General features: G+C 48.7%; 2 long non-coding RNA genes across 3 annotated transcripts; both read right to left on the bottom strand.

Moving 5' to 3' along the window:
- Positions 1-34197: 34197 nt before the first annotated feature.
- Positions 34198-38853, bottom strand: LOC112979934 (uncharacterized). The gene is made up of 2 exons (XR_003258293.2): positions 38691-38853; positions 34198-34320 (listed from the first exon to the last, which is right to left on the bottom strand). It is a non-coding gene; the product is annotated as an uncharacterized LOC112979934 (long non-coding RNA).
- Positions 38854-48581: 9728 nt separating this feature from the next.
- Positions 48582-65698, bottom strand: LOC112979869 (uncharacterized). Of its 2 annotated transcripts, XR_003258285.2 has the most exons (3): positions 65643-65698; positions 65321-65477; positions 48582-50815 (listed from the first exon to the last, which is right to left on the bottom strand). It is a non-coding gene; the product is annotated as an uncharacterized LOC112979869 (long non-coding RNA). The 2 variants fall into 2 exon arrangements; XR_003258286.2 differs by lacking the exons at positions 65321-65477; positions 65643-65698 and adding an exon at positions 51089-52624.
- Between the last annotated feature and the right edge of the window lie 5535 nt (positions 65699-71233).

The raw sequence follows: 71233 nt of genomic DNA, 5'->3' as shown, positions 1-71233 counted from the left end.
AGAAACCAGAGATATGGATAGATTGGGACAATTTATTTGTGTCCTGCCCTAATGGACATTTGCCCATAGGTAATGCGATAACATCTGCACAGATCTGCAGTTTTCGTGGGCCACCCCTGTTTACTGAGAAGTCAGCAAGTTTTACTCATCGACTCAGTGAACGCAGGGATTTATTAACCATCCCGACCCCACCTCACTTCATTACACATTCACCTCTTCGTACCAAGCTGCCCATTGAGGGTGTGGGATTATTATTGCTGTTTTCTCCTGGGCAGGTGTCCTCCTGGAAGGAGATGGCCCCAAGGCTGGGCTGGCAGCAGGGATCTCGGCGGGGGAGAGTTAGCTTTCCTTCGCTGGGCTAGGCCAAACTTTTTCCTTGCACATGCCTTGATCCAGGCTGATTTTTCTGGGTCAGTGTTAGGAAACCAGCAGCAACACCTTGTCGCAAAGTGCCATAAAAGTAAGGAAAACATGAGCCTTGGCACAAAGAGTCCGCTCTCTCTCCCTTCCCTTTGCCTCCTCCCCACCTGAAATATAATCTTTTACCTAAGGGCGTGCATTTCGGTGCTTAGCTTGTCTGGGGCAGGCGGTCCCCTTCCCTCGATGCGGGGAGCACGACCCTCGTGCCACGCGCACTGCGTGTGAGAGCGTGGAAAACAGGCACGCGAACCAGCTGCACTAATCACCCGTCTGGGCTGACCCCAGTTTACGGCCAGGCTCCATATGCTCAGTCATTCTCTTAATCTTCAACCTATTTGTATTAATCAGGTGCTGTAATCATCGACTGATCAAAGCCATGATCCTCTAGTCAGTAGCTCCATCTGAAGCTTCCTACCACCACCATCACATTGCAACTACCTGCTGCTCCCTCTGGGGCGATAAATGAGGTGAGAGAGACTATATGTTAGTCTAGTAGTAAACAAATACAATTGTTTGTGCCCTCCAACGGCCAAAACCTAAAGGTATCTTGCAGGAACAGCACTGAAATTTGCTCACTGGTAGCCAAAAAATATCATGTGTAAGAAGCAACACTTCATGTTCTGTCCTGTACAGAAGAAAGGCTGAGATCTTGGTTTCCAGAAAGTTTTTTTGTGAAGTTGCACCCTTAGGAAAATAGGCGGCCACACAGACACCCAGCCTAACCTTTCTTTTTAGCAGTTTCACCTGTCATGGAGAGGGTGGACTGGATTTACTTTTGGAGGTGTGACATATGACTATACAGGGACAGTGCAGGTCTTGGTCACAAAGTGACCATCACTCGAGTCGAAGAGGAACCCAGGAGCCTTGCTGCCCTGAATACCTCAGGCTTTAAATATTTTGTGGGTCTGCACTGAATAAATCTCACCTGTAAGAGATGAAGGGAACATCCATCAGCATGCACAGGGGGAGGGTGTCAGAGGTCTGATCCCATCACGGAGTGGAGCTTGGTACATGAAGGTGCATCATCAGCTATTCACTCACCTGGGTAGGAGGAAAGGTCCTTGTTTCCCGTAAAAGTGTCCATTATACCTTCTCATTATTCTGGCGAATGCTAGGCAAAGTATTTGCTTTCTGGTACCCAAGCCCTGAGGATAGATGTGCTTCTTTTCACAAGCTGATGTTTATACTTTTTTCACTGTGATGTTTGGAGCTGAATTCACCGTGTCTCTCCAGCACAATGCTGTATTATTAATTTATTAAGAAAAGGAATGGAGAGAAAATAACTCTCAAGGGAGAGGTAGAAACTTTAATTTAGTAGCCAAAGGCTTGGCTGCGCCAGCTGCAAATTCCTGGAGTTATGAACATGAGGTAATTCTGACGTAGGTGAGATGTGAAGGTGGAGCATGTCCTCAGAGAAGGGTTCAGAAGCTTACCGGCATCTGGGTCTGGACATCCCAGTCTTCAGCAACCACAACAAGTGCTGGGACGGTCGGCCTTCACACACCCCTCAGTCCCTCCATCTCCCCAAAGAGCCCCCATCGGACAGACATTTGGCTCTGTTTCGTGCTGGAGCTCAACCTTGCAGCCTAGAAAGCCCAGAAGTTACCCTGGAAGAGGGACAACAGTGTGAAAGCTGCAGTCCTGCAGGTCGCTGTTGCAAGGTTGTGCAGGAGTCCTCTCCTGCCTATCAAGGTCTCAGGGCTGGAGCAGGATGATCACTCATTCACTCTACATTTTCAGTGGGAAGCAGGAGATGCTGGAGATGCCGCTTGGACCAAGCTCAAGAGTGATTATTATTTGTGTTTTAGCAGCACACATAAGTAAGAGAGCAGCCTCGTGGTTAAAAACTTAGATCTGGATTTCGTTCTCAGCTCTGCAGCACATTCTTTTCATGACCCTTGTCAAGCTGCTTAATTGCTCTGTGCCTGGGCTGGTTGTCTATAAATGGGTGAATGCTTCCTTTCTACCACCCCTTCTCTTGCTTGTCTAATTCACACCAAATTTTGGTCCAGCAGCTCTCTGGCTGTGCATGTGCAGTACTGTGGTCCACAAGGAATCCCCCAATTTCCCTTAATAAAGATGAACAGAAGAATCACCTGCAGATGAAGAATTTCACTTGCTGAAGCAGCTTGGCTTGGTGAGTCCAGCAAAATGGGAGCACAGGAGATACAGCTGGAGAACTGTAAAGGGTTGTGGGACACATACTGTGTGAGGAGAAGAGCTATTCGAGGTCCGAGACAATACTAGCAGAAAAAGTAAATGGTATAGTTGGTATAGTTTCTATATGGTCCTCCTGGACACCGAATACAAGCTCTGGGGTGACTTCAGGGACTCATCCTGACATTGCTTACAATGCAGCATCACAGTCTTTGCTGCTGTCTAAAATATGACTACTGTAGACATCTACTGAAGGAAAAGAAGAGAGAAGCAAATGCCTCATGGGAATAAATAGTGGGAAAAGCTGGCACTCTCTGGAGAAGGGACAGCACTAGGGGCGAGGGAATATTTTGCTTTTGTCATCTGAGATTCCTCTCCAGGGAGCTATCAGGGAACATGCAATGTGCAAAGAACATTGAATAGTTTATACACCCATGGCCACACATATGGATATATACATATATATATATATATATATATATATATATATATTTACACACACACATTGCAGCATGTGATTATTCGAGAGAGGTGAGGAACGTACGGTGGGATTCTGGCCTAACGAGCCTCCTGTTGCTGATCCGCATATATACCGTTCCCAGTTCTGCATCATTGCTTGGCCTCATGTATCAGGCAGCTGATCTCCAAACCCGCTCCGGGGATTATCCAGCTGCAGTATACAGCAAGCTCCCAGCACAGCTTCGTTACAAGGAGCTCTAGGTAGAACCAGCAGAACATTCACCACAGCTTCCTTGGCTCGCTGTCAAGCTATATTTTCCATTTACCACAAAAACACTTTTTAAAAATTATTTTAACTTTAATAAAATAGTCTTTAAGAAGACTGTGTTTTAGACTCGCTTCAGCATTTGAAAATAGCTTTGCGGTACTGTTGGTTTTAACGCGAGTTTTGGGAATAACATTTTTCTTTCTTCAACTTCCAAGTTGCAGCAGGTTCAGGTGAACAAAGCACTGTGGTGAAAAAATATGATGTAAGAATGTTTCTTGAAGGCTTGTACATGATAAAATATATGCCATTTCTGCCCTGGGTTGTATAAAAAGGCCTGTGTGTCCCTGCTAGCAAGCAGACGATCTGACGCTAGAGGAGCTGAGCACATGCACCAGATGCGGGTGTTGAGGGATCTCGTGTGTGTTCCCCTCTCACGAAAATCACACCGCTTAAGCACCCAGCTCTGCACAAGGAAGCATGATAACAGGAGAATTTTACAGACTTCTCTTCTGCTCAAAATTGCCACTCGGCTTTAGGAGACCGAGGTTTGCAAGCAGGATTTTTGTGTCTTCTGTGTCACCAAAAAACCACCACTGTCCCTATAACCACCCACCTCTCCAAACCCCCTTGCCCATTTCACATCTCCACTTGGAAGCAGAGGCTACAGCCAGAGCCGCAGTTGGGCTGTCCTTTCCTCGGTGACGATGAGATCTTCATTTAATACTCCAACAAGCAAACCCAATTCCTGCTCATTCTGCTTTGAAAGCAGCTAAACAAGAAAGAGCTCAAATGATAATTGCTGGCTGGTAAATAGAGGAGGCAGCACTGTTGCGGCGGGCAAGGTATTTATAAATTGAGCCCCATCTCGTACAGAAATAGACCTTGGCTTCCTCAGATTTGCTCCTTCGTGGTTATTATCGGATCATTTCTTTCAGCAGGAGGATTTCTTGTAAAGCCTAGGTAGAACTTACCTGCTAGAGGGCCCAACTGCACCTCATGGGATTCTCGTGCCTTTAAATTCGGGCTGTGATAAGGACCAGCCTGTGGGCTGCCCGCTGGCTGGCGGAACGCAAGATCCGGGTCCCTCCGAGCAGACACAAAAAGACCGAGGTCGGGTGCTGCCGAGCGCGGAGGGGCCCTGGCTCGGGAACAAAGGCCACGGTCTGCAACTGGCTTTTTCTCCAAGCGGAATCAACCGAAAACCCCTTTCCTCCGGGCTGGATCCAGGAAACGCTGGCGACAACGGGAGCCAGTCCTCTGGCTTCGCGGCGCTTTGGATCAGGTCCTCAGTGTGGAAGAGAAGATGCAGCTGGCCCGGTCCGGGCTGCAGTTTTGTAAGCTGACAGAGGGAGAAGTGTCCAATTCTCAAGGAAATAAAAAACCAAGTAAAGCTTAAACAACGGCTTTGGGACCAGGCTCAGGTTTTTGTCTCCAAGAATACCTACTGGCTTGCACAGCAACCTGGCCGGTTTCCTTCACTGCATAACGCGCAACTTGGAAGATGACAGCAGCGATAACATGGGATTCCTCAGCAGATATCAAATGCCAGCTCGCCAGCGGCTCCATCCCTTGTGACAGCTCGCAGAGTGAGTGGGACAAATGCAAATCACATCTAGTTTTGTGGCTGCAACTCTTGGCATAGTCTGCCTGAGTTGGCATCGTGCACTAATCTATTGAGCAAAGTGCTTCAGAGAGCGGTAGATCAGGACTCAGCATGGGAGAATCATATTCGAAACAAGTTATGTGTTACATTATCCCCACTTATTCACGACCAGCTTAAGGAAAAGAGCTGCCTGAAATTAGATATGACAAAGCAGCATGAGTTCTCAAATGCTTTTATTTGTGTTGCTGCTGGAAGTGTCATTTCTTTTTGGCCCAGATGCTGAAGTATAAAGGCAGCTTGAGCTGACGTAAGCTCTGTCAGAGGACTGTGTGACTGGGAAAACCTTACCCGTCACGGGATCTGCAGTGGCGATGAAATGGTTGGATCCAGCTGCAGCTCTTCCCGGGTCCCCCGGAGTGGGAATTCCTGCCTGAGATTTGAGATGGTTAAGACTCAGAAGTGGGGGTCGCCCGGCCATTTCCACGGTGCTCAGCGCCATGGGGTGCCGGTTAGACGCTGGCTGGGAAGGAAGGATGCTCGTTTCCTTCAGCTCTTTTGTTTGTGCTTTAAGCATTTGTCAAAGGTGCGGTGTTCACCTCTTTGCATTTCGTGCATCCAAACAAACAAATCATTAACGGGGGAACCACCCGTGTGTCAAGCCCACAGTGCGAACAGTGAGACGCAGTCCTTGCCCCCGGCGGACATGCTTCCTAAGCAGCCAAGACATAGGATCAGAATGGAAACAGGTATGAAGAGCAACGAGCCTCCACTAAAGCACAGCACAGGTTAGGGACAGGCGCCCCGAGTACTAATCCGAGTCCCTTGGTGCTGGTCTGCTGGCCATGAATGCATGCTGCTGTGAAAAATTCATTTCCTTGCAAAATATGGGAAGGGAAACAGGAAAATAACCTACCCCAGGCGTAACACGTGCGAGTAGCTAAACTGGAGTTTAGTCTCGGGTCAGTCTAGGAGCCAGACTCCCCCGTAAGTGGGTTCCTGTAGCTGGTGCCCCGGGGCCTCGAGGAGACCGCGGGTGCAATACGCCAGCCGTGGCTGCGACATGCTCCTTTGCACCGCTCGCCACAGGCGCAGAGGGGGCCGTTACATCTCCCGACCCTAGAAAGTCAGCGGTAGCTAATTCATTCCCCTGCGAAGGCTTTTGCACGCACGGCATATGGACGGTGCTGTAAAAATCCATCCTCTGCTCTATAACCCATGTCACCGCCAGAGCTAATTGCCTATCAATATGCCAGGTTTTTATAAGGCAATTCATTTGTCTGCACTTGAAGGAGCACCCTGTGGAAAGAGAGAATAGCGGAGTTTCTTTATTGTTTTCTAGCTTATTTTAAGCCTTTCCTGAATCAGTGTTTGCTTGTTTTACTGGTATTTTTAAACTGTCCCTTGACCCCTGTGTCATCCTGGTATGATATCGAGTACCAGAGGAAGACTGCTAAAAGCTGAAGGCAGATGAGAAATGTGGCTATTCTGCATCCGAGGGACAAACACTGAAGCAAACTGAGGCAAAATAGAAAAGAAGCAACTGTGTTTCTTCAGAGGAAAAACCACATTTTATATGTGCTCAAGTGCAACAAGAAAGTGGTGCTGGATTCTGATTCTGATTAATAATTGGCTAGAGATAATCTTAAACTATTGGGGATTAGGGAAAGCGTCCTCCAACATTGAAATCTTGGAAGGAAAAATCTGTCTCTGAGCCAAAAAGCTCAAGCACCAGCTTCAAAAGAAAATAAGAAAGCAAAATCGATGTGGGCAGAGTCTCAGCTGATGACAGTGATGTTCAAATCTGTGACTTACACTGGCAGCACACGAAAGATCCCTAGATCACGCCAGGGATCAGCCGCTCCTCGAGCTGCCCGGTCCCCGCAGCCACGCGGGTGAGCGTCCTGCTGGGGTCCTGCGAGACTCGCCTGCGGCATGCGACCTGCCCCGAGCCATGCTGCCTCGCGAACCCAGACCTCAGTTCTCCAAGCAATTGTCAGTGTACGGTATCCCTCCGGAATCTGTTCCAAGGTTTAATTACACTCACTGTAAGAAATGGCCCATTTTCAGCTTTTATTTTTGGTATATATTTCAGGGTGGCGCGATGAGGAGGAAGAGCTAATTCTGACAAAGTGCTTTGAAGATCATTAGGGATGTATACACAGCTAGGGCCAATTTCTTCCCTCTTACATGAAAATAGCTCCCCAAGTAATATTTAAGAATTCTGCTCAGATCTCTGAGAACAGAACTGACTTAACTGATTCTGTCTGAAAACAAAAATCTCTGGAAATTCACATGGGTCTTCACACCAAGAACCTGCACCACTATCTCCCCACTGGAGAAAAGCAATGTTTGCACCTCTACACGAATGTATCAGCACATGATGGCAACCCTGCAAGAACACCTCAGTGTGCACACTCATAAATACCTCTGCAATGACAACAGCAGCAGTGACAGGTAGTTTTCCAATTTTAGTTTTTCAAGAGAATATAATCAGTAAACAGTAGCAAAACTGGCTTCCAAAATTGCCTGCACAACTCCCTAAGAATTTTGATCCGTCCACTTTGCCTATGAATCTCTTCAAAGATGCAGAGACACTTCAGTATGTTTAGTCCTTTTTCTATCTTATGAAATCTCAAATTGTTAAGAGGGAAACTCCTTTATTTGTTTTTATTTCTTAAGCATATCCAATTGTAAAGTTCCTAACAATAGGGTTTCATTATTTCATTAATGTACCTCTGATGATAGGTAATAATTGTGATTATGACTACCTGTATTCAAGTTTAAGAAGAGATCCCTTTTATATTACTTCACTTTGCTTCTGATATTAAAGACATATGCTTTTGAACATGCAATAAATGTCTTATTATAATAGAAGGACTAGATTTAGTAGTATAGGTTTTATTCATTTCTTAAAAATACTAGCCGATTATTGAAAACATACTTGCTGAAACTTTGCAAATCTGAAATGGGTCTGTACCTACAGCACAGCTAATCCTCAATATATATATTTAATAGTCTACTGACTTGCATTCGGGGATGACATAAATCTGAAAAAGCCTGTTTTGGTACCGAAATTCCCTCGCCGGCATTTGGTGCCAAGCCCAGCATCCCAAGTGCCGCCCAGAGGCAGCGGCTGCCTCGAGCGCGGTCCCTGGGGCTTGCCCGCTCTCCCTGCACGCCCAGACCACGTTACGGCCCACACGCAGGGGAGAAGGCAGCCAGAATAAAGGAAGCAGCAGCTTTTGTGCAGGGTGAGGGAGACCGTGACCTGCTGTTTGCCGCAGGCTAGCTGCTGGGCAAATCACGCTGCTATTTCACCGTCCTTCTGAGCCAGCGTGGTATCTGAGCGTGGGTTTCCCAGACCCGGCTGTTCTCCAGTGCACGCCAGCCACCGTCTCCCACCTTACACGCATATAAACTCCTTTCTTGATTTTCTCCTCCCTGATGCCTACCACTTTGAAATACTCCACTTGCAATGAAGTCACCTTGTAGCAGGGGACATTCACCTCGGCCGGCGATCAGTGCTGAGCTCCCCTGCCGCACCAGCGCATCCTTCGCTGCTCGGACACGTGAAGCCAAGCCGGGGCGATGGCTCTCCGGAGCTGTTTCTCCCTTCGGAGCCCAGTGCTGCAGAATAGGCTGTGCCTAAAGTTCCTGCAGCGTGCAAAGGTTTATGTTGGCCTCTCCAACGTGAGCTGCAAGGGCCAAGGCAAACAAAAAGGGAGAAGTGATTCTAATTATTTGATGCATTAAGGGCAATGACATTTCCAGAAAAAACACAGGGGATGAGATGAGGTTTTTCCTCTTTAGTGTGTTACAGCACACTACTTTTTTTTCTCCCCCTCCCTTACTTCTGACACAAAGCATCACTTGTGAGCTCTGGCAATAGGGAGGAAAAGAGGCAGCGAAGGCAGCTGAGGTGTCACGGCATGGATGTCACTTCTCAGAAGAGGGGCAAGACATGGATCTTGCAGGGAACCCAACATATTGACAAAGGAAACACTGGTCCACAGTGCTGGAGGAAACGTGTCCTTAAATCCAAGAGCTTTGAAGAGCGCTGGCACAGAGGGCTCCATTTATTGTGCATCAGCTGAATTCAGTTAATCCAGAAATTTCCTAGCTACAAGGATAGATTTTTACCTGAAGCAATGCTGCCAGCCTCACCTCCCTGGTGAGGTTCTGTGCAAATGCATCCAGACCCTTCCTTCTCCCTGCCTTTGCGGACTGGGAATAGCCGTTGCACCCAGCTGGGGCCTGCCGGGATGCTCCTCTCCGCCAAGACCAGCTCTCCCTTGGGATCCCCCCCAGATCCCAGCAGAGCTCTCTGTGGTTAAGCAGCTCTTCCAGTTACCCTATTAATGATACTTTTAATTAGTAGCTTATTATTTAATTAGTAGCTTATTAGCAGCCCCTTCTGGCCTAAGCCCTACTTTCAAAGGCAAAAAGCAGCTTTGACTGAGTTTTGCTCAGTCGTTTCCCAGAAGCAGCACGCTGCTGCTTTCCTGCTTCGGCAGGACAACCATCAAGCTGGTGAGAAATCATGCTTTGGACCTACCAAGGCCTGAGGCATGTGGAGCTCATAGCACTGCTGTGAGCAGAAGTCACCTGGGGCCAGGACACGAGGCAGTGCCCTGCGCAAGCTGCGTGCCAGCAGACCTGTAAAGAGGCAGGCTGTGTCGGTAAATGGCGAATGAGATGGCATCCCCACGCCGACTGTGATTTAACATGCTGCCTTGGGCGTGTCTGCTCCCTTTCCGACCCCTATTTCCCCTCACAAGTGCGTGATGCAAACCAGTGACAACTCTAGGCTCGCTGCTCAGCAGCTGCTCATGTAGGCAAAACGCATCTTTTGTTGCAGCTCCAACGATCCCATTCATGCGTAACATCTTTCCAGGTCAATAACGCGATTTGAACAGCGGCCGTCTGCAAGGCTGAGTGCCAGAGCAGCGTCTACGAGCTCTTCGCTTTGGAGGCCACCAGGCTGCTTGGCCAGGGCGCTCGGCGGAGCGAGCCCACGCAGAGGCCCAGCAGGCACCCGCCTCTCCGGGGCCGTCGCTGCTCCTCCCGGCGCAGCCCGTCGGAAAACGCGCATGGGGCAAGCGGCTCTCGACGCCTCCGCTGCCTCGGAGCGCCCTGCTTCCAGTTAACTTGCATCACCCAAGTGGAGCTAATGCTGTAGCAATTAGCAAAAAAAGCTACTAATTAAGAGGCTCATTAATCGGGTAACTGGAAGAACTGCTTAACCACAGAGGTCTCTCTTCAATGTCACAGCTGCAGAAGAGACAGGGTCTTTTTCTAGAAGAAAAGTGGTCTAGAATTACCCAGCCTTGTCCCTTGCTGGATGAGTACCAAGGCTGGAAGGGGCTTGGTGGTGGGATTTGCCAGATGAGGTTTGGGACCCCGTGCAAAAGCTGACAACCCAGGAATGAAGCAAAGGCAGCTACCAAATTCGATTGCAATCCGGAGTGGCGAGCTTGATGCAAATCCTTAATATTGTAACTTGGCTCCTGGTTATTAATATCAGCATAAACTGCCTTAGGCTGGGGTAGATAATACTGATTCAAGTTAGGAGTGCTGCTGGTTTTAGCTCCGTGGCAAACTGGACATCAGCCAGCGAAGTGAGCACCAGCTGCTGCGAGGGAAGGGTGCGGCTCACTGTGTACTGTGCACTGCAAATTGGGTAAATGGGGCACGATGTAAAGAAAATGTAGAGCAGTTCTGGGAACAGGAAGGGAAAAAAAAAGTTGTACATTAAGTTCTCTTTTGCAGAGGAGCCTGCGGGCTGTTGCAGTGGGGAAAGCTGGGGGCTGGCCATCTGGCCCGAGGCCCCCGAGGACAACTCAAACGAGTTCCCTTGCTGCAGTCCCATGTGCAAAGCGAATATAAGCAAAGGCAACACGTTGAACAAGCAAACGAGGAGTATAAGGAGCATATGAAGTGCTGTTAGGGACACAGCTGGCAAGCCACCCAGCCATGGAGGCTGACACATCTCATTTTCCATGCAAAAGGGCCAGAATCCACCGGCCAAACAGCCCTGCCTGCAAAGAGCTGGGCGCTGACTAGAAAATAGGCCCAAAGTTCATGAGAAGGCCAAGTTTCTGGCGCACTCTTTGGCATGGGTCTTCGAGCGGTGCCTCAGTGGAGCCAGGAACATGTATTGCTGCAGCTAGAGCAGAGAAGACAAATCCTAGTCCTCCCACAGATCGCGTAAATGTGGGGATATAGAAGCATACTCTTGCAAATGAGTTTTCTTGAGAAGTGTTTCACTTTCATCTACTTCTGTTTGGGCCACAAGGCGCTGTCTTGACATTTTTCAAGCTTTGGTAGCTAGGAAGAGCATGAGATGTGCAGAAAGGAAAAAAAAACTTGACAGGAAAAAGAGAAAATGCATATTTCTGACTATCTGCAAATGACTTCTTCCAGGTTGTTCTCTGGTTGGGTAGCTTTTTTATCCATTTACAGGGCTTCAAATTGCTTCCTCTTTCATGAAAATCATTTGCTCCATCCTCAGTCCAAAAAACAGTGGAAGTGGTGGGAGAAACCTGCCAGACCCCCGTGTTCACGTCTCTCCTTGGTAGTGGAGGGAAGGCACGTGCTGGCTCCAAGCTGCCTGCAACCAGTGATTTGCATCTGAATCCAGATGTTGCAGAGTGGCAGGCAAGTGAGAAGTGCAAGCGCCAGCCAGAATAGGAGGCTTGATCCAAAGGGCAACAGCACAAGGAGGTGTAAAGAAATGGAGGAAGAGGTGTAAAGAAATGGAGGAAGAGGTGTAAAGAGGGGGTCACAGGTAGAGGTAGAGTAAGAGAAGCGACAGGCAGGTACTCCTGCGATAAAGGAGGAGGTTCAATTACAGACTGATGCGGAACAGGGGCACATAATTATAAAGGAATCTGGGTCTCATTCAGTATTAATTCAGCCCTGGAAGCAGGAAAAGCGTGTCAGGAAAATGAAGGCAGCTTCTTGACACATGCCCCAGAGGGAAGGTCCACACGCTGGGTGGGTGCGAGCGTGCGGCTCCTGCGCACACCCGGTGCGGGTGGGGGCTCAGCACGGGCAGCTCCGCTCTGCCAGCTGCTCAGCATCGCAGCAGCCAGCGCGGGAATGTGACAGGCCCTGGCTGTCCCCAGAGCCCTCAGCCGGGATTTGGAGAGCGCTGGGCTTTTTGCATGTTCAGCTGCTGCGATTAGGAAAGTCCTCCTCCTGCCTATGGGTAGGACACTCAAATCCCATCTGCAAAGATCATGGTGTTTTGCTGGCAAGCCTCCCCTAAGCTTTGCACCTGCACTTCTAGACCTGCCAAACCCTGAGTGCCTTAGGAAAGAAAAAGGAAAAAAAAAAAAAGGAGCCTAGAGAGTCACCAAACTCCCTTTTCATCTGCAGGGTCTGGTGTCTAAAAAAGCTGGATTCTGCATCTGTCCGAATGTAATGTGTGCTTAGCGGAAGCTGTGCCTGGGCTGGGCCTCCCCATTTCTGCCCATTGGGAAATGAGGAATATAACAAAATGTCCTGTAGTGATGGAGACCACCCAAACGGCTTGCCATTGCTCTGGCTCCTGTATTTCTCCAGCAGCCGCTGCTGCTGGCCCAGCTGCCCTCTGTGGGCATATCCCAACATCATGAATAATAGTGTCAGCCCAAAGAATAGCTGGAACACCTTTGCCTGGCTACCCATGTGCCTCCTGCAAGGGGAAGGAGGAATGAGAACCAAGCATATGCAGACCTAAATCAGGATAATCTAATTATAGTGATGGGTCCAAACCAGAGCCAGATAGAGTGATGAGAAATGTGGTGGCACCATGACTCAGGACATGGTCTGGCTCAACCCTGGCAATGCTCATGTTTCTGCCTGCTTTGAAGTGCTACAGATTCGCTCTAGCTTCCCCAAAGCTGGAGAAATGATGAACAGTCCTGTCTTTTTCTCTCCACGCTTTCGGGGGCCGGAGAGCACATCCGCGCCTTGTTTCCCAGTGTGGGGAAGTGGCCTGAAATTCTCCTACGTTCACCTTGAGGATGGCAAAGCCTGGAGAGTACCCAAGGTGCCCAGATACTGGAGAGCACTGGAAACCCAGGGGTGGGTTTTTGCTTCAGACTCTCAGCTTCCATCTAATGGCACCTGCAGGAAGGCACAGTAGCAGCATTAGCTGCATCACTTGCAGGGGTGAGGAGGGGGGGTTATGATTTTGCAAGGATTCATAAGGCTTTGCCATGTCTAGTCAAAGCCTCACCATAGGCAGGACCCACTTTGAAGGTCAGTGGTGACTCAAACCCATGACTTGTCTCCAATCTGCTCCCACACCCACAAGAAGTGCTGTGAGTTGCTGGGGCTATCTGTTGGCCTTTTGTCTCACTTCTGTCAAAGGCTAAAGCCAGAAATTTCACAAAAATATGCTGTTTTCCCACAAATCCTCTGCCACTGGACTGGAGACCAGTGAGAAGGCCTTCTTGCCAGTCTGCAGTTCTTTCGTCACATCAGGATTTGCCACGGTCCTTCCATCCTTCCTGCTCTTTCTGAAGAGGGTTCACGGAAGTGGTAAGGTCCAAGATATTAGTCCCAATAAGAATCTCATACATATAAAGGTAAGACAAGGGACAAAGCACATGCTCTGTTGACGGGAGGCAGATAGCTGTTCCCAGGCAATGCTTGAACTGTGTCAGCAGCAAGCAGTTTCCAACACCCACTGCTTCAGCACAGCTGCTCTGTGACTTGTCGGGGAATGACAGGGTGGATGGAGCTGCCAGGGTCTCGTATCCCTTGTTTCTCCAGCCACCAGTTCGCACTGAAGTCAGACCCACGTGCTCTCTTGGGAGCATCTGGAAGGTAGAGAAGGGCCCCGTGCACAGTGCAAATTACCCAAAGGAAAAGCAAACCCGTGCCACGATTAGGCGTACTCCCACCTGGTGCAACACCCAGTGCTGGACACGCACGGCCAGATGGCAAGAGGAAAAGCATTTGGGCTGCAGAGCCTCGTACCACCACACTTCCACTCTCCCCATCCCAGGTTGGCTTCTTCACGGCCTGAAGAGGAGTGAGCAGTGCCCACAGATAAAAGGAAGGGGGAGACAGCAAAGTAGAGGAGGAAAACTATTTTTAATTTGTGGCTGAGAAAAATGTTCTCCATAGCTGTTTGCAAGAATAAATAAATTCTGTCTTTGACCCTTTTTGTTTTCTTTTTTTTTTTTTTTAAAGTAGTTCTGCCATCTGGGCACAAAACCCATAAGTTTGGAGGGCAAACTGCTGCAGGAGGTGTCTCCCATCAGGATAGGCGGTGGAGCCAAAACCCCACGTCCGTTCCCTGGTGACAAGCTCCAGGGAAAGCAATCAGGATCCCCCCACAATAGCATCGTTTTGGGGACAGGCTGAGGAGGCTGGGTATCAGTTTTAGCTTTGCACATAGTGACTGGATGCAGCATTTCTGCCTCCACTGCTTCTAAACTCGGTGTGAGCGAGGGCGTAAGCGAGGGTGGAGGGGGATTAGATGTGAGACTCCACTTCTGGCCCCACTTTTTAGGTGCACGATCCAGAATAAACCTAAAGAAGGTGTGAAGGAAGGGCCAGCTCAGAGGCTTTGATCTGCTCTGTTCTGGACACTTTCATGGCATGGCAAGGGATCCTTGAACCATAGCGTACCAACCCATGGCTCTCTGCGTTTTGTAGAAGAATGCTGTATACCTGAACCCTCCTTAGAGTCCTCTTCTTTAAGAAAAGGCTGCACAAGCTGCCGCTCATGCAGACAGCACTGAACAGAAGCTGTATGCAAAAATGAATGCTGGCTGGGGGGAGGAGAACAACTCCAGTCAACTGCAATGAGTTTAAAGGATTTTGGGTCAGGCCCAAAGTAAATAAAATAAATTGCGTGTATAAAATCAGACATGCAGATTGAGAGGCAGCTTTGGAAAGCCCAGCTCTCTTAGGGCACTCCAAGAGGAAAACACAAAGTTTGTATTTCCTTGCCTATGCCTCACTCTTTCCCCTCCATAATTTATTGATTCACCAAAATTTTCTAAATACAGTTAACAGCATTTTTAAGTGTTTATATTTTCAGTACTTCTGTTTATTAAGGAAAGGCTTCTTTTTAATATCAGCCTGTTCTTCTGCCTTCAGCTGGCAAGCAGCTCCCAGAAGCTTGTAGTGATTCTGATCAGATGTCTAAAACATTCCATGGATCATGCCAAATTAACATCTCTGATTGTAGAAATGGCTGTAGATAAACATATGTACATCTAGGGAAAAACAAACGCTAAAGAAAAGGTTCACAGAGCTGTCAGTGCAGTGAGAGTGCCCCTCTCTCCTCCTTCGAGGGCCTGTGCAAAAGGCACGTGATCCAAAGCGTGTCCAACCCAAGGATCCTGCCTGCTCTTTTGCACGGCCCTGGGCTGCTCAGTTCCTCAGCATGGCCATCGTTTTGGGGTCTCCTGCACGCTGCCTGCTCGCCGGCAGAGTGGGTGCAACAGGGCTGCAGGAGGAGTCTGCTTGCACCCAGTGCCATGCCGGCGTAGCGCGGAGATGTGAGATGGAGGGAGCGGGGCAGCGGGGAGGACTCCTGGCCCAGCTCCAAGCACCCACGGTGATGCTGCGGGGCCGGGAAGGGGAGGAAGCTATGCAATGCAAGGGGAAGATGGAAAGGGGGGTCAATAACCTGCATCTCCGTGAAGGCTGATATCATGCTCCTGCTTTCAGAGGTAATAAATAAGGGGAAAGTTCCCAGAGCAGCAGTTAAACCAAAAGAGAATTGGCAAACAGGCTTTCTTTAACATCTGCTACATTTAAAAACATATGTCTCTGAAACATAATCATTGCACAGGACTCTGAAGGTCTTGTCTGGTCCCTGCCCAGTGAAGGGAGTGGGGAATTGCTATGCAGTGCGGGATGGAGGTCACCCGGCTGCAGTGCACTGTCCTTTGCGTGTGCAGCAGTGCAGAGAAGGTGATTCCGGTGGAGAAGGTCTCCTGGAGTTTGCCAGGAGCAGCACCCTTGCCTGGGGTGAAGGAGAATGGAAGTGAGGTGTTAGTCACTGGCACACCTTGCTAAGCAAACACAGCCTGATTAAATTTGGTCGTTCTCCCCTTTATGGTTTCTCCAACAGCCATTTGTGCCTCTTTCAAGCATCTGCTTGCATCTTGTTATCCCCAAACCCTCTCTCTGATTTGGGGGCTCATGGTGAGGTTCATCAAAAATGCCCCTCTCTGCTGACCTAAGGCAGTCATGTCCTCGGCGTTGCTGTGTGCCAAGCCAGACCCGGCAGACTGCAGGGTGAAAACTGAGTCTTAGCGCTTACTCGTTTGCCTAGGAGCCCTATCCATCCTCCTCTCACACCGACTCTGCTGCTCAGCTAGCCAGGTGTTGATAAAACTCATGCACGATTGGGGGATGTCACTCATCCAAAGCCTGGCACCTCCAACAGGCCATGCCATGAGACTGTGGAAGGCAGAAAGAAGGCTAATTTTTGCATGCAGAGCAGCAGCACTTCGGAGAGGAGACCAATTTCAGATGCAGACGGATCAAGGTTGTTGCTGAAGATGCTCACTCCGCTCTTACATAATCTAGAAGGAAAAGCTTCTTGCTCTCAGGATATAGACAGTGCTGAGCCCACATTACCAAACCTTCGTCACTCTGCTAAATCCATGCATAACTAACTATGTGTTGCCCTGAAGATGCTCCCATTTGTCTTATTCCTGTCCTGGTTATGGGACCACCAAGTGAGATGCAGTGACTCTATCCCAGTGCGAGGACGGATGCCCCTGGCTCTCTGGGATGCCCTTTCCTCCCTAGCAGGATGCATCTCTGTGAACACGCACAGATGGGGCTGCCAGCACCATTTCCATGCCACATGACCAGAACTGAGTTTGCAGGTCAATCACACGTATACGAGAAGGTCTGAGTTTCCATGTGGCATCCGTCAGCCCAAAGGGTACCACAGTCCGCAAGCTTCAAAGCAAACTCCGTGTCCTTTTTACTTCTTAGCAGCATATGGTACAGAGCAGAGACAAATTCCACAGACTAGGTTGCCATCTGGGCTCCGTCCATCTGTACTGAAGTATTTAGCTGCAGCTGATGAAACATGAGGGCTGGAGTTGAATTTTCCAATATCTCATAAATGTTTAGCAAAACTATCCACTCAAGTGTTGTGCATTTAATAAAATGGGGTTTTTTTTTCATTGTTATGAAAAAAATTTTGTATTCAGAATACTTCTTTGCAAAACATAGGAGCAAGCCCTGCTTTCAGTTATTCTGGATTTCTAGAGGCCATACCCCACATTACTTCTTGTGGAAGTATGAGGAGAATATGGTCTGTAATTTTAATTGAAATCTAAAATCCCTGTAATTGAAAGTGGGCTTTCTGTCTGGTTGGTAAGATGAGCTATTGGCAGATGTTTCCAAATTCCTCATTATAAATGCAAACAAAACACAGCTTTTGCACTCAGAAATTTGCCAGAGGATGCAGAAGAAAGCAATAAAGCCCTGTTAGGTGATTCACAGGGCATCCTCCCAGGAGAATGTAAAAAACATATTTACCATCTGGTGCAATCAGTTGCCTTCCAAAATCAGCAAAACCCACCCCTTTTTCTTCAGAAATATCTTCATGAGCAAGGGACTAAAACTTCCTTGGTGGCATCCAGAGTGGTGCTGAATTACACCAGAGTATCAAATCTCTGCTCATCCCTCCCAATTCTGCTTCTAATTTACGCTAATTATGTAAGTGTTACTTCTATTTTGTCTCCTGATGAGGAAAAGGGCTTATCCCATACTTACAGCAGAAAAAACAGACTCAGGTCATCTGAGCTTTGTTTCCAACTAGGCTATGGGCTGTTCACCTTTTCTTGGCAGATATCAGGTGCTTCCATTTTACCAGCACGGACAGGTAAATTCCCAGTGAATTCCTTGAGGCCATCTGATTTTGGCCACCTACTTTACTTACTGCTGAAACAGCTATAACCTATAAATAAATGGGGTATCTCCCGGGTGAAGAGACAAAAGCCATTGCATAAGTGGTTACTGCACTGGATATGCCCAGCCATTAAGGTCAGGCAAGTGCACCGGGAGCATAAAAGGTGACTGTGAGGCGCTGCTGGTTCCACCTGAGCCTTGGCAGGAGCAGGCAGCAGCTGGGTATGCGCAAGCAGATGTTCTGCCAAGGAACATGTCAGGGCAATCCCAAAAGGGACATGCGTTTTTGCAGGGCTTTAATGATCCTGATTAATCCAGACAGGATACCCTTAGCTGTAGAGAAAGCTTCACTGCGTTCACCAAAGCTGGGCCAAATTCAAGCTGGAAGTGAGCAGAAGCAGAGCTATCTTGAAGATCATGGTCTGGATGAAGAAGAAAATCTCTGCCAAGATGCTTTCATGGAGTGGTTTGGAGTCTGTTGGCTTCCAGGGATTAACTCTCCAAAGGCGATGCTTCGTCCAGAGAACTCTGTTCAGCCGGGATTCCCGCAGGAATTTGGGGAAGCCTTTGTCTCTCAAGACCATCAAATCTATTTGTTTTTGTATTTGCTCTGTTGCATCTCCTTTTTGCCCATCACCAGGTACCCCTAGCTACAGACCACAATGTTAGGGGTACCACAATTCCAGAGGTATGGATGGATGGGAGCAGCGCCATGCACACACCTCGGTGCCGCCGAGGCCCACGGTTCTTGGATCCATGAACCCCGCAGAGAAAGGTAGTGAGGTGATTTGCCTGGCTGTGGTCTTGGTCCCCAGGAGCAAAGGGTGAGCAATGAGGAGCCAGGCTAGCTGAGGACCCACACCAAGCACCTTGCCAAGAAGAGTCTTGCTGAAAAGCACGTTGTGGTCAGAAGACCCCATCGCAGAAGGAAGGCAAAATGCAGTTTGATGAGCTGGGAATGGCTAGCCATAAAAAACATATTAAGGTACTACAGTTCTCTTTACATATAGCCTTTTTCCTCCCTGAACCAGCCCATGCACTTTTGAAAGCATCCAGACAATATTTCTTTGCCTCATGAATGAATGAGATATAGTCTTTTCCAGAGACTGTCTGCAGCCCAGATGCATTCAAGGGATAACTGGGCTCCTCTTTCCAGGAGTTCCTTTGATCTCTCCCTGAAAACGGACATAGCATTATTATTTTTTTTTTCCAATATGCATTGCCATCTATGGGAGATGCAAAAGATATAGGACATTTGGTTATCATAACACAATGGTTTCAATTAGCTGAGCCCCCCCTCCCCTTTTTAAATCAACAGGCCTGCCTATCAGAGATGTCGTGAGGGCATCTGGGGCACATCTTGTGACTCTGAAGCTGGAGAGGTTCTTGTGAGCCTCCTCTTCCTTTTCTGTGCTGAGATGGTTCATGAAAAACATGCTGTTTTAATATATCCCAAATTAAAATGTCATTCAATCAAAGGCCTGATCAGTATGGATGCCAGGACTTTTTGTACGAGGAGGCCAGAGGAGGGTCACAGAAAATAATGTTGTTATGTTGGGGGGGGGGGGTCCTCCTTTTTCCTTTCTTCTTTTCCTCACTGCTGGTTCCGCAGTGAGCAAGCTGGACATGTGGAGAGAAATCACCCCGTACTGGAGGACTTGTCCCAGTCTTTTGAAACATCACCGCGCAGGAGCGGCAGAGCAGAAGCTGTACCACAGTCCCATCCTGCTGGGTTTCCGTCACAGCCCAGAGCAGCTCTTTGCCCCTAACGCAGCTGCTGTTGGGGAGGCTCCCACACCTCCCGCCTGCAGTCGGTCGCTTAATGATTCTCTTCAGCGCATAAATTTTCTTCCAGAATCCACGTTTCTTTTTCTTGTGTTTGACTTGGCATTTAGGAATTTCCCTTCGCTGCCCAAGCCCACCGCTCCCCCCTGAGCAAACGCTTGCATCAGCTATCCACCGGGCAGTTTCCTCTCTGAACACGGCGCTCTGCAAATGGAGGCCAAACTGCCATGGACCAGCCTCCAGATGTGCTTCTCCTCTCCCTTCCTTGCTCTGTTATTCTCCTCAGCTCAGTAGAGCTCAAGAGCTGAAACAAACCCCTTTGATTCCAGTTTCAGTTAATTTTTACTTTTAAGAAAAGGAGCAGTTGAAGTAGACACAGGGCAGAGCATTGCTCGCTCCTGGGGATGCGCTTTCAGCATCCCGCATCCCCCGGGAGCGGGGAGGGGAGAGAAGGCAACATGCTGCAGGGAAGAAGGAGCCGATGGGGAGAGGAGGACCCTGGGTTTGTGTTTGCTCTGCAGCACCTACGTGATGCAACCACAACCATTCCACAAGCACATTTTTAGACTGTGAGTCAAGTTGCGTGGAGGTTTTGCAATCATCCCAGAAGCATGCTTGATTTATAGTTACTTTCCACCAGAACACATGGAAGGACACTCCAGCTCTGTTAATAGTATCTAGAAACAGAGGCATTATGCGGTATGGGATTCTCGCAACATAAATTAAACTGGGAGTCCAGTTCTCATGCCTATTGCTTTCCGGAAATTGGAAGAAATGGTGCACACTGCGTTTTCCTTGTTACTTCAGTCAAAGATGCCTCGGATTCCAATTAGCACTTAAAACAAAATTGGAGTTAGATTGATCCAGCCCCTGCATTTTACTCCAGGCTGCTCAGAATGCAAATTGCATTTGTTGGGATGTCTCTCTGAATGAAAACATATGACTTTTGTTTTAATTACACACATTCTGTCTTTATTTCTGGCGGAAAAGGTGGAGAGCCATTAAAAGCAATGTTTTATGCTTGTAACAGGAGAGCAAAACACAACAGGACCTGCCCATCTCTGCTCTGGATGTAATTAAAGAAGTTAATGAAATTTTAGAAAAAATGGAAACATGGCCCTAGCATATTGTCCATTCCCTCTGACTTTAATTAAACAGATCCTGATGGGAAATGAACAGGAATTGTGCAGTCTTCTGCTTATTGTTCTACCTAGAAAATTACTGCAGTCCCACCAGTGGCTAGTGATGGTTAGGTGGAGAGGAGAAATAGGACACCAAGCCCTCTTGAGATAGCTACAGCAGGAGCAGGGAACAGGAGTATGGGACATGCAGCCTCCCTCGTTTGCAGCACAGATTTTGGAAAGCTGGTCTGGACACGACCGAAGGTCCAGGAGGAGCCAGGCCATCATCTAAACTTCGGGAATTAATTGCTGCACCTCCTCATCCCTGAAGCCAGAATCGCTCCTTGCCATGTCCTCCGTTATCCCTCCTTCAGCAGAGCCTGGGCCTCAGGGGTGCTTCATATTTTGCTGGAGCAGCAGAGCCAGTTGAATACCATAGGAAAATTAATTCTAGAGACTGTGTTAATTAGAAATTGTTAATTAGGGTCAATGGAGTCACCCTGCCCCTTTATACTCGCTTTCCAGTAACTCATGAGAGAGTCTTTGTGTGACTGCTAGAAGATAAAAGCTGTCAGGATTGCAGATGAGATCAAAGTCTGTTGCATAAGCAGAAAAATAGAGGTGTAACATCAGAATGAATTGCTTGCGCTGGATAATTTGACGTTCAATTCGAGGGGGGCACTGCACTATAGCTTCCCATTAACCTTTATATTTTGTTTTGCTTTGAAAATAATAATTCTGGAGACTGAGAATCTCAACGAAAAAGAAACGTGGAGACTTGCTGAGTAAAGGCTCTTTCCAGATATGATGAGCTGGATCAGAGCCAGAAACCGGTAGGAAAATAAAGTCCAAATTATTAAGGACAAACTTTGAAAAACTTGACATAAAATGTAAGTTAAAGGCTGTGAGAAAGATTTCTTTGCCACAAAGAAAACTGCTGAACTGGGCTGGCAGGAAAACAAGAAATGCATGCGACCAAAAAGAAAGGCACAGTTCTGACATTTGCTCCTGATCCGCCCCGCAGTGAGAACCGGCCCTTTCATAGCGTTTTTGCAAGAGAGCACAAGAGTAAAAGGGCAGCTCGGCTCGGAGTGACGGCAGCTCCACGGCTGGGGACCGAAAAGGCCCCGTGTCCCTGCTTTACCCTATTCGTCTCTTTTTGCCCCAAGCTGAATATCTCCAAGAGGAGACAGTGAAGCAGAGGGACCTGTGGCCCAGGCCCTAAGCGGGGGGTTAGACCAGGTACAGGTCTATACTGGGAGCTCTCGTCTGTGCTCCCAGTATGTTAGAAAATTTCCAGTCAGTTTTACTGCTGAATCACTACTTTCAGTGGCCCTCAGGGCTTGCTGGGTATCCCCGAGCCGCTGGGTACCGAGTACCGACGGTGGCTGTGTCCTGTCCATCACGGTAAAGAAAGGCTTTTTGTAACGTCTCTTGCTGTAAAATTTAAACTCAGAGTTTTCCTGCTGTGCGAAAGAAGCAACTGTTTTAGTTTCGGGCTCAAAACAAGGATTTGAATATTAGGCTGTAACAACCAATGCTGATTTTGTTTTTTTGGCAATTTAGAAATTGTGGGAAAATAAGCAAATTTTGTTGTGAATACCTCCTCCTCCCCAACTGGAATGTATTTGCCTGCGTTTGAACAAAACATTCAGGGTTCATTCCAGGTTTCTAAAAGATTTTTCTTTTCAACTAAAATTCCCAACCTAGCAGTTTTGATATTTTCAACATACGTGTATATATGCCTGCTGGTTCTATAGAAACATACATCTAAAGCTTGTTTTTAACAACTGGTTCTTTCAAAATAACCTTTAATGTTTATGTTTCCCTAATTGACAGAAGAGGTGGATTCAACACACGTTTTCAAAGCGCTCTGAAGTCTCCGAACCCACATTTTCCAGTCGAAAGGGCTTTCTGAGATAATGTCACCTACCTCTAGCAACGATTGAAACAAATAAAAAGCTAGAAAAAACAGTCCAAGGGGTGTGTGTGCTGCATATAATCATCTCCACGCACAGGATGTACGGGGAATGTTTTCATAGCTGGGGAAATAGATGGCTGCGTTCTAGGAAATAATCTCCTCAAGGCAGAGACGATATGGAGCGCAAGAGACCACAAGGTTTTCTGACGTGGCTCATATCGATTTGGAAGTGGAATAAGAATGAAAGATTGTGCTTTAATGGACTAGCGAGCTCTTAAGCAACATCCTAGGGCACCTCAGAAAGAGAGGGAAACACCATATCCTTCAACTCCCAGAGAAAGAGGTAAAGGAACAGAAAGATGATGTGTTTATAGAAACATCCCCAAGCCTGGACCATTTCCAACATATTACTTGGTGTGATGGAATGTATTAAATAGCTTTCTGAAAATGTATGTTGAAACGCAGAGCTCCATATGTCCTATGTCATCGGCTTCATGATACACCCCACGGCCGGGATCCTGGGTCCAAAAGCAGCCACAGGCCGGGAACGTGCAGGACGCCTGAGCCGGTGCTGGCCCTCCTGGTCGGGGCCACGTGCATTTGGGGATCAGCACCATTTTGGCCAAAAAGGTCTGTCTCTAGCAAAGTTCAAATGCAAAATCAGCCGTAGCATTTCCTAAGACCCAGGTCGTCAGTGCTGCACAGATGGGAATTACTTGCTGCCTGAGCTCAGGCTCAGGGAAAACCTGCAGCTCATCGCCTTTGCCCTAATCCTGCTCCAACAGGGAATAATTAAGGCTGTTTCTATAAAACAGGAGAAGAAATGCAAGCTAAAAACCTAAAGTTAAGACAAAGCAAACCCTGAAGGCACCTGCGCCGGCAGCGGAGGGGCACCAGAGATTTGGCTCCGGCCAGTCACGGTCTCGGGGGCAGAGCAGGGAGCAGAGCACTCCCACCGCGCTGCCGTGCCGAGGCTCCCCACCCGCCGGGGCGGCCCGGACACGTTCCCGCTCCCAGGAATTACACGGGGGCAGCTGCGGGCTGTGCCCCACGGGCCTGTGCACCTCGAGGACCAAGGACGGGGTTGCAGTTGGAGGATGTTAAATAACGATTCCCTTCGCCTTTGTGGCCTCTCTGTCTCATTGCTTCCAGGTACGAGCAGGGTCGGCTGAGGCCAGACAAGTGGTGTTGTTTAACAGCTGGCACCGGACAAGCAGACGGGGCAACTGAGAGTCAAAGCGGGGTCCTGGTGAGGATGTGTCTGCCTGTGTCACCGCTCACCCTGCCATGGTCCAGGCAACGTCAGCATGGGGTTATTCTGCTTTCTTCCACCACGTCTTCACTTCACACGTTGTCTTGAGGTCCCCTGAAGCCACAGTGGCCTCCAGATCCGACGAAACAGCCAGTCTCATCAGCATCTCCCAAATTCCTCCATGGCACAGAAGCATGTGGGCTGGATCACAGCCCTGGCTGCTCTGGGGAAAGGGGCCACCCCACCAGACGGCCGGGCTTTCATCCCAAATCCTGGGGCAAACTTGGACCTGGGGCCACCGCTGTCCCTTCCTGCTCTTTCAACAACAGCCTCATGTTGAGATTCCACCGCTAAAGCCAAGGCGTTGCTTTTCCAAGCAGCGAGATAAAAATCCCTTCTGAACTTACGACATCTCAAGTTCTCTGCGGCTGCTTCGGAGCTAGAAGCAACTTCAAATAGATAGAATTACAGTGTGCTCTTACAAGTTGTTTTGCTGTTTTTTCATGGCAGAAATAAAACCCTTTGTTCTGTCAGATAAAAATGTACACAAAAAGCCAGTCCCTCAAATAAACTCTATGTGTGATCATTTGTTAAAGTAAACAAATAAAAAGGTACTAAGAAAATAAACTGAGTTTTCTGAAGACACATAGGAACATACCCATCACATATCTCAGGTTTCAGTTAGTAGTTTGGGGTCATGTCTGGTTAGGGCATGGTCCTCAGCTGGGGCTACAGATGGGTGTCTGAGCCAGCGTGAATGGAGCCTGATTTTTAACTCCCCAGGCTTGGATTTGGGGGTTGATTTCCCAGCTTGAGTCCTTCTGCAAGGGAGGATTGATCCAGAGCCAGTGCCCAGACTGGACTGCTGGGTGTCCAGCGAGGGTGTCTGTAGGAGGTTGCACAAAGGTCAGGGGTAGCGACATTAAAACTGCTATGAATTTCCCATCAGAAACTTTTGTGCCTAATTTTCTGTGGAATTTTGGGTGCCAGATTCCCTCCAGATCCCTGTGAAAAGCACAGTCCTGGTACCCTGTAAGAACAAGCAGTCCCGAGCCATCACAGCTCTACTCACTCCGAGGCCAGCAGCAGAACTGTTCAAGGGTTAACGGCTTCTTTAGCTTCTATCAGCCAGATTGCAACTCAATTTTATATTTCATCTCTATTCACAGAACTCCTATTGATGTCAATATCCTGTTGGTGTTTTTTTTTTCCTTTTGATGTTTGATTTTATTGTGCTGGGTGCGTGCATGTACACAGAGGCTGATCATAGTATATGACATTTATTTTAACAAGGGAGGAGAGCGAATGGGATGTTTCGTCTCTCCCAACATCCCCTGCTTTGTGAGAGAAGGTAACTGTCACAAAATCTCAGGCATTTCACACATGGAGTATACGGTTTCAGGGCTGACAATAATGTAGCTGTTAATTGCCGAGAATGAAACCTCCTTGGGCTGTCGAGGGACTGGAAGTACTGAAACGGTTGCATAAGCTGAGGAGGTCTGGTGGTTCACTGAACCGGTGCTGGGATACAGGAAACATTCCCATCCAGTGGCAATTAGTAGTGACTGAACACACTGCTACCATCTGTCGATACGGCAGATATTTATGGCAGAGAGATTACCATTGCAGACTGCCACGTTTCTTGGCAGTCTCCGCTCAGCAGGGCTTTGGAGGCTGAAATATTGCTCCCCGAACAGCAGGATGGTCATCCAGGTTAAGGCTGCGACTTAGAGCTGCTTGCGATCCAGACTTTGTTTCAATGGATGCCCCTTGGATGAGGATGAGGAGTTTGCTACGTGCTATTTCTACGGACCCTACACAAAGTCCGTTGTTGACAAAGTAACACCTTTTTCCTGTGGCATAGGCACAGCAAAATACCCTAAGAAATCTTTCACAGGGTTGGTATTGTTGTTGGCATCACTGAATGGCAAGAGCAGTAGCCCAGCAGAAAAAATAGACCATGCAAAACTTTCCTAATTGTCAAATTTCTTGATACAAACTTTGCCAGCTTCAGAGTTTGGAATCCAAAATCTGGGTCCAGATTTCCTTTGGCAGTTACTTCTTCAACTTAGGATGGGCTGACACAACAAGTGAATGAAGTCGCGTATTGAAGTCTGAGAAAATCTGGACTCCAATCAGAATCCACAAGTTGAACCCATCTCTTTGCAGAGGATTGCTTCTAACGAGGCATGCCTGCTCTGACTCTTCTTCTCTAGCTGTGGGGCGGGGGGGGAAGGACTGGTGTCTAGAAGGACAGATGTTAGTGCATATTATGGGAGTGTCATGCATTCCTACTAACACACTACTAGTTAAGAGCTTGTGCAATCAATGGATGTTTGTTCTAGTGCTGTTGGAGGGGGCTAAGACAACCCTCCCAGTGGTAGCTAAACTAATAATGATTTAACAATGTGCAACTGCTCCATTTATGGTAAAAATGCTGACCACATAGTATACGATGGTTTTCCGTGCATGGTACCTCACCAGGAAAAAATGCAGAACCCACGAAGAATAACCGAAGTCTGCAGTTTTCCCAGTCAACCAGATCGTCTTCCCCAGTAGCTGGAATGTTTCTGATGTGGCGTTTCCTACCGCTCTGCTCGAGGGCCAGGAGCTGCAGAAACACAGCTCAGGACTTTCTTACAAAGTCACACGAATTCTAGCGCAGAGAAGACTCCAGCTCTTGAGGGCTTTTCCCATTCACTGCTTCACAGAGGCAGATGGGAAAGTGTCTTTGAGATGGAAGTGGGGGACATAAGCGCAGCCCTTCCAGTTGCAGACTGGAAAACAGATCCGCTGTCGTCTTAGTTTTGTCAGAGCTTGTTTTTGGAAATTATCAGTGTCATAATTCAATATATTGGGCCTGGTGATAAAATCTCTTCCTTGCTAAAATCACATGCTAAAACTGATAAGTGAATGTGTCTAAAAGGCTTTGGGATCCCCCAATACAGAACAATGCATATAAATAATTAACAAAGCACTGTGAGACCAGGCCTTTTTCTCTCTTAATCAACAAAGAACACATTTTCTTTCCATACTCAGCTGATATAAAGGAAAATATGACCCTTCAAATAATAATTATACTTGCAATGGGTAATGTGAAAAATTGCTATGCAAATCTGCCAGCCATCAGGAAAATGTTTTACCGGCCTCTTTCCATACTATGAGTTTTAATTAATGTGATATATGGACAAACATGTATTTTATTTCCAGAATGGGAGTTGCAATTTCCTGAGGCTTGGAAACCCATATGTTTTTGAGTTTAAAATATATAAGGATTTGTTTTTAAAGAGTATTTCAGTAAAGGCTGGGGGGAGGTCTTTTTATTTAGTCCAAAGCTTAATTCGTATGTTTTCAGATGAAATTCAGAGCTTCTGATCAGATGTTTGCTGGGAGCAGGGATAATGAAGGCCTGAAGTATGCAGACAGCCACAGGACAATAGCTGTGGGAAGCCCCATCTGCCCGTGAAATGAGCTTTCATACAAGGAAACAGGATGGTGCCAAGCTAGAGGGCAGCTGGGATGCTGATGGGGCGGATGAAGAGCAGGAACATCGGCCCTCAAAAGCGAGACTCCTCCCGTGCACACAAATCCAAAAATGAACTTCACTTTGTGGTTCAGGTTGCCCAGCCACCATCCTGGTGCAGCAACGGGAAGATTCCCATACTGGTTTTCAACGATTCCCTTGCGATGACACAGTTGGAGAGAGTTCCTGTGGTTAGTCATACCCGTAGGGCGTAATAAGGACCCATTTATTGTTTTCCCTTGGGTTCCTCTGCCCTGTAGGAGTTGGAATAGTGACTCATGCCTTCGGTACATTAAAACCCATTGTAATGAGCCCATGGATGGAGAAATCATTAAGTAGTCAACAACATCTCTAGCTCAGAGATCAGTGCGCACTGAGTCATTAGATGTTCTGATCTGGATGCAAACCACTTTGCTGTATCTCTAGCCCTTTTTTTCCACCCACTTTTTGCAAGGTTGTGTTTCTCATTAACGTTTTCAAGTCCCACAACCTCCACAAGCTGTCATGAAGCATTATTCCAGATGTGCAATATCATCTTCTTCTTGCTTCTGGTTACATATTCATAGGATGAAGCCTTTTGTAAAAAGAAAGAGCCTTCAAGCATAACAGAGCAGAGGATTTTCAAAGGCACAGAAGTCCTCATTTTTCTTATCCTGTCATCCTTTTAATGCTACTGGCCATGGGAGCAATTGCAAATCAGCTGTTCCACCAGGACAAAAAAAAAAAAAAAAAAAAAACACTGATTTTCTCCTTTGAGACCTTTTAGGAATTAATTCAAACTTAATTGTGTCTCACTTAGTGGCTTCCTTCCTTTTCCTTTGCATTTTCCTTTGCTTCCTTTCCTTTCCCCTTCGTTCATTTGGATCAAAGGGCCTTCAGTGGTCATTTGGAAACCTGCTTTGTGAAAGACTGAGCAAGCCGTCCTTCCCGCAGCAGCTCAGTGCTTTGCAGAATCAGGCTCTTCTGCAGGAGAAAAAGTTTTTGGCAGAACAAATTTTGTGCCCAAATAGTCCCAAATCTGTTTTCTCTGGATTTCTGCAAAATATCACTGCTCATTCTTCCTGGAATCTGAGTAGTTCCAGCTCATCTTTCCCTGCAAAAGTAACCCTGGGTATTGCCTGTGTCTGCATTTGAAAGGCCAAGAATTGTAGACTCCTTCAATCAAGCTGCATCTGACAGTGAGTTCCTACTGCCAAGAGTCTTTGTAACCAAACGCACTTTTGTGTCACAAATGCTGAAAACACTTTAGCTGATTGTCAGACAAGCACCAGTGGGTGGAAACTGCAGACTCTACTTTTGGTCTGCTCAACAGGTTTAAATAATAGGACTATTATTGATTTCAAATCAAGCTGAGTGCCAGCGATAATTGCAGTGGAGTATATGTGTATCCAATGCCTCCACTAATCAGGGTGGGGTTTGTGTATCGCAGCTTTTTCAACAGCTACCTGGAACATGGCTGATTGGGCTCCTGATGCATTTCTACAGGCAGAGTAAATTGCTTTTACTTCGACTCTGTTTGTGCTGTTAGAAAACATGTCCTGCCAGCAGCAGCTTGCAGCCCAGCAGTAGACTTGCTGTAACCTTAGGCTGCTGCAAGCATGGCTTGAATGGGAACGAGCTGATCTTGCAATGGAAAGACTCAGCTGCAACATCTTGTCCCCTGAAGCAATCATTCCTGCATGACAGCATCTCCTTTCAAAGGGTTTGGTGGATACTGGGTAAGAAAACTCTGCAGGCTGTTGGCAGTTCTGGACTCAGGACTGGGTATTTTAAACTATACAAATGTTCTGAAAGCAAGAGTATTAGCCTCCATAGCCGTAACAACCTCAGGCCTTCAAAAGTCATGAGATGGCTCCAAATATCCTATTTAATATCAGCCTTGTTTCACTACCCTCCCCACCCCACCCTTTAGGAGCCTCACTAAGGATTAAAACTTCCTATTTTTACAGCAAAGAAAGCTGATATTCCTCCACAGCCAGACACATCCAGGGCTGGGGTCACCAGGGAAACACCAAACATCCTGAGACTGCTGATAAAATGGAGAGCTGGCTGTGGGAACTGTGCTTCAACATCAGAAACAGCAGATCAGATTTTGGAAAAGATGTAAATCCCTCCATACCTAGCTCCTCAAAATCAGGACCTAAAAATACCAAAGGATGTCTAGACTTCTTTTCATCGAGAGCTCATTCTTTCTCTGCCTTCTACTTAGCATGTAAGCACCACAGCTGAAATCTTCCAAGCACAGAGGCTTTACAAAATTGCAGGGAGGAGCCACCACTGTATTATCTTCTTCCTCAGGGCCTGGTTAAAAATACATCACATATCCATGCAGGTTCCTGTGCTGAGGAGTGCAGAAGCTTCCAGATACAGTCACCAGTTCAAAGGGTCCTAACTTCAGAATAAGCAATCAGCTGTGATGCTGTGGTTTTCAATCTCCGTTTTTGTATTTCCTTAATGAATTGTGAATCAGCGAGACACTTACAGAAACTGAGATTTGGGCTCAGATCTTCTGTTCAGGAAAGAATGTAGCTTCACGGAAACCAGTTGCCTCCTTGTCTGTAGCGCAGAAGTTGGCTTCTTGTGATTCAAGATATGATATCAAGACACCTCCATGTTACAAACAAGTCCTGAGAAGCACTGAAACTTGTGCTATGTGTGCAGAGCATCTTCACAGAGAATAAAGTCCAAAAGCCAAAAAACATGGCAGTAGCCAAATGTCCCATCTAGTGACAGGGTAGTGGCTTGGAAATGGGTCCAAGTCCTTTCTCTACCCAAACTATGCAGAGGAGGAATCTCAGTCAGCATCTCCTTGGGCTGATTCCCTGCCTCCTGCACTACACACGTGCTCAGGCATCTAAACCCAGACATGCCCATCATTCTGTTTTTCACAAAATATCAACAAGCATTTGTGTTCTCTTCACTGTGACCAAAAACTAAAAGTTGGAACACCAAAAGTTGCCAAAAAATGGAACTGTCATTCTTCATCCAACTTAGCAGATGAAATGGAGGGGGACTGGGAAATGGAGGAGATTTGACAGCATCTGGGCAAAGAATCAGATGAAATTTAAAGTCTTCTGAGCTACTCTGCACTAAAACATGTCACAATTTACCTCTGGGGGACATCTAGCTCCTGAAACTTTTGAGTGGATAAAAGGAAAAACCGTAAAGCATCTGCTGCATGGGAAACAATCAGGCTTACAGATGCGTTTGTGGTGTCTGCTTGTGCGAGTGCCCATGCCCTGAAGTTGTTTCCTGCTCCCTAGAAGTGTCAAAGTAAAACAAGATGGTAAACAGCTCTATTTCTGCTTCTATTTCTAGCCAATGTCAGCTTGCTTCTGCTTATGTTCAGCTCTGAAGCCTTAGACCATGAGCTAATTTGGCTTCTCAGAGCAGAGTCAGAAGCCAAGCAGAAAGGGCAAAAAAGGCAAAAATATAGAGCAAACAAGTTCCCCATTTTCCGAGGCAAAGGGCTGTGATGGCACCAGCTCTCTCTTTCCATCCTGTCCCTTAGCAACGTAATGCTCACATTTTCTGTGATTACTCTCTGCTCTGAATCCTGCATGCGGCTGATGAGGGACTGGAGCAATTGCTTGTGGCTAACCACATTCAAGACAATGTTTTCATGTGGTCATGGTCCCTTCTGAAGGATACAATGCTCAGAAATGAGACCATTACAGCCTTCGTGAGCCACGGCCTCTCCTCCCTCCAGGGCAACGCTGCATTTCCATGAGGTTGGAGGGGTGGGGAAGGCACTCCCATGGCACGGCTTCCAGACCGTGCTTAAAGGCATCATAAGAGTCCCTTTTCAACCCATCTTTAGCCAGGCTTTCTACCGAGTATCACCCACCTCGTATCTGGGGGCTTCTGCTGAGCCCCTCAGCCCATGGTCAGCATCCTGCCTCAGGTCTCCTGCAGTCCCTCACAGCCACATACAGATCCACATGGAGATGGCAAGGAAAGACGTTTCCCCAAGAAGGACAAGCAGGGAGGTTGCTGGCTGCCTTCTAAGTGCTGGCCAGAATGGAGGACTTCAGTCCCCAGACAGCAGAAGAGATGGTCCTCAGCCCTATTTCTGTGGTCAGGCAGCTGAAAACCAGTCTGTGCAGCTCCCAGGTGGGGCAACCCAGATGGGAGTCTCAGCAGCAGCCTGCCAGGTCCATAGGATGCATCTCAGTAGGGTTAATTCCCCTACAGCCAGTCCCATACCTGTGGTCCATGAGGGGATGTCTGTAAGAGAGAAGCTTCTGGGAAAAAAAACCAAAAAACAAAAAAAACACCTTCTAGACCTTCTAGTAACAAATGTTAAAATAACAGAACACAGTAGGAAAAGCTTTTTCTTTTTAAACAAATGCTGAGTGAACCTGAAGCATTTCAATGGGCATAATCAAAAGTATTTTCGCCTTTCAACAGCCTTTGCAGTTTCAGTTTTTCATTCTGAACGGGCACTGGAATGCAACACTCTCCCAGAACAGGAAAACTGACCCTTTCCATTATTTTTCCCCAAACTGGCTCAGCACCTGAACATAAAGCCAATTTTCCATTATAAAAATAAAAGCTGCAAAACCATCCTGGAGGACAGCCCGAAGACACACACACACACACACACATATATATATATACACACACACACTATTTGATGAAGTGATAAAGAAATTATCTGGCTTCACTGCAGGCCATTAGAACATGGTAACTCCCAAAATGTTGAGCCAATAAAGCCCTCCAAAACACTGATCCCTTCTGAAAATACATAGGACAGAGGTATTTGTTGTATACCATCCACCTAGCCCAATTACGCATAGAGAGCAAAGAGCAGAAACAAAGCTTTTCTCTAACACAGAAACAGCTAGTTGAGAGCACCTTTTCTTGCCCTTGCAGCAAAGGGTTCAGATCCTCCCATCTCCCCACATGAATTCAGACTCAGCTTCTTGACCAGAAGAGTTTCATTAACAAACAGCCAAGATCTTTTCAAATTCTAGCTATTTCTGCAAATTCAAGCACTGTCAGCTCCTAACACTTGGAAAACAGCAGACTTCTGCAGGCTTGAAGTGGTTCTTTGTTGTAAGATCATTGGAGAGCTAACGGCCATTCATGAACTCCGAGTGTGGCAACATGATCCCTTTTTTCTTTTTTTTTTTTCTTCTTTTCTAGAATGATTTAAGAGGAAAAAACGGAAGAAGAAAGTCTTTATAGCAAAGACATTTCAACAATTCTTTTAATGGCTATATAAACAGGAACAAAATAAAACAGCAATTAGCTGTAATTATGCTTTAGCCTAAAAAAAATCCCACACACGTGAAATGATTACCATAGCAATTACTGAGGACTTCTGTACATGTTTGTCTGGCATAATTATACCAAGCATGCCTGTCAGGAGAGGGCACCTTTCTTCTCCTTGTTTTGGAGCTGGGTTTTTCTCCTCCCTCCAGATCTGCCATGTTCAGTGACAACTTTTGCAACATCTGCAGCTGGAATGGCAATTGCACAAGGCCAAAATGCTGCTGCTGGAGTGAGAAGACTGGGACGGGGGGGGGGAGTAATTTGCAACCCCCACGTGCGTTGCTGGAGGCAGCAATAACCGAGGGCTCAAGGCAGCTGGCAGTGGGTGCTGAGGCACGAGTGGGGAGTTTGCATTTGCACGCTTGGCTGCAAATGGGGCACTGGGCTGGGGGGCTCAAGGGACACACGGGGCATATCGCATTTTGGTCTGCAGCTGGCCACAGAATTTGCCATGCCTCGGACCTGCTTGCTAAGGGCCAGTGGTTTGCGCAGGCCTCTGATTTGTCTACATTTCCTAGGAGGGCAGCAAGGAGGAGGGTCTGCACCTCTGCAGGTGCCCCAGGGATGTGTCCGATGCAGTAGGTAGGCAAGGACACTCCGGGGGAGATGCTGGGGACTGCGAGAGTGCTTATGGCAGAGACTTGTGATTTCTGCCTCACTCCTTGCAGTTACTCTAGCAAAGGAGGATCTTAAAGCGGTCCTGAATCAAGCCAGATGCGTCTGCGGGGTGCCTCCCTTGGGTACTCACCAAGGTGGGCCCCAGCAGCAGGAACGAGCCAGGGGAGAAGGGAGGTTGCTTGCTGCACTGTCGAGACAAACACGCTCTGCAATGTTCAGACCACGCTTTCCAGTGTCTCCTTGTGCCAGATCATGCATCTCAGGAGACAGCACTCAGGTAGCAGCAGGACCAATGTCATGGACTTGTGAATAAGTCAGGCATGTGGACAGAGCCACAGGTGGCAAAAGCACTTTGCCCTAACCAAAAGGACAGGAACCATCAGCTGTCAACAGGGAGAATCAAAGGTTTGGGGGGTTTTTTTGTTTGTTTTTTTAAATCTCAGTGAGCCAGGTGTGAGCATGTCATCCTGTGCAAGAGAAGGAGGATGACAGGAGCCTCCAAGCTGATGAGTCAAAAAGCAGTGTATTCCACAAGGCAGGTGGAGCCGTGGCCGACAAGCCCTTCTAGCGAGGCTGGAATTGTAGAGGCAATAGTACCTCTGAGAGCGGTGATGATGTGAATGACAAGAAGTCCACTTGCCTCTATGAAAATGTATTCTCAAGGCAGGTCAGACAACTTTCCCCTCTAAAGAGCAAATCATGCTAAGGCTCATTCTTCCTCCAGAAAGCAGAACAGCCTGTAGGCTTATTTCTATTCTGACCAGCACCGCTGTCTAATCTTTACTTACAGAGGAAACATATGGAATGCATTGAAAAAATATTGCTATATTCTTTGCAGCTTCTCTCTCCCTCTCCTTGGAGCAGGGACTAGAAATATTAAACATCTGCCAATCTTTAGCAAAGGCTGACTTACCAGAGCAAACTCTCACCCCCTGGATCACTGCTGAGTTCACTCTCCAGAAAACATGGAGGGAAGTGAAATTCATGTTGCTGAGAGCAGCCCACTCCCCAGACATCCAATGCTGGTGTCACTGCAGCAGAAAAAAAGGCAAAAAAGCAGGAGTCCTGTGTGATCTGGCAGCATTAGCTGTCTCTGCCCCTCCGGAGCCATCCACGGCAGGACACGGGAAGGAAACGTGATCTATTTTCAAGACACAGGCTTTGCAGATGAATGCAAAAACTGTAGTCACCTGCATACCTTCCCAAGGCATATGTCTGTCACATCTGGTATAGCCAAAAGGCCACAGGTTCTGCTAGTCCAACCAATCCATCATAGGCAGATTAGTGTCATGGTGCTCTGATTTCTAGATTTTGAAAATCTTCTTTTATTAAGTGCAGTTTTTTTAAAAAACAAAACCAAAAGCTTTTTCCCAACCTGCATGTTCTTTGCGACTGGCTGCCACTGCACCAAGTGACAGTAGAAACATGTATTACAGCAGACTGGACTCTTCCAAGTCTATTCACCTTGAATGAAATTGGCCCCTGTGCAAGGAGTTGCATCACTAAGAAGTTAAATAGGGTTTCAATAGTACACAAGGTTTTGTCCTACTCAGCCCAGGGAAGAACTTCATCGGGGGCTATTGGCATTTCGAATCTGCTCTCGTAAGCGTTGTGGGTTGAGTGCTCCATACGGAGCTGAACCTGAAGGCAATTCATGCTTCCCATGGCTATGAGGGCCACGTGTAACACGGAGCGTAAAACAGGCATCTGCAAGCCTCTGGGAAACGTGCTACAACTTGCTTGTTGTAATAGCACGGCTTGGAAATGATAAGCAGCCAAGATCCACTGAGCACAGATCCACCCTTTCACCCATCCTCACATTTCAGAGGAAAAGGAGGACTGAGACAGGCAAGCGCTTGTTGGGTCATGCGAGGGCACGGTGGTTTCTGAGCACAGGAGAGCTGCATCAGCGAACAGCACGGCAGCTAGAAAATCCACTGCCTTTCTGCACAGTTTTGGCCTTGAACATCATTTAAGGGTGTCCCAGCTGGAGTAAATACTGCTGACGCAGAGAGCCTGGACTTCACCAAAGGCGTTCCTTGAGCATTTCTGTCCTTCAGGACACCCGTGTGTCAGGGTCTAGCGGTTCAGACTTAGCTCCCCGCGACATACCTGTGTTCAAGCAGCCAGTGGACAGGGCCCTTTGCCTCAGACTTACAGGACCCTCAATGGTTACAAAACAGAGCAATGTAGAAGTCCACGTTTCTGAAAAGCTGTCACGGGAAAGAAGCCTAACTGCCCATGCCAAGAGCTCCTTGGTCTTGAGGAGAGCAAACATCCTGCATTGGTCTCTCCCAGACCGGCACCAAGGTGCAGAGCTTGGCAGTATCCTTTTCAACCCAAACGACTTACAACTTCAGCATAAAATCTCCTATTTCTTGAATTCACCCAACAGATCTTATGTCAACTTAACATTCTTTCTAAAGTGCCTGCAGTGTTTATTCAGTCTGGCCACTGGTTTATTCTAGTTAAATATCTGTTTCAATTTGAGGCAAGTTCATTGCAGGTTTCTATTTCCCCATTGCAGAGCTCAAGGATAAAAAAAAAAAAAAGTTAACAGCTGAGTAAATGACACCGATAAAGAGCTCTAGCTGGCCTGTAAAACCACTGAGAGATATGGAGCAGAAAACTCCGAGCTAAAGATGTTTGGTTATACCCTTATTGATACTGCTCTGGCATGCAGTCTGTGCTGGCCTCGTGGCCTGAAATGGCAGCTTTGCTATTGCTTGAACTAAGTGCCAGGCTAGCTAGTCTCGGAAAAAAGCATCTCTCAATTGCAGCTGGGGTTGCTGCTGAGGAAGGCGGCTTGTTTACTTCTGAGGGCTCAGCACGAGTCTCAAGAACCCTGGGATGTTTCAAATGGAAAATGTATCAGTGCTGCCTCCCAAAAGCTGGAAGAATAAACTACCAAGGCCAAAAACCATGGACTTTTTCATAGGACCCAGAAGGTTCCTTGCTGATGCGATTGATTCTCCTGTACAGATTTTTCAAGATGCTCTTCTGGCTTTCAAGTTAAGGAAGAATAAAAGACACCGAACTCAGTGTCCTGGAAGGATTTTATATTAACACATCCCTTCCTGCATGTGCTTTATGATGCTGTCTGAGATGCCTCCTCAGAGGAAAACCTCCATGGTTTGTGTACAGTAAAGAGATGGCAACATAACCATGGACCCTCCTAAGGACTTTGGAAAAAGTGTGGTTTCCTTCTTGTGAGCTTACATTGGGCCATTTTAACTGAGCTCTGTGGGTGTGGATGTGTGTTCACTCAGGGTCTGAGGCAATTGAACTCAGTGGGAGTCCTTTGAAAGTCCTCTCATAAGCCCTGAGCAGGCCTTGGACTAGACTTGTACTGAGAACATTCGTGGGGAAGGATTTACTCAAAAGGAAGTTTTGCAGAAGGAGCAGATTTTCAGAGCGTGTTGATAGAAAGTGATTACCAGCTCCATAAATAGGAGCATTTGCACTGGCAGGGGTGAATTAAGCAAAGAGCGCATTAAGAATGAAGGTTGTCCAAAGCCAAAACCCAAGGAACAGAGCCTTTTAACTCCAAGGAGTTGCTCACATGCCATCAATATTCCCAGTTATTTTAACTTACTGTTGTATCGCCTAAGCAAGCTGTTTGCAACTTGAAGCGATGTGGCAGCAGGGAACAGAGGCTGTGTAATATGAGTGATGCCAGTTGGTTTTTTGGGTTTTTTTAAACACACTAACAATCATGCAAACGCTGCATGGATACAGCATGTAGGGGCAAAGATTGAAGCTCTGCTGATGTTGGAAGAGTCAGGGAAGTCCCCAGGTCACTGTGCCCTGGATCTGGGGATGGAGAGGGAGCTGGGCTAGGCATTGTGCACAGGCTTAGGAGATTGGGGCCCTTCTCACACTAGGCTGCCTCACTGCTTACACTGTTTGATTGCTTTCCTGGCCTTTCCTTCACATCAGCTGTGCCAAACATTGAGTGGAACCATCTGATAGAAGTTGGAAGTATATCAAAGATGTGATTTGAACACAGTAATTTAGTCCTCATCTGCAGTCCAGAATCACCATCTGCTCGATGTGTCCTGCCCTGGTTCTTTACTGCTCAGCAAAGACCATGTAAAGCATCCCTCAGCTTCGCCTTTCGAGAAGTTATAAAACAAACCCAGAAACCTGACTCTCTTCTCGTCCTAGTGTAAGTCTCTGGACTTTTATTAATGTTCGGAGGGGAGAACTGAACCCACAATGAGTTACACAGCTCATGCAAATACCCCCAAAATAGGGTCAGAGGCCCACAGGGATTGATTTATGGGGAAGATTTAGAGCCTGGATGTATAGCTTGGCTCAGAGACATGAGTTAGAAAAGTGGACACGATAGCAGCCTGGAAGTATTTCAAGGGTGTGAACACCAAGGGTTGAGATGAAATATGTTGGATGGTACGAGGAGGTATTACTAGGAGCAATGGAATGATGCTGAAGAGGAAAAAATGTATTATTAGGCAAGATAGATTAGACTGTGGACCAGCCCCACAGGAGGACTGTGAACAGTTTTATTATCTGGGAATAGAACAGGTAGGTAACCTCCCATGACTGCTACTTTCACTCATGCTTTTTAGCTTAAAAAGCAATCCACAAACATTTCTGTCCTCTCACCCACCCTTGTCATCCAGGGAACTAACCAGCAGCCTCTTTTCCCCCAGTCTCCCTAGATCCTTGTGTTAAAGGCAGAGGAGGAAATGGGGGAAAAGACAGAAGGAGAAAAGGTGAGGCAGGTACAATTTTCCTTCTGAAAACAGAAAAATCAGCAATTTCATTTTGTTCCCATGAAAAGCTGGGCAATGTGGATTTTTAATTTAACTAGTTAATTCACTTATTGTTTTAAAGTGTCATTAAACATGACCATTCTTTTGCCGGCTGGGTTTGGGGCTTTTGGAACTAGCAGAGACAGCACTTTAGTGTAAGGCTTAATTTTTGTGAGTTATTCCTCCATACAGCATCATGCACTGTGGCGTTTGGGGGGCTTAGAGTCCTTCCTCAGTAAAAGAAAATACTGACACTAAAATGGGGGATATGCGAAACTTCCTGTTTTGTTACTAGCTTACCGTGGAATGAATAGTATGTATAGTCTAATAGATGCTAGTCTTCAATATCTGTAACTATGGGATATCATCTATTTCTCATCTTTACCTGCACACATCTCCATCGGGGCATTACAAGAACTATTTGAGACTATTTGAGAATGGCTATATTTTATCTTAACTGAGATGTTCATCTAAAAAGAAAAAAAACTCTACATATTCTAACATCATGCATTAGAAAGCTATTACTAATTAGAGACAGATGAATCAATTCATATGAAATTAAATCCCATTTCAACTTTTGCCCCAGTCTTAAACTGACTCCCTTTTTGCAGTTTGCAGAAGCTTACCGGGGTTGCTTGCCTTGATCTTCGCTTGCCTTATGTTGCATTTTGGTGGCTCTGGCTTGCAGTCTTCGGGCCTCTTTGAAACACAGGCACAAGAATGCTTTCTGTCCTGCCTAGGAGAAAGCAAAAAGAAGAGCTGTGCATACTTCTTAGCAAGGAAACCTCAGACTGAGTAAGCCTCAAGGGAACATGAACATAAACCAAAGCTTTACTTTGCTGCAAAAAGTGGAATTTACATCAATCAAAAACCTCTTAAGAGATTTCCAACCCCGTTTTACAGTCCTGAGGAGCTTTGCAGGCAGAGGATTCCCACAGGCTGGATCTCCACTGGGTCACAGTCCCTGCTGGCATCTCTCTTTTGCCTCAGCAGAATTAGTCATAGGGTCTACAGCCAAAAGGCAACCCCGGGCTAATCAAATAGGATCTCCCACTGATACCAGCCAAAGCACCTCGCCCTGTGGTTTCCTCATCAAATCTAGTCACCTGTGGTTGGAGGAGCATGCGCCTATAGAATGACATCCAAGGGAAAACTTGGCGTGTCAACATTAGTACATTTACTCCTGATTTATAATCAGGCATGTAAGCGGAAAGTCAGGTTTGCTGCATTCAGAGATACACCAGCATTTTTTCCCTTAGCCAAGCTGAACCCCTCAGCTTTCCGAAGTCCATTTATCACTGCGTTCCTAATCTCTTTGCAACAAGCAGAGGATAATTCAATATTTGAGCATTCCTGACCCACTGCTGAATTCAAGGAAAGCTTTTCCAATATTTTCCATGACCGAGATTTGCTCTTCCATAAATATGAATCTGTTCATAAAATATTAACAGCAATCTTTCCTTTTGGGCAGAGAATTGAGGAGACCTTGTTCAGAACAAGCGAGTGAGAGACTCACTCCTTGAGTCAAGATTCAAGTCTTACAAGCTGGTTTTCAACACATTCATTTTCTAATAAGCAAAACTTGATGTTTTTCCCAGAAAAACATATGCAAATCTCATTTTCTTTCTTTCTTGCTAAGATGTTTATTTTTGCTGCATCATCCTCCTCAGACTGTTAGCATCTTGGGTGTTTTCAGTGATAAAAGAGGTGAAGAGAATGATTCCAAACAAGAATGTACATACATCTATCTCCTGGTGGGCACATTAGCCAAATCTTGGTTAGCGTGTTGTTCACAGCCAGGATGGGTCACAAACTCATGTGGCCTACACATTTCCTGGGCAGGCATCATCCCCGCCTCTGCCTAGGGAGGATCCCTTGGGATGGGGTTCAGGTGCTTCCTTGGGTAGCAGCAGGAACAGCCGTGGTACCCACAGAGCCCGTACAGCAGAGATTTGTTAGAGCAGCATTGGATAAAACGAAGTAATAGATAGCCAGGCCACGGGGGACCAGAAATGCTCCAGCAGGGTCAGTCCTGCTCTCACTGTGCCTCTCTCATCCTCTGAGAAATTCAGCGTGAAGATGCTTCCCATCTTTACTCAAGATGCCTCCCGTCTTTACTCACAGACCTCCAGTCAACAAGTCCAGTGTGAATCACCGCAAAGCGAACACATCTGTGGCGAGATGCATACTTTTTTTGGGGGGGGTGGGGGCATTGTTTTTGACCATCAGCCAAAATTTCTACCTGAGGAAGACGTAAAATCCTCAATTTCCCATGCTCTCCCTGCTAGTTGAGCAGAAAGGTTCTTCCTGCCCTCAGAAATAGTGCTCAGCCTCCCTGGGGACCATGAGACACAACCTCCTCAAAGGGTTTCTCTGCGAGCGAAGGATTTGCTCCCCAGGGCAAGGCCACAAACATGGTCCCAGCTCGATGCACAGCCCCAGCTTCACGTCAGCAGAAGGTGCTCCCAGGGGTGGCAAGGTGAGGACGTCTCCTGGTGTCTCCTCACCGGCTCCAGCAACTATTTCTGTCTCAGATCACAAGGATTCCTCTCATAATGCTCCCTTTTGGTGCCACCTCCTGCCCCAGCACATCGCCACGGATGCTGGGCACGAAGCGAGGCAGGGGGAGCAGAGCAGCTAAATCCATCCTCCGGCACGCACAGAACCGCCAGCTGCTTGGCAGACCGACACAGCACTGCTGGTGGCTGTTTGAGATGAGATTGACAGTGTTCAAACTTATTTTGGAAACCGCCTTACAAGTATGTAAAGCGCAAACCAAGCGAGGCTGCTGGTTCACCCTTGCAGCAGTGGCTGTTCAGCCTCCACAAGCAGAAGGGAAAGTGGATCTGCCATGGATGTGCAGGGAAAGGGCCAGACATGTTTTAGGCAGCTTTCCACTTCCCACTTTGCTTGCAACATCCACTGTTTAGGTCCAACTCTGGCACCAGAGCTCTCCTCCACCTCCAAACACCCCCCACTCTTCATGAGGATATCAAGAAGGTTTCCAGCTACCACGAGCTGCCGCCAAACAAATCCATTTGCAGGTTCCTGGTCTGGTAACGATTAGTCCAAGGGCAGGGTGAAGAGAAAGGAGACAAAAGAAAAATCAAGATAAGAAATCCTTTCTTGCAGGGATATTGTATTGTGATTCTTCAGGGTTTTATTTTATGAACTCGCTGGGCTCTTTCAGGATGTTCCTCTCCTATTTGGCAAACAACATGCCTTTCAGCAAGATGAGAAGAACCTGAACCTTGTTTCAGGCTGCAGCCAAAATTTTCATTGTTGTGCATGGCCTCAGATGCCAGCAGGATACACCCGTTCCCAGGCAGCACCACAGCCGGGCAGGAACAGGCTCAAGGACACCGGACACCTTCCCAGCCATCCCTGTGCAGCCACTGATTAAACATGTTCCAGGGGGAGAGTCCAGCGAGCAGGGCTAGAGAGGCTCTGGCTATGAATTAGATCGATTCAAGTGTTTCTAAAACAGCCTCTAAAAAATACCTTGGCTTTCTCATTGGTGAATCAAGTAGAAGAGTACAAGGAGCAGGCAGGAACATAGCCACCACAGTCACATTTATTTCATTCTGCTGACACTTTTTTTTTTTTTTTTTTTTTGCACAAAGTCTCCCATAAAATAGAGTGCAGCAAGTTAGGAGTCAGGATTCACAGGCTTGACTCCTGGCGTGGCAGTTAACAGCTTTTTATGTGGCTGCGGGGAAGAAATCCAACCTCCCGGTTTCCAGTTCAGTCACCTCTAGGAGAGGCACCATGAGAGCTGGTTACCTGGGTCTCCTGCTTCCACCAGCACCAGAGATGTGAGAATTAACTCCCAAATGCCATTAAAGCAATCTGAGCAGGACGGTTCACATTGCAGCTTTAAGGGCTGTTACAACCCCTTGTCTCAGACAGCATCAAGGAAAAGCTCAAGATATCCATTCATCCCTCCAAGCTCAGCTCTCTCTTTGGGGGGTCTGACCTTGCATCTTTGCTCCAAGCCCCATTTCAAACCATTTTAAGGATCAGCTGCAATCATTACTGGCTATTCTTTCTTTCTGGACAGCTTTGCAATGCACTTCTTCCCCAAATCAACCACAGTCCTGCAGTGGTGCCAAGGACAGGCAATGCCGGTGCCAATCCATTTCCCTGCCACGCATAGAAGACATAGGGCAAGCCTTCTGCACTCACATCCAGATTGCCACATCTGTCCTACCAGCTGGAAAAAACTGACTTTGACCACTCAAATGTCCTCCCTTCCCCTAATCTCTGAAGGGAGCCAGGTGTTTCACCAGCTTCTGTGCTCATTTTGGCTCTGAAAGAGCAGCGCCCAGTGCAGCCGCAAGCAGACAGGCTGCCGGTGCTCAGCACGTCTGGTGGGATATTAACACCCCTGAGCATGGTCAGGAGCACAGCCTGGACCACAAGTTTTGTCAGGCCCTCTGCATGCAAAGCTGGCTTCCTCTTTAGGCACGAGCCCATGCCAACAGCAGGCATTGCCAGTAAGTATTCTCACAGAAAAGGCACATTTTGTTTCCTCCATAGCCGTTACATGTCTAAGGTGGGGAGCCCAGGGAGTGGTACAGAGACTTGGGGAAAACAGGGTTAAAAGCAGCCCTGGCTCCAGTGAAAGCAATTGCAAAATGCCCTTTGACTTAAGTGAAGCAATCTTCCCATCACCATCATTTCTTTCTTCCCAGAAAGGTACAGGACATGACGGGAAGTTACTGTCAGAGCTAAGCAAGTAGTGCAGCTGTTTTACTACAAATATGTGCTAGCACTTCTGTGGCAAGTTCAGTCCTCTTGTGTCCATGCCTTTCAGCTTTGCTTTTGTGAATACTCAAGGGAGCCAATTTAAAAAGCAAGTGTACTCACAAAAAAAAAAAAACAAAAAACAAAAAAAGACATTCTTACTCCAGTACTGGCTCTCTTTTGCTGGAAAGTAGAATCAGGAAATCTTCGAGAAAGCCATAGACCCATCAGATCACAGAACTGCTATCATTCATTGCAAGAGAGCCAAGATTCTTACTCCTGGACCTGGTTCTAGCTCTTCCACTGACATCCCCTAGAGAAATCAGCCGTCCCATCTGATTTAGACGGTAAGCTTCACAGCAAAAATGGGCTCTATAATTTATATACAGCACACTGGAAACTGGCCTGCAGGTGGAAAGGAAGAACGTTAATAAACCAACTGTCTATCCTGCAGAGAAATAGGAACAAATCCTAAAACAGCTCCAGTCTGGAAAGTTGCTTGTGAAAAGTGTTGCCAGCCAGAGGTATTCACAGAATCCAAGTAATCTAGCTGATTAAGAAATAACTGTAATCACAATCTTTCTAGAGACAACTTAGGACTAAATGAATGATTAAAAAGTTTACACCAAATTCCTGTTTCTGCACTGACAACAGTTTCTACTGTGCAATAGCTCTGCTGTTACTCATTCCAGAGTCACTGGGAAAAACCTGGGTTAGTTTTGATGTTAGGATGCCAGTGAAGGTGGAATCAAGGTATACAAGCAAGGCTCTGGGCAGTGAACACGTTTATTCAGCAAGAATAAGCCCCTTGTGGCAAGCAGAGCTCCCTAATCTTCCTCTTTCATAGTGTAACTACTATGATGCTATCAGATCTTTGCTATATCCAGCAAATTTTCCTACCAATTACCCACCGGTTACAGTCCATCTCCTTCTGAAATAACAGGCAGGTCATTAATGTCAAATTCCAATAGAGTGATAAGGGAATTTATTGTGGAGATGACTGCTAAAGCCTCAGTGATGAACGGGCTCAGGAGGATTTCGGGGCATTATTTCCCAGCATTCGCCAGCCACTTATCCTCTTTGCTGCAGTTTGTGTCTGTAGCTGCTAGGCTCACTCCTCGACAGCTTCTCAGCTTGCTTTTAGGGTCTTTTCTCTGTATGAGGATGTGCACGTTGCTCCAGACTATTTTTGTTCCAGCTCCTCTTGTTCAGGAAAGGAGACAATGACAATAAGACACCCAATAGGGATGATGCTTTTGACGGGGGTTGTTATACTTGGCGCCCTGTCAGCAGGCTGGTCTATGATGAAAGAGATGCACATTTAAGGTGCTTTAATCATTCCTCAAGCACAGTGTAATACTATAAAACAAGCTGCTTTCCTTTTCAAGCGGGTTAGGGAATGTGGTTTTCAGATCAACCCTCCACTGCTGTTGAGCTCCAAGATTTAGGCTGCTCAGCCTCCTTCCCTAGCGATGAGTTTGGTGGCTTTATCTGAAGGCTGTTTAATAGCAGAGATGGATCAAAGAGACAGCTCCCTAGCTACAGCCAAATAAATTCTGGGCAGCTAGTGGTGAAGCAGGTCATCATCTGAAGGGCTGGTCCTGTCCACAACACAATTCAGCCATCAGAAACAGAAAAACATACAACCACTCTCATCTCCCAGCTCTGCTTTTAGGCTAACGATCAGTCACAAGGGGAAGTCTAGAACAAAGAGCAACCCTAAACAGCCATTTCTGCTGAAGAGGAAGAATTTAATCACTTTTAGCAGCCCTAGCAAGTGTGAAAAGCTATCAAGAAAGCACCAACAGTTCTTCAGAGCAAATTTTTCCCTCTAAGCCAGGTTCCTCAGTACCCTTTTTACCTTAAATGTCTTCTAGTAGATCACACCACAGGAGCACTGACAGCAACGAAGCAGTGGCTATGGTCTCGTAACCGCCCTAGCACAAACAAACAGCCAACTAGCAGCACTGCAGGACAGAGGAAGCAAAGACCCAAACCCTGTGCTTCCCTAAACGTGACCTTTTTAAAATAAGGACCTTGACAACGTCCTAACAAGGAAGGGCTGGGGGCATTTCCTGGGGATTATAACCAGCTGGGAGGTTTAACCCCAGCTGGTTTCCTCATTCCCAGTGATATGACTAGGGCTAATGTGCCTTTTTGTTATTATAACCTGTGTGGATTTTTCTTTTTGAGCAAACAGAGATAATTTCTCAATAGAAACTGCTGCCTCTCTCCCTAGCCCTGACTTTGCCCAGGCACGATGCTGTGCTCTGTGTAGAGGTGCAGCAGGCCTTTTAACTGAGCTGGGTTTTACAGAATTGATGAAAAATTGTCTGGTTTTCTGGTGGGAAGGGACAGGAATTACACGTGGCTTTTATTTTTGCTACTGGTTGGTTTTGCCCCTGCAGCTGGCTAGGGAAGGGATGGGGGGGCACATGTCCAGTGTGTCCCAGATCTGTCTAAAGTCAAAACACTTCAGAAAAAAAAAAGTCACTCTGGAAAAATCTTGGTTTCTGAAAGAGTAGAAGCCCTCCTGCTCCAAATAACATGGCAAATGCGAACCTTTATGGTCACGGAAGCAACTGCACTGCTGGAAATCTCCCTACAAGCAAGGAGCAAACGTCAAGTGACAAAGTGGCACTTTGCCATCGCTCCCACCAGAAACCCAGGCTGGGAACTGGGAGACGGTGGCAGGAGAGGCCGGAGGGTTGCACCCACCGCCGGGCTACTGGGGGGTTCGGGCTGTGTGAGTTCATCTCCTTGTGCTCGTGTTTTTCCCCCGTAAAGGGACCGAGATCTGCTGTAGCTCTGCCGTACATGAAAGGCAGGTGGGAGGAGCGGTCCTGCTCTGCCCGCTCCTCTGGCCCTTGCTGAAGTGCTGGACACTGATGTTTATAGATCATTAGTCTGATCTAGGCCAGCCTCGACTGTAAGATCTCACAGAGAGAAAAGTCCAAGGTGTTCAGAGACAAGAGCTAACATATAGCCCCTGCTGCATTTATATGGCACCACAGTTTATCCTATATTTAAAACTGACCAGAGGGCAAGCGTTTGATCTGCGTTCCTCCTCTCCCCACTTTCTGAAGATAGTCACATTTGGGGATCTGAAGTCTGGATCTAATATATAGCACAGTATTAATAGATGTTGGAAAGGGTTGCTACAAGCTATTACTGAGGCAAAGTAAAAGAAATCAGATGTTTATACAAAATTATGCTATTGTGCAGATTAGTGGCAGAGCGCAGGGAGGGAGAAGGGACAGTAAAAGGGAAGAGTGCTTTTTTTCATTTTGGGATGGAGTCGAGATGGACAGATAACACGAGCGAGGCACGAGAGGGGCTCGGATTCCCCTGACATCCCTTTTGCAGAGTAGCAGAGGGGAGAAGTGTGGCCAAAACCCGCCGACTCCCACCCAGCGAGGGCAGGGAGATTTTTGCCCTCGGAGTCAGGCTGAGGACAAGGTGAGAGAGAAACCTGCATTTTCCAAACGGAGATGGCAAAGAAAGAAATAAACCCTCTCAGCTCCAGCCCAGGTGCTGGGTGCCAGCTCGATGGGGACCCGGGAGCCATGCGGAGATAGGCACAGCGGTCCTCAGCTCGCTTTCATCTCCATGTGCTGGGGAATGCATCCTGCGGGCTGCCCTACATCAGGATGGGAGAGTAGGAAAATCAGGATGGGAAGCCCTCGTCGGGCATAGAGCAGATACGTCTGTAGCCGACCAGCTCCTTCGGGAGCTGAGGAGCTTGGTGTCAAGTTAGCATGGTCCTGCCCGAATCCGTGCCGGACCCAGGGACGTGGGCCCAGTTGGGGCTGTCCTGCTCTGGACAAGCTTCACTACTGACAGGACAATCGTCACAGAGATTAGTCTACTTTTGCATCAATCCGCTGGCTTTATAAACCCATGATTTCTGCCCCCACCCCCCAGACATCAGGATTTCCACTGAAATAACACGGTTCATCTTCACCTTGGGGCTGGGGGCTGCAGTAGCTCATTGCAACATGCAGCGTGCACATGCACGGAGTCACTAGCATCTTGCTTTTGTTGCAGCCCCGGTCCAAAGCCTCTAACAGAGGCAGGCGCAGGAGGAGCCCTGTATTCCCCCGGCATCTGCTGTGCCCACTGCTCTAGAGTTAGCCCGCGTGAGTGTCCCCGCCGCTCGAGGAGCGACCTGCCACCAGCTCCACCCTGCGCTCAGCCCGGCACGTCGAGGCAGAGACCCTGGCTCAGGTCCCAGGAGCGAAGGAGCTGGGTCGGCACCTCGCAGCACCCAGCTAAGGTGAGCCCTTGCGCCCCATGCATGGAGCAAACATGCCCTAAAGGCTTGCACGAGTCACAGGAAAAAAAAGAAAAAGAAAAAAAAAAATCAGCCGGCATCCCCGGAAAAGTTCCCATCGCCAGCGTTTCGGCTGTCCACGCGGCCCGGAGGAGGATAAGGCACAAAGAGGGAGGAGGGGAGAGAGAGAGATAAACAATTTCCTACAGTTGTGGCTCAAGCCCATCTTACAAGAAACACATGGTCCCTGACAATATTTAGCTCTACTGTAACATGGTCCATTTGGAGGCTGGTGGCTGTGTGGAGAGCCGTAGTAAAACATTCTTTGCTGGTAACACACACCAAGAAAGAAAAACCCACCCTTAATAATAATAATTGCAGTTAACTCTGTAAAGGCTGGAGAAGAGGAGGGCAAGCGAGCTGCTTCTGGAGCAGGGATCTGCTTCAGCATCCCACGAGCTCAGCAAAACCCCTTTCTGCTGCCTCGAAACCCTTTTCCTGACAGGTTTGGACCCCTTGGCTTTGCCCCATTTGGGCCCAAAGGAGGGGAGCCAGGATCTTTTGGGGCTGGATTTTTTTCCTTCAGTGTGCTGTTTCCCTGCTCAAAAAACAGTCCTGGGGAGGATCGCAATGTTAAGCCAAAGAAAAAGACTTTTTTTTTTTTTTTTAATTCAGCTTTTCTGCTCATTAGCTCAGGAACTTACAGTTGGAGTTGTCACTAGGCTCCTCCTGCCAACACATTGCAGGGCTTCGCAGGAGTTACATCATTTGGCCCCGGAGGACGAGCTAAGTGAAAACACATTGGAGTTTGCTCGTATTGCTCAGGCTTTTTTTTTTTTTTTTTTTTTTGCTGGCTCCCTGGCTTCGCGGGCGTGCAGCGTGAGGTCAGGCGGGCCCGGCGCACGCAGACGCAGGGGCCCTGCTCCGGCAAGCCCTGCCGCCACGGCCCGGCCCCGAGCAGCCCTTCCCACCAGCACCGGGCTTTCCGGCTGCTTTGCTGCAGTGCTCCCAAATCCTGCTGCGAGGTATCGAGCTTCACTCGTCGTTTCTGCCCTGGTGTTGGGTGAAAGTGCGAAATCCCAGGTATTTAGCTCACGCTGGCATCCTGGCTAACCCCAAAGCATGGGAGTAATCCCATCTGCTTCCTTAAGTTTACCTTAAAGTTTCTCCTAGCCCTGGTGTCCTTCCCAGCGCAACCCGTGAGGCAAAGGTATGAAACACCCCAAAATGGGGGAGGAAAAAAAAGAGGAGATGGCCATAAAGAACTGTTCATTTCTCTAAATTTCCAACAAAAAAGTATTCTGCAAGATATCTGCAGGTGAGGGAAATGCAGAAAGATTTTTTTCATCTCCCCCTCCCCTTTCATAGCGCTGGCAAATTCAAGCAGTGGGGTTTTATTTACAGCTGACATCGGCACTTCTTCCATCTTACAGCCTCTGGGCAGCAAGTTACATGCTCCGCCGCATTCAGTGCATCTGCTTTGGGGAGCAGGTGAATTAACAAAATATCATTCACTAACAACCCGTCCTTCTAGACTAGGTGACTAAAATTAGTCATGGCCCAGTCCCAAGTGGCAAGAAAACATATGTCCTTTGGCTATACGGATGATGCCTGGAATCGGGGAAGAAAAGCTTGTGGTTGTGCAAGCCAGTCTGCTGCAATCAAAGAGCAACATGGGTTATGAGAGCAGAAGGCATTGCATTTCTCAGCTTGCAAGTTTGATTCACGTCCTTAAAAAAGCTGGGTAACCAGGTCTGCAAATGTCGTCCATCTGCACCCATTCGTTACCCAGCCGTGTAACCAGGGCGCTAACAGCCCCATCCGCAGCAGCAGCCTGCCAGCACCACGGGTCATCTTCTCCCCAGGCCGTGCTGCCTTCGTCCCCAGTACCTCCTTTCCAAGCCCTGTGCAGGGCTGGGAAAAAGAAATGCTTTTTGCAAGAGGTTTTGCAGCCCCTGAGCACTTGTGCCTTCGGTCACACCAGGTTTTCCTCCCACTTTGAATGTGCAACTCCTTCCTCGCCCAGTCCTGGCGTAGGCTGCCCCTGCACCGCCCCGAGAAACAGGGGAGCAAATGGCAAAGGAAATCCCAGCTAGCACGAGCAATGGAAGACTTGCAGGAAGCAAAGCAGTGCTGATGGCTTTCTCCGGTGGAGTCTGGTTATTTGTGTTAGCAGGGTTTACATCATCTGAGAGCTCCTCTGCTAAAGCCATTTCTCAGCTCTGCACAGTATTTGCATTTCTGGTCTGTCATACAAATCTTCTGCTATCTTAGTGCATGAGACACCCCGCACGCCCAGTCTTCACATAGAGAAAGTGTCCTTGGGATCTGCAGACCCAGCATTTCTGTACAATCCTGGACTCCTAGACCTCTAACTTACCCCTTGGTAAGTTATTTAAAATTTGAGTACCATAACTTGGATGCCTGAGATAAATCCTCACAAGCCTTTTCATTAAAATAATAAAGCTATGCCAAAGAATTGAAAATACTACCAACACCAGCCCAGTTCTGATATAACCCAGGACAAATAAGATGCTGCAGCAGTAAACACAATAATGATGTAGCTGAAACACTTCTGACTACAATGGGACTGTGCAGTGTTAATATTACTTGAAGTGTTTCCATTTGCTCCTCTATTAGTGTATTAACAAAATTACAAGCTTGGCTGGCACCCAGCCATCCCTACAGTACTTCTGTATCTTGCATGTTCCTTGCACTCTTCTAACCTCCCTCAAGCCCAAAGATAAAAGAAGCAATAAAGGAGAAGACAAGGGTCCTTGCTGACAGCTTGAAGAGGAACTTAATTGGCTGCAGAGAGGATCTGGAGACCCATGGCAGAGCACCCAGCGGACGGTGATGCTGGGCCACGCGGCTGCTGCCCACATACGTCTATCCAACCCCATACAACCTGGCCATCTCCAGCTGGGAAGACCCTGATGTGCCACAACCCCAGGGCTGGGACAGGGAAGATGATAAGCAGAAAGCGAGAGCTGATCTGCAACCTCCCAGCACGAGCCCAGATGTGTTTTTGCACTCATCTGTCTCCTCGCCTGACTCCACCTTGGCATTACCATGCCCCTCAGTCACGAATGACCCGCCGGCTCTGCCTGACTTGCTTCAAGAGCAGGAGGCTGATCTGTGTCTTGGAGCAATCCCAGCTCCTCCATCTCCTGGGTGCAGCTTGGAGCTGCTAAATAATAAATTATTATTTATAGCAACACAGCGAAGAAGCTGTCCCTTCCGAGGCCACTCCGCAGGACCTCTGTGCTTCCCTGATCCCAGGTCACTGCCGTGCTGCAGGAAACTCTTTGAAAGGGCACACACATGAGCAGATCTCACCAACATATGTGTCCTTCCAACGCAGAAAGGAGGCAGGGCAGCCCGTTGTTCTGGTGTGAGAGGGGGATGTAAGGCACAGATTTGAGAATGCGTCCAGGGTCACAGGATGCTGCAGCACAGCAGAGATCTAAATTCCCGTCCCCTAGCTACATCACAACCACTGGTCCAGCCTCTCTCCCTGCATCTGGTTCACAATTCAACATCAACACCAGATTGTTCTCTGGGCTGGGAGTCACTGAAGATTTAGTTTTGTGGTCTTGGTTCATTTATTCTGCACAGTCATGAGGAAGCAATTTCTCCCGAGTAGGCAGCCCCCTCCCACCATACGAGGGTCTCTCTCCTGAAGGTTGTGGTCTGGGGTGACTGCAATGGACATCCAGCTTCGACAAGTCCCTGTGGGAGGAGAAAGAGGTTCAGAGAGAAGGTGCAGCAGTACTGGCACATGGCAGCAGGTTTGAAATCACAGGTAATTCTTATTATGGAGAATGCCACCACCCAGCCTTAATCCTCCTCCCAGCAACCTGTCTACCGTTGAACGCAGTGTGAAGAGATGATCTTGTGATTAAAGAATGTCGGGGGATATTTTCTCAATCTGATATGATCACACTATAAAATCAGGATGCTGATTACTCCCACGTGTCTGATCAGACAGCCAAACCTGCTCACCTAACTGGAGGTAACCTTCTGCAGCAAAGTGATGTCAGCAGCTGCAGATAAAGGACATCCCTCTTTCCCTGCAGTTCATGCTATGGAAGTATCCCTCCACCCTGAGTGAGATCAGCATCACCACGAGGCAGACAGTTTTGGTGTGATGGTGGTACGAAAGGCAGCTGGCGTCTGAGTCTGGGTTTGCCTTGGTCTCTCTATGTGGTCTCCCTCAAGTTTCTGTGCTCCAGGCTCAATTTATCTTCAAAGAGAAAGAACCACCAGGGTGGTGAAAATAGTATTTGCACTGTGTATAGTGTCAAGATTGGCCAAAGCCATAACCTGTAAAACTGTTTTTTCCACAAACAGGGCACTAGCTATCTTCCCTTGCGAGCTTTTGCATGAACCTGCGGGCTGACCATGAATAAGTCATTTCCATGGTTGACAAAGATGGTCTGGAGGGTTTGGTCACAGAGGAGAGTGGCAGCACACGGGAGGTAGAAGAGCTTTCCTGAAGAATTCAGCAAACGATAGCCCTGCTTTGGTTCTGCCAGGGGCGTGCTGCCATCTCTTTTCTTCCAAAAGGGATGTTTGAGGACTTGAAGTATTTGTAATGTTTATGTCCCTCCTGTTCAGCCCAGCAAGAAAAATAATATTTAGGTATGTTTTCTGCAAAAATCTCTCCATCCCTATGGATACCTGAGAGGTTTCGGAAGATGGGCAGGGTAAGGATTGCTCCCACGCTCTCTCCCTATAGAAGATTTCATGTGTGACTGCACATCCCTTCTGCTTTCTCCATCCGTGTCCAGGGCTGCCACATCCCAGGGCTGGAAATGACTACCCTGTCTGGGAATGACTCAGGGCCTTGGCTGATGCTGCAGGAGGGCATTGCTGACCATCTCCTCCCCCAGTGGGAATTCATCCCGTTAAGATCAGCTGCTCAGCACCCGCCAGGCCAGCCAGCCCCCTATACCAGACACCAGTATCCTCCAAGGCACAAGGGGCAGCTCTGTCCACTGAGCACGGCCCCGTGAGACTTGAGGAGTGCCTGGTTAGTAGAACTTGACATTCCCAGACACATTTGTTTAATGTCTGGCTGTGGCAGCTTATCTGCATTGAGTCAACTGCGTGGGTGAAACCTCCTCCTTTCGTCTTGTGCCCTGAACATCTCCTCGGAGCCATTTGCACATAGAAGAGGGGTAGAGTCAGCCAGCCACAGCTCAGGACGTACCTTATCAGGAAGGCTCCTGGAGCAGGACTCTCAAAAGCAAGTAATCCTCCCACAAGAGGAAAAAGCCCCCATCCCACAAGCTCCCATTTGAATCCCCAACTCAACTACCAACAGGGGGACAGGACCTGGAAAAGGCTCACCCATCTTCCAGCATGCTGAGGACAGGTCCTCCCCCTGCAGAGCCCAGAGAAAAGCAGAAAGGAAGTATTTTCCTCCTTGCTGCTGCTATTAATAGCTTCACTGCCAATTTGCAGCTGGGATCAGAGGCACAGGGGGATGGAGCGGCTTGAGGGGGTCATGCAGGACAGCTGTGGCACAGCCGGGATGGACGGGACCTGGCCCTGAATTTCAACCTCTTCCCTCCCTCCCTCCCTCCTCCTGTGCATGGCATGCATGCAAGCTGATTTGGCCAAAGCCCACCACCAGGGCAGGCCGGACTCCATATCTCCTCCTCCTCTGCCCTTCTCACATGACACCTGGCATTCCCAGCCCTGCTCCTCCGGAGAACGCCTGGGGCTGGAGTTTTGCCACAAGGAGAGGTGGGCCCCATGGCAGCAGGGCCACTTCTCACCCCACAGCCCCCAAACTCTGCCCTGGTCCTTCAGCCCCTTCCAGAGCATCGAGCATCACTGCTGTCCTCCCCTGTCCTGCCCCTGGCTCTTGCCTGTGTCCCTTGCTGTCAGGGCAGCCAGGATGCCCAGGCCTTGCAGTGTGCCGGAGAGCTCTGGAAAATGCAAGCATTAGCACCATCTAGTGATGCCAGCTCTGATCCTCAAGGCAGAGGGCTCCCAAGGTAGGCCCAGTGCCAGTTCACCCCCAAAATGTGGGGCTGATGGGGCTGGCGGTGGCCCCAGTGCCTTGGGTGCTGATGTGTGGCTTTGGTGCCACACGTGGCAGTCCCGCTCCGGGAAGGGGGTAAGGAGAGAGCGTCAGAAACAGGGAAAACAGGTAATCTCATCCCAGTGGGTTGATCCGGGGTGATAGGATGGGTCGTTGCCCCAACCATCCTCCCTAATGCGAGCACCGTGCTGCACTCCCCATCACGGGCAGCCTCCGCCGTGCCTCCTCTTCGGCATCAGCCTCCGGCGCGGCCCTGCCGGGAGCGCGCCACGGCGTTCCCGCAGTCCCTGGGAGCCGCACGCAGCAGCTCCTTGGCCAAGTGCAAGGGTGTTTAGCTCAGCTGGAAGCTGCTTGGGCTTTGGGAAATATATAACTCCCTGCTCTGGAGGCACAGAGGATGCAGACGCTAGCAGGATCACGCCCGGGCTCACGGGACACGGTGGCACAGGCAGCCTCATTGGCACGGGCAGCATCCGTTGTCTCTTGCTAGGAAGTATCTCGGGATAGCAGGTACTTTTCTTAAAGTCCCAGTTCTAAGAACCATGTGAATATATGAGATTCTTGGCTCTCATTTAAAAAAACTTATTTGGAAACGCTAGGAAAATATGAGCTAAGTGAGTGGCAGGGCTTCAGACTCTTACGAAGCCAAGTGAAAGATGTGTTACAGATACTTAATTCTAGAGATGGGTAGTAAAAGGAGGATTCAGCTTCATGAAAATTTTCAAGGTATCTAGGGAAAATGTGGCCTGTTCCACACTGAAAGCAAAACATTTAAAAGCCAGGGGAATTGTCCAGAAAATCAGCCCTGCCAGTGACAGACATCTCTGCGACTGCTACATCTGCAGGCCAGTTTTGTAAAACTGCACTTTGAACAAAGAAGGGCTGGTGACAGCCTCCTCTGCTTCACTGCATTGTTCGGGGGGGAGGGGGGGGGCTGTGTGTTTGATTTGATGTAAAGTCACGGCCTTTAAGATAAACATCATGATTTCTCATATGAGACCGGGAGCAGAAATAATTTGTTTTGCTCACAAAGCCTCATGCTGGCAGCTTCCAAGCTACTAGCACAACATACGCATCATATTCCACGCTTTGCCCAATTCCAGTGGAAAATATCCCAAGCACCCGGTCCCAGAACAGCCGATACCCAAAACCATGTGGCACTACGTGGGGACAGGCAGGCAGTTTAAGCAGTAACAGCAGGGATCATGGCAGTTATTATAACAAATGCGAGTATTTGTGGAGGGATTTTCAACTCCCTTTTCAGGCTTTAGGTTGATCTGTAGTTATTAAAGACGGGGATGAGACCTAATGTGGGCGGGTTATCCCAGCCCTGCTGCTGTGAGTCTTATCGCGGGGCGTCTCGGGGGCCAGGGCAGCCCAGCGCTTGGAGGGCATCGGCACCGCTTGCCGCCGTGCCCGGCGGGCTTGGGCAGCAGCTGCCTGGAGGAAAACCGAGCGGATGAGGGAGAAAGCTCCCGCGGAGCACCGGCCACTGCCTGCTCCTCCACAACTGCATCCGAGCTGTGGCTCCCGCCAGCTCGACTCCGCCTCTCCCTTTTTTAAGGAATATGCAGCACGTTCCCAGGCTGGGCTGAGGACCAGGTTCCCCTGTGTGCAGGGGCCTGCTGGCCCTTTCCTAGGTGAACTAAACCAGCACAAATGTCCTCCCTAAACAACAACGGAGAGAAGACAGCTGGACTGGGATCCGCGGCTCTTCTGCAGGCTCCCTCTCCAATGAGTCATAAAAGTCCTTTGGCAGCTGCCTCTGTGTATCTAATTGGGATCAGGTTAGGGGCAATGCGGATAGCTGAGGATGGAAAATATGTGTCGAATTTACTCCTCTGTCCCACTGCTGATCTGGAGGCTTGGGAACGCTCCTGCTGGAGCCCCGTGCAACGAGCCAGCTCCTCTCTCCGCAGCCGGAGCCGTTCAGGGTTCAGGGGCTTGTTCTCCTCTCCCGTTTCCTGTCGGACGTTGTCCTTCGGTCCTCTCCCACATGCTCCTCTGTATTCCTCCTCTCAACCCGAAGCGCTCCCTTGCCACGTCAGCTGGGCAAGGACTCGGCCGCAGCGCTGGGGGAAGGGGAGAGCAGCGAGAGGCAGCTTCGGATGCCCCAGGCGCTCAGCATGACTCATATTATCCAGGCCACAAAAGAGACACGAGGACTGAGCCTTTTCCGTCTCCTTTTTGTCTCAGAACAGCAGCGAATGGCAAACACTCCCGTCCCCTCGTGGCAGGCAGGCAGGAAGCAATAGCATCCTGCTTCACCCCGCACTCACAGGGCTCCGGTTAGAAGAAAGAAGAGACCTAGCAAAGCTCCCGCTTGTGCAACACGTGGTAGCTCTCCCAGCAGAGAGAGGCCTGATGCAAACCTGTCTCTGCATGTTGGATGTTAACCGATGTGTCCTTCTGCTTGCTCACTTGGTGTTATTCTCCCGGTGGGAATTGGATGTGCACAGCTCCAGTGCAGCCAGAGCTGAGGCAATGGAAAGCAAACCCAGCAAAAAATGCTCTGTCTTCTCTGGGCTGCTTTGCCCTGAGCCAAGCCAAGCAGCAAAAGACCGTCCCTTTTTGCATGCACCTCGCTCGAGCTCAAGCAGAGCAGCTGGGAGAAGTGACGCGGCGGGGGACACCGCTGGACGTGGGCTCCCCTCCGCTCCCCCCGCGCCCGGCTCGGCCAGCGGCAGGGAGCAGGGCTGTCTGCTGCGGCTCCCCGAAGCGTGCCAGCCAGCAGCGGCCGCTGGGCACCTGGGGATGCAGCCGTCTTTCGGTCGTGGAGAAGAGCTGAAGAATCTCGGTTCTGTTTTCTGCAGTGAGCCCAACGCCCGCTGCAAAGGCAACGTGGCACAGGGCCCTGGAGGTAATCGCTTTAATGGGCTGCACGTACTGAACAGAGCCTGGATGCAAGCAGAGAAGTTCCACCAGAAAGCCCCCAGGAGGTTGCAGATTCCCTCCTGCAACCTCTACCCTTCTCCTCGTCACCAGCATCTGAGCTGTCATCGCCACTAGCCATCAAACGAGGCTGCTCATATGCTAGCCTCCAGCTCCCTGCCATCCCTCTTTCCAAAGTGATTCGATATAGAATAAATCCAGAAAGCAGGACTACAGCACCTAGCCCAACTCATCAAATCAGCACCATCACCATCAGAGGGAGAGATGCTCTCCAGGCCTGGGGCCAAAGAAAAGAGCCAGCTGCTCCTCTTTTTACAGCCATTTCTCTGCTTTCACTGGACATTTAAAAAGGAAAAAGTGCAAAAGAAAAATGAGCAGAGAATATTGGGAATACGCTTACGGTCTCACAGGCCATGACACCTCCTGTGCCAAAATCCCTCATTTCTTGTTCTCCTCTCCTGTTTCCTTCTGCTCATTTCTTCCCCTGACATCCACTGCTTGGCCGGACATTTCCAGGGGCTCCTTAAGGCATGAGCTAGTCGTGCGTTCTTCCTCTTCCCTACCAGGTGCTGGAGAGGGGCCAGGGCTATTAAGGCTCATCCCAGCAGAAGGACACATGTGGCAAAAAAAGAACTTTGTCCTCTCAGTTCATGCTTTTCTTAACAGATAAGCTTGGAATTTTGCATAAAACCTGAATACTAAAAATGTTATGCTTTAAAGTTAAAATCTTTGCTTCCTAGGTGTTTGGAAACTTTATAAAGGAAAACGCCTTAAATTGAAAATATCTTCACAAAAATTCTAAAGTTATATTTTGACAGAAGACTTTGTGTTTCTGTTGAAATTCCTCATGGAGGACAAAAACCAGTGAAGAACTAGCTCAGCAGTGATGCTGGTCCTGGAGACTGCAGCACTCACAGCCACCACATAATCCTGGGGCTTGAGCAGACGTTTGGTTTTAGTTTGGAGGGAGAGAATATCTACTTACAATAGCAAGGACTGAAAAAAAATGCATGAATAAGTACAGTCCACCCATTTTAGGATGCTAACGCCTAGCGGACGGAAACTCTTCAGAGGGAACGGGAGGTCACTGCTAGGGTAGGATATCAGGCAATGCGGACTGTTGGTTTGATCTCCAATCTGCTCAGCAATTGTACTGTTCCTAAATTCCTAATATGGTGCAAATAGTTTTAGGTTAAGATCCAAATGGGAAATGATAGGCTCTGTATCCTGGTAATCCATGGGTTAAGGAGCACCGGGCACCATTTCATCCCACTGGGACAGCAGTGTCAAAGCAGAGAGTGCCTCACAACGCCATTCACTCCACTGCTCCTTGCGATTTAGCCAGAAATCATGGAAGTCAATAAATCTTTGAAGTTATTTTGGGCTGGAACCCAATGACGTGTAATCAGAAGCAGATGCTGATGGAGGTCCTTCCTGGAAGGCGGTGTGGGGAGAGGCATATGAGCTTTAAAATATAGAGAGTTTTTATTATTATTACATGTTAATGGTCATGCTTTAAAAAATATTTTAAACATGTACTTGGATGTGTCTTTGGGTGCCTTGCACCACTGACAGGCAACAACTATACGTTTCAGAGCAGTTTGAAACCAGATGAGAATTGGGCTTTGATGAAAACCTCCAAATCACTTGATTTATTTAGAAGAAATAGTCCCACAAAATCCGCTGCCCTTTGGATGCACGTTGTGGATGGACTGTTCTGGGACAGGCTGTGGGGTTCTCCATCCCTTGGTGCCCTCAGGCTGTCTTGCCTCAAGAGAAAATACTGTTTGCACAGTGCAAATAGCTTTGAGTGATAGACCCAAGCACCGTGCATTTCTGGATAGTTTCCAGATCTGCAAAGCTGACTTAAATATTTCTTAAAAAACCCACTCTTTTCAGCTGGGGAACAGCCTGCCAAGGCCAGGAGCTGGGATGCTGCATTACAAGGGAACTCTGCCGTCCTCATCCTGCCCCGTGCGCCTGCTGCTCTGCAGCCCACGCAGCCGCTCATGGGACTTTCAGAAACGCCTCTCCAGCCAGCCCACCTTCTCCCAACGCCGCTGGGGACGGTGCTGGGTGCTCCCCTCGCATGCACAAAGATGAGCGTCACCTTGCATTTGCAGCTGATAAAACTGGGGGGGTGGGCAGGGGTCCACTCTATCTTTCCTATCACTCACCAAAAGGTGAGAAAACTCAGCCACCTCTGTGCAGCCAAATATTTTGCTTTAATGAGCCACAAGAGGGCATTATCTTTATATTTTTTCCCCACCCAGAGAAATCCAAAATGAATTCCAGATATTCCATTTTCCTCTGCCCCAGTACAACAGTGGGAATAGCATCTTGTGGGTCCTAAAGTGGCAAGGTGGGCCAGCGAATACTGGTAAGCCAGACTTCGTCTGTCTTTGCTTGGCTTTTTAGCCTGCTTCATGGAATAAATGGAAGGGAGAGAGTGTTCCCATTACATGGGGGGCAAAAAAAAAAAAAAAAAAAAAAAATTGTAGAGACAAAAAACAGTACCTGCAGAAGCTGAATTAGAAATAAAACCAATTTGAAAAAAAAAAAAAGTATTAGTTTTTTTGGGTAACTAAGTAGGTTCACCCTGCCTGCTGACATGCAAGGCTCTTCCTTTTAAATCTGATCTAGGAGGAGACAGTTCCTACCCTGGCAGCCTCTGTGCTCATGCATAACTTTATGTCACTCCAAGAAGTCCCACTGTCCTTAGTTAAGTCCACTCTAACGTAATTAGAGTTGCTGGATTAGGGCCCTATGTAGTAAGCACCCTACAAATGTGCAGAGAGGTTTTTCATCTGTGAAGTGCCTTTAAGCCTAGTCCCTTAATGAAAAGATCATGCAAACGATATTAATGTCATCAGGCTGAAGCAGAAAGCAAATGAGCAGCAGAGTGCCCCTTTGTCTTCAAATTAGCTTAATTTTATTCAGCAATAGCGCTGTTGAAACTGAAATAGGTAATGAAATCAAAACAGACCAAAGCATATAAAAATGAGCCTTTTAGACTGGCATTTAGAAGAGGAAGGTGCTATTAAAAGCCTTACAGCTGCTACGTCCATCCAAAAATGGAAAATAGCATTTGGTCTGCAAGAGCTTTACAGCAGAGCCTAAAAAAAGTAAGAAGTCATAGCAACTTTATTAAGATTTATTTTTTTGTTTCGCACTCTCCTGGGCTGCCTGACACATTTGGAAGCAGTTCCAAAGCGACAGACCGGCCAGAAGGAAACTTTCCGGGACACGAGGCCAGGTAAACCAAGACAGAGTCAACAGACTTCATTTTCCCAGTGCAGAGAAACATACAGCAGCTCCCAAGGCACCCGGCAAGGAGACAGCACGGGACCACCGATGCAACGGAATATCCCCATTTTCCCTGTCTGGTGGCAGGGCAGATGCTAGCAACGTGATGCTGGATCGAGGTCAGAGCAGCCAATCCTCCGCTGCTTTCTGCTCCCTTGGATGCTCTGCAGGGACCACAGCAGACATGCACCTGGCTGCAATGCTGGAGCTTGCAGGTCTCCCTCTCCCAGAAATAAGGAGACCTTTTAGCGACATCAGTCCACCAGCGCATGCTGTCATTTCACATCCTGAGGATGTCTGTGGGAGCCCCAAGGACCAGCAAATTCTGCCACCAGCCTCACGGGTTATTGGTGAGCACGGTGTGCTCCAGCCTTGCACAGGGAGAAGTGCAAAGCAGATCTAAACTGATACCTGGGCTTGTGCTGGTCAACTCGGGCTGTTTGAATTGCTGGCAGACACAGCCCTCAACCTGAGCCCCGGATGCAAGCTCCCCTCCATTCTGAGTTAGGAAACTCTGGAACTGAGCTTTGTGGGCTATGTCATTCATGGCGTCCCCACCCCCCCCAGACAAGACAATACAACAGAGCTGCTCAAAAAACATTCCCAAAGCAGCTTTGAGTTCAGGAAATGCATTTTTTGTTGAAATCAGGGTTTGGGGAAAATACATCCACTCTATACTGGAGGTTTCATCTCAGAAGTAATGACACTCACACATATAGGAACAAATGGTGAAGGAATAAAATGGTGAAGCTTTGGCACTTCATACCCTGCAAATATCCCGTTCCTTACACCCCTGGCCAGCTCAGTTTCCCAGCATCACATCCATCCTTCCCACTGTCCCATACCCACCATGTGGTGCCCAGCATGTCTCAACCAACCATGGGCATCTCAGACTGGCAATATTGCAGCCACCATGGGGAAGGTGCTCAGTGGACCAGGGCTTTCCTTGGGCAGGGAAAGGCACCTCCTCCACCACTGAGTCATCCCAGGGCTTCCAGGCCAGACAGCGTGGCAGGGAGCTGCCTTCACGTGCTTCACAAATAACCACCCCTGGCAACCCTGCCTGGCATGGGAACAAGTCCCTTGACCTGTGAGTGAGTTTCATGGCCTGTGCTGAGGGTGCTTTCTAGGAAAGAGCTCTACAACAGGTCAAAACCTTTTTAGAAAAGCACTGTGCTAAGATGACAAAAACAACCTCTCCCTCCTGGGAACTGGAGCCCCTGATGGCAGGTTATTAATAGAGCCCTTCAGCAACACTTTGGCAAGGATGTCATCCCAAAATGCATTTTCACTGAAAACAAAGCATCTGGCTGGAGAGCATTTATTTCACTAAGTCAGGGTAGGAAAGCCGGCTCTGCTCCAGGCTGGTAACTCTGCACAGCCCCCTGCCTACACTGCTGCAGCAGCAATGCTCACCCGGGTGCTGCAGGTTCATTTAGCTGGAAAGGAGCAAAGTTGCATAGGAAGAAGGGCTGTACCACCAGGTCATTGGGAGCAGTGTGGACCAGGAGGAGATGGACACACATGAGTCTCGGAGGCTGGTCCAGATGTGTGCTCAGGTCTCAGGGATAACTGCACAGCCACATCAGCCCTAAGTGTTTTAGCTGTGTCTACCTGCCCCAAAGCCTCTCCCCATCCCTCTCGCACACAGCTCTGTGGTATAAGCTCTGGAATTGTAACTGCTCGTGAGCAACAGGATCAGCATTTCAAGCCTGCATTGCATGTAGTGCCTTGGCCATGATTTGGTCACACTGAGTCACCCTGAGTGGGACAGATTTGCTTTTCCAGGCTAAGACAAGTGTCCAGTTTTTGCAGGGGCCTCATAAATCCTTCTTAGTCCCTTTCCAAGCTTCCTCTCTCAGCAATGCCCAGCTGTAAGCACAGCCAGAGGGTGGGTTTTGCCAGACCAGCAGCAATAGGGGAAGATTTGTGACCGAGATGAGCACACCACACTCCCAAGAGTGTGCACACAGGAACTGAAGAGCCCACCCCAGCACTCACAGCACTGCTCCCACCACATCACATGGTCTTCAGCAGTTTTGTTTTTAAGCAAGGCATCCAGCTTAAAGAGAGAGACAGGCTGCACTACTGACTGCTCATACAAGAAAATTTTGTGGAGAGGGCTTTAACCTGAGCCATTTGGGTAGACTCCTGCCTGTAACTAGAGCAGCTCCCAGAGCCCCAGGCTCCCCAGAGGCAGGTCTGCATTGTGCCACAGGGACAGAGCCTGCCTTGTCCCCAGGGCTGCCAGATGCCATGTGTCACATCTACAAATGTCATCCTTTTCCTGGCCTGGGACCCTCCAGGCACCCTAGGGGCAGAGTGGCACTGCTGTCCTGCTGCCTCATTCCCAGAGTGGGCTATTCAGACACTGCACTAGAACTGTGCTGCAGTCTCACCTTTCCAAATCCAGCCCTATGCGACACAAAAAAAAAATGAGGAACAGTTCCTGCAATCTTCCTTTCCTACTCATCCCCCAGCATTTCCTCCTCCTCCTCCTCCCCCCAGCTCTTTCCATCACAAGCTGGCAACAACCACTTCCACTAGGAACTGGCCCCACTGTGAAACCCATTCCTGCTTTAGCTTTCTTGTGCAACCATTGTGGCATTTGTCCCTGTGACTGAACTGGATTTAAAGAAATATGGTAAAACATGACAGCACAACCAAGAGAAATACAATCACAGCTTCCCACAGCTCTTTATATTTCCCTCACTTCCTTATGGAAAAGTCCATGAGCAACACAGGTGGTTGGGCAAGCTGGGTCTAGACCCTGATTTCTCCTTGCAAGGCAAGAGCCATGATTTTAAAGGCCACCACCAGGAGAAAACAATCCTTCAAGACCATTATCCAGGACAATGTATGGCAGAAACTTCTGCATTTCCACTGCAACCCAGACGAGACTAGCAATAGATAGCTAATGAGCACATCTTTCAGCCTCCCCTGTCCATATGCACAAGATCCTGGGTCTTGCCTCAGCCTCACAAGGCGTTTCACCAGTTCCAGGCACATTTTCTTTTATCCAGGGAGAAAAATTTTTTGATCTTTCCATTGTGGTCCCTTAGCAGGAGCAGGACCACCTATGCCAGGCTCCCGAGACCATCACAAGTGGAGGTTGTTTCTCCCAAGTGTCAAGACCGGTATCATCTTCAGGAGAGGCCTCAGTGGAGGAGCTCAGCCTCACCTGGCTTTTAGAGGGACTTGTCTTGCACTTGCTCTCTGAAAGCATTGGCTGATCTTTACCTTGCCCAGAACAATGTGGCAAGGGGGAAGGGGGAGGAATTTACTGATGGCGATGTCACATATTAAATGAGAAATGAAAGAAAAAATTGCTTCAAGGTAACAACAGAACCAGCATGTTCCACAGGCAGCTCCCAAGGGAATGGAGCTGGTCTCAGCTAATACATTTTTCGAAAAGGGCTTGGTCCAGATGTCATTGCCCTCTGTCAGATCCAGACTGCACTTTCTGATTGTCTGTGCTCTAATTCTCTGCCCAGCTGTCCCAGGAGACCCCAGCCTCCTGCGCTTCTGTGTTTTCTTTTTCTAATACTACACACCAAATTTGATTAAAATGCCACTGATCTCTGCCAGCTCATGACACAGAAGCAAAAGAGGAGAGAAAGGAAAACAAGCCAACCAGCCTTGTTTCTCCTGCCTTTCCAGACTTTGCAAGGGCCGTATGAGGTCTTGTCTAGGATGCTGCCGTGAGCTTTCCCGTGCCAGGCTGAGCCTGTGCCAGGGAGCAGCAGATACACTTCATCCCTGACATCTCACTTCAGCTGCAAGTTTTTGCTGCAGCAGCCATGCTTGGCTCTAATGCAATGCTGACAAGCTGCCTGGTGGTTTCCTTCCGTTTATTTCTCCTCCTCAGCCTCAACAGCAGATACGTGGCACCCTGGCAGTGTTGGTGGGACAGAGCTGGTGGAGCCAAGCAGTCCAGCACCGGTCTGGATCACCAAGTGCTTTTCAGTTTCAATTTGCAAGGAAAAATAAGCCACAAAGCAGGAAACAGAGGAGACAAGGCATATGCCCAGCCTCCTCCACAAGATGCTCTACAAAGCCAGACTTTTTGCCAGCATTATGCAGAAGAGATTCCCACTTCTAGAGCAAAAGGAAAAGAAAAAGGTACAGTTGGAAGGCTCTCCGTCTGTCCCACTGACCCCATAAAATGAGAGGATGGAAATATTGGCAAATTTGTCCTTAAACTAATTAAAGACTGACAAATGAGGCAGCATGGACAGAGGCCCATGAGAGCTATGAGTGATTTCCCCTGCATTTGCACTCTGCGATTTAGTGTTCATGAAAAAGGTCTTCCACCCCTTGTTTCTGCCTCAAAGCAGTTCTTCCAGACTTCTGGGGAAGCTACCAGTGGAAAATATGTGCAGAAGACGTGCCAATGCCCTGAGACATCAAATTCATCACTACTGGGTAACCGCTACGTAACAGATAGTCCTTAAAAATAATTTGCTCAGTTCTGTAGTGCCTGGGAAGGTGCACATGAGATCAGCATCTCTGCCACTAGCTGAACTTTGAGTTATCCCTACAGGACCATCTTGCATAAGAGTATACAGAGAAAAGGGCATTCCCATGCCACATCTTCCCTAAATAACCAAGCTGAACTGCAAGCAGCTGGGCATCATCTAGAGCCTGCTAGAACTGCTCTAACTTCAACTAAACTGAGCAAACCTGCCTCTCTGGGCCTGCAGGTTGAGAGAAAGGTGGAACATGCAGCTCTTGAGCCACAAGTAGTCCAGCAGCCAGGGCCTCTCGCACATGCCTGAGCACGTCTGCAGGTGTCCAGGAGAGGAATGGCACTGGATCCTCTGCACAACAAGCCCTGAAGCCACGGGGGAGGGATGGAAACTGTTTCTCCTCCTTGGGGGATTTGATGTACTTCCAAACGAATTGAAGGCTGCCAGGTTCTCTGGCTCAAGGGGAAACAACAACCACCTCAACAGCCCTGCAGCTATCCCACCCAGTGCAAGGGCATCTCCAGAGCCTGCCACGTTCTCCAGAGTTGCCTTTGCCTCTTTGGTATGATACATTTTGAAAGCCAGATAATAAGGCCATTAATTCTTTGGCTCATGCTGTGAAATATTTAATGGAACATGACATGAAAACAATGTTTCTTTCCCGGAGTAATTATGGTTTGACTTTAAGTCTTTACCTACAGCAATAGCTATAAGGAGAATAGTCCCATTAAAGGCAGGTGGGGACTCTAAATCCTCAGAAATGAGGACCATTTTTTAAACCTGAAAGACATCATAAATGACCATAGCTGGGCCAGTTAATTCATAGCTAATTTCAGAACATTTAATGTTGCTTCTTTTCATCACTGAATCAGACACTCTGAGACTGTTTCTGTTTTCCCACACTGCACCTCTCCAAAGGACTGATGCTAGCCCAGTCCACAGAGGCTTAACCAGCAATAGTCAGACTATTTCTCATTACAGGAACATTTGAGAGCTGCAATATTTCCCCCTTCCTCCCTGGGAAGCCAAAGACCTTGCAGACTTTGTCAGCAAGAGCAGCCACTTCCAGATCCCCTGAAGTGTTGCAAAAAGTGGTTCCTCCCCTGCAGACAGGAGACCATGGTGTGAGCCCCTGACCTGCTGCTCTCCTGCAACCCTAACTCCACACTCCTCCTCTACAACCCTCCCTCTTTCTCTAGGGTTTATCCCAGAAATCCCATCTGGGACCTGAAAATCCCCTTCCAGATAAAAGGGTTATCAACACTGCTTTGCTGCCATGAAAAGTTCCCCTTTCCAAGGATCAACATTTTCCAACAGCAGAGAAAGTGTTTCAGAAAAAAAACATTCCCTGCCAGGTCATAGTTCCTGTCCCTTTTCTAGGCCGTGGCAAAGGGATGCATTCCTCTTCAAGGAAGGCGTTAAAGCATACGAGGAGCCGAGCACAGCTCCACGGCCAGGCTTTGTTTAATTACACTATGCCAACAAAACGGAACAAGGTTTACAGAAGTCACTCACAGTGCCGGAGAGTTTGGACTTGTACTCATCAGATTAAGTTCTCAGCACACCACATCTGCTGTGCAGTCCTCCGTTTCTTCCAGTTCAGAGGGCAGACCTGAACACTTTATTCCTCTGTTTGACAGTACAGTTGCTGACGTGCCTGCCGAGGCAGGCGCTGGGTGAGGATAAAAGGGACCAAGAAGGCAAAGGTGAGGAAGGGGATGCAGGGAAAGAGCCCCCAGCACCCTCAACATGAGCAGCACGAGCCTGGAAACCCAGCCCCACACGACACAAGGCAGCTACAAGGCAGGGACTTGCAAACAGCAAATGTTGACTTTACCATGAAGAATCACACAGATTAAACAGGGCACAGAGTAACTGTCACCAGGATCAGTCCCTCTAGACAAAAAAAAAAACACTTTATTCTTGCAACACAACACCTGGAACCAATTCCCCCAGGACCAACAGTTCCCAGCTCCTCCGATATATCGCTTCCCCACAATTGCAGCCCCTGCCAACTGCCTGCTGGAAAATCCTCATCAAAAGTAATTAGTTATTGTGGGTTTGCTGTATAGGGTTATGAGAGCTGCTGCCTCTGGTTTATTATTGTAGGGTTGCTCCCGATTGCTAGGCTACACAATGCTGTTGCTGTTGGCGCTCAGGAAAACTGGCTGAGCAGGAGCCAACATGTGCTCCGGCCGGGTGACTCATGAGATCTGGACCAAGCACTGCAGACTGCCTTTAAAATTTCTCAAGAAGAACATTCCCTTCTGCTGAGGCACAGCACCGGCCACCTCAGCTCCCCGATGGTCAGCAAGAGCCCCGAGTTAATCCATCGGCATCACACCAGCCTTCTCCAAACAGGAGGGAGTCCCAAAGACAGCCCTGCCAGTCCCACGCAAGCCAGGTCCCCACTGGAGGCCTGAGCACCTGAACAGTTTGTGCAAAAAAGGGAGGAAAAAAGCTCTCCAAGCGCCCACTTTGAACTAGCCAGCTCCAGAAGTCATGGAGGCTCCATAAGGGCAAAACCAGCACAGGGGAGCCAAACTCCTTTCTCACAGGCCCCAGATGGGAAGCTTTTTGCTGGAGCCAGGGCCAGTCTGGGCCGGGCTGTGGCTCTGCAGAGCATGTAGGAGTTCAGGAGTTCAGCCACGGCTGATGTGAAACATCTCCAAGCTGCAAAACTGGCCTTGAGAAAACTGTGTCCCAGCCATTGGCTTCTCTTTAAAGTCAAAATCCCAAGAGCAGGTAATAAACTCTGAGCTGACCATCCCTGCATTGGACAGGCTTTACAAAGAACTGAACTTACAAAGCTTCTCCCTTCCTTTGGTGTGAAATCTAGAATAAGCATCCCCCAGCTCCTTTGTTTTAGCAATTTTTGCTTTGCAAATCAAAGCATGATGGGGAACAGCAGTTCACTGTCAGCTTAGCATATTTGCTGGCAAACACACATGCAAAGCCCAGACCTCCGCCTCACTTGCTTCCCAGCTTTGCTCCCCAGTTTACCACAGCTCCCCCAGCTCCAGGCAGCCCGCAGAGACACCGAGTGGCTAAATAACACACTACAAGCACATAAAAATGAGCAACTCCCTACAGTCAGCCTGCATCTCACAGTCCCCAGGGGCTCATGTAAGATGAATCTCTTCAAGCTCAGGCCAGCCCCTCTTGCCATCATTACTAATGAGTTTCATTGCACAGAGCAGATAATTTAAGGCTCAGTGCGCTGGCCTTTGAACATGCCACGTCACTTGACTTGAACAGATGAAGCATCTCTGAACCTGCGCAGCACAAGTGGGACTTGCTGGAATTAAAATGCAAGCCGTGTCATGTTAGAGGATATCCTTACCTCTTGTCCTGTGGGACTGTCCTTAGAAAAAAATTCTTGGCTTGTCTCTAATCAGCCCCTCATGTGCCTCCTGGATCCCTGGATAGCAATAAATCTGGAATTCCAGCTTGCACAATTTTAATAAAAAGAAAACAATTCCTCAAAAGTCATCCTTTTATAGCAACTAAGGACTGAGAAATCTGCTGAAACTGCGCGCCTATACGGCAGGTGCAGTCTGCCTCCGTCCTTCCACACCAGCACAGGGCAGGGGCTAATGCAGCAGAGCCTCAGCCACAAGCCCTTTGGTACAGAAACCCCATTTTGTCCTGGTTTGCACGGCATTGGTGCCTTATGCAATGTTTAGGCCGTTATGTTGCCTGCATTGCTGTCAGTCCTCCTCTCGCACCTCCTTGCCAGCTTCCACCACATGTGGCAGAGCCCCAAGGGGGAGAATTCCCAACACATTTCATGGAAATTAGCTGCTGGGTAAAGCCAGAAGGATCCTGCTCCTGCCCCATCACAGGGAGAGCAAGCCTGCAGGGCCAGCACGACCCTGTGAGACATCAGCAATCCCCCACTGCTTTGCTCTGAGCACACAGGTCCCAGCCAGCCTTCAGCAGCTCCTTGGTGCCTACAGACACTTTTTTGGGGCCCCAAGGACACAGGGAGCGGCCCGGGCGGCAGCGCAAGCCAGCGGGCTGGCAGCCAGGTGCTCAGAGACAGCCTCGACCTGCCATCTAGTGTTTTCCTCTCGGCTCTGGCTGCAGAATCCTGCAGGCAGGTAAGCACAGCCCGTGGATCCCGATCCGGTCCCTGGCGCTGCTCTGCACGGGGCAGCAGCCGTGCGCTTAGGGGGGACCTCAGCTCCCGAGCCGGGAAGCAGCAGGGTCCTTCGCTCTCAGCAGGGCTGCAGGGCTCCAACCACAAAACAGAGATGTAACGCGCTGGCAGACCCTACCCAAACACCAGGGAGAGCAGTCGGATGAACGGAGCAGGCTCCTCCTAGGACACACGCTGCAAGCGTGAGGACAGAGCCTGATCCTGCCAGCCATGGGACAGTTCCCAGCCGCATCCGTATCGCAGGACCCCGGCTGCCACCCTCCCTTCTCCTTCAGGTGGAGCAGAGCCATGGGGCTGCCCCCGGGTTTCACGGCCTCTTCCTCCCACTTGGGGCCAGGGATGCTCCGTCCCCCTCTCAGGTGTGCAGGCAGCTGCCCTGGGACAAGCTCCCACCCCCACCGCCTCCCAGGCGCTCTCCTGACAGTGCCGGGCGGTCGCTACGTGTCTCACGGCTGCAGCCTCCTGGACCTCCGCCCGGGAACATCTAACCCGTGTGTCTGGACAGAGCAGACAGCCTGCCAGCTCCGGCAGCGCCCTTTTCTCTCAAGATCCTTTGGTGCTTCAGGACCTGCTGTGCAAACTGCACTCGCACGCGGCACGTCGGGCTGGGGGAAAGGTGCTCCGAGCCTGGCAGCCGAGCCCTGCTCTGCCTTGGCACCCGCAGGCTGCAAGGACGGCGCTTTCCCACTCGCCAGCCCCGAAGCTGCCGGCAAGCCCATGGACGGGGGAGGCACCGCGGCGGCAGAGGGCCGAGTCCCGGGGTGACCTCATCCCGCAACATCTGGAACTGCTCAAGCCAGCCCTGCGATTCGATTCCTGCGAGCACTCTTCAGCGGTGAGCCCTGCACCAGCACGCTCCTCTCTGCCCGGCCTTTTCCTCTCCCTGGCCAGCAAGCAGACATCGGGGTCAGCGGGGAAACTAAGGTCAAAAAAGGGCATTTCAAAGCTGTGAGGGTTTTCTTGCTGTTCCACACACACACACTTTCCAAATCTGCTTTTTCTCCCCAGAGCACAGCTCACCTTTGTCAGCAAAGAGAGCTTGAGCATTGCTGCTGGCTCCCCTCACACTCCTCGCCCTGCCGCCCAGGTTCCCAAAAGGTGACAGCTGATGCGATGCATACGAGACACCCTGAAAGGCTGTTGTGGTGCCACCAACAAGCCTGTAACTGGTTCAAGGGGACTCGGGTTGCAGAGGCAGTCTCCCCACCTGGCCCTGCACCGCCTTGCTGGCGACCTGCTGGCTCCAGGAGCAGCAGGAAGCTCCCTGGCCCCAGGGACCGCTCAGCACCGACAGCATCTCAATCCTGCGTGCATGTGAGCCAGGCAGAGCAGATTTGTAGGGGCAGAGGGGGTGTGTCACCCCTTCCCTCCATCCCTGCCCTCCCTCAGAGCTGCTGGTGCACTCTGGGTCAGGCAACAGGGCATGCACGACCCCCTTCTCTGTCCAAGGGAAGAGAGGGATTAACCCAGGCAAGGAAAGATCAGAGACGGGTTTGCCCCAGGTGCCACTCACTAACAGCACTCGCTTTACTCCCATTCAAGGGCTGAGATGATGTTTCTGCCACACACAGTGAACCTCCTAGGAAAGCCTCTGGCACAGCCAGTGTTTTCCACTGCTACCAGGGGATAAATCCTGGCTCCTAAGTATCAAAGTGTATCAAATACTTGTCCTTTTCCTTACACTTTGTTCCCAGGAATCTCAGAAATTAATTGCTTACAGTTACAGAATTGCCCAGTTTTCACATAGCACTGTTAGGCAAGGGCCATAGTCCAAGGAAACAGAGCATCCAACTCAGCTGCTTACTTAAAACTGTTTATAAAAATCAGCAAATTTGAAAATGGAAAGATTAAACTAGTCCAAACAAACAGGCCCACTCTATCCACTATGGACTGTGCTGCAATGATGTCATGTAAACAAGGAAAGGGTGGCCGCAGTTATTGTCAGGATTAGATGGAGCTGCTGAAGAAAATCAGGCCTGGGTTATTTCAACCTTGGAGGGTCTCAGGATTAGACCAGACATCGGCAGCGGGTGGGCACCCTGGGACATGTCCATGAGACCTCATCTGCCAGGAGGGATGGCCAAACCAGACTGAGCCAGCAAAAGGGACCAGATAAACTCATCCTCCCCACAGGCTTTGACACAGCTTCAGCCAGCCCCTTCCCTCTCAGTCTCCTTTCTCCTTGCCACTGTTTCCCTCTCTTTTGCCTTCTCTTTAACCACCTCCTTGGTTGCATTGCTGCAAGCCTGCCATGGTCAACTGCAACATAAAGGTGGCTTTTGACAGGGCTGATGGGACTTGAGACACCCATCACCACAATTTTTCTGTCCCAGTGTCTCCTGGGGACAATGTACCTCTACAGCCAAAGGCGGCAGGTGCCTGGGGCCAGCCGAGGGGAGGAAGGTGAGCTGGAGACATCAGGGTGGATACAAGGTGGCCCAAGGCTGGTACCGTCCCTCAGCAGAGCCACACAGCCTCTGGTGCAACCTGTGGCCTCCCTTGCCCTGGTGGCAAAGCAGGAGAAACTCTGCCACCTCTAACACACTGGGGCTAAACGCCCTGGCTCGAAAGGAGTTAAAAAATAAAGCAGCTTCAGGAAAACAGCCTTTTCCCCCTTTTCATCTCAGCTTCCATTTGTTAACATCCCTTCCAAGAGGCAGGGGAGTTTGACATCAGGTGGTAAATCATCCCTGGACCCTGTAGAATAACAGATCTCTCGTGCTCACATGCCACAGTGGTTTATTTGTTTTGCAAGCCAGGGCCTCTCCTGCTGCTCCTGTGCACCTTCCTCCTCAAGCCAAAACTCAAACCCTTTGCGTTGAACAGAAGCGCTATTCATTCCCCTGCCCACCAAGTCAACTGGCTAAAGAAGCCCCTTCTGTGCCCCCCTAGCACGGCCACAGCTCAGACACGGCCCCGTGAGATGAAATCCCCCCATGCCCATCGCCCACCAGGTCCTGGGTGCTGCCAGCCCTGTGGTGGCCCTGAGCACAGGTGGAGGGTCAGAGTCACAGACTTGCACAGGTCTTTTAGGATCTGATACTTTGGTCCTACGTTCAGGTCATATTTGCACCAAAGTTTTGTTTGCAAAGGGCCTGCTGACTGCCCCAGCTGCCTGGGAATCGGGCTGTGCAGCCCTCCATTGGGTTTAGCTTGCAGCTGGTGCAACAACAGTCAGCAATTAACCAGCTGGGCTTATGGCAGAAGTGACACAGCAGTCACTAGTATTTCTCTAGATGTCCTTCAAAACAGACAGACACCAAGAC

Source organism: Dromaius novaehollandiae, chromosome 20, assembly GCF_036370855.1.
Source record: "Dromaius novaehollandiae isolate bDroNov1 chromosome 20, bDroNov1.hap1, whole genome shotgun sequence".
Taxonomy (NCBI): Eukaryota; Metazoa; Chordata; class Aves; order Casuariiformes; family Dromaiidae; genus Dromaius; species Dromaius novaehollandiae.
The sequence above is the reverse complement of the archived record's forward strand: the minus strand, read 5'-3'. Positions and strand labels throughout refer to the sequence as shown.